This window comes from Oreochromis aureus, linkage group 1 (genome assembly GCF_013358895.1).
Source record: "Oreochromis aureus strain Israel breed Guangdong linkage group 1, ZZ_aureus, whole genome shotgun sequence".
Classification (NCBI taxonomy): domain Eukaryota; kingdom Metazoa; phylum Chordata; class Actinopteri; order Cichliformes; family Cichlidae; genus Oreochromis; species Oreochromis aureus.
In genome coordinates this window covers 7,380,279-7,452,367 of record NC_052942.1, presented here as the reverse complement: position 1 = coordinate 7,452,367, position 72,089 = coordinate 7,380,279, and the positions used below count along the sequence as shown (strand labels likewise).

General features: G+C 39.5%; 2 protein-coding genes across 3 annotated transcripts; one reads left to right on the top strand and one right to left on the bottom strand.

Annotated features, from left to right (window-relative positions):
* Window positions 1-12,343: 12,343 nt before the first annotated feature.
* LOC116317951 (lymphocyte-specific protein 1-like) lies at window positions 12,344-69,246 on the top strand. The gene is made up of 15 exons (XM_039601722.1): window positions 12,344-12,481; window positions 28,805-28,945; window positions 31,143-31,401; window positions 44,795-44,949; window positions 46,376-46,676; window positions 48,327-48,452; window positions 49,017-49,040; window positions 49,409-49,450; window positions 50,316-50,347; window positions 50,580-50,664; window positions 51,509-51,649; window positions 51,894-51,992; window positions 57,720-57,803; window positions 57,887-57,992; window positions 69,007-69,246. The coding sequence occupies exons 1-15, from the start codon at window positions 12,423-12,425 to the stop codon at window positions 69,030-69,032; spliced, it is 1,680 nt and encodes a 559-aa protein (XP_039457656.1). The 5' UTR covers window positions 12,344-12,422; the 3' UTR covers window positions 69,033-69,246.
* LOC116325891 (mucin-17-like) lies at window positions 62,401-71,426 on the bottom strand. Of its 2 annotated transcripts, XM_039601675.1 has the most exons (4): window positions 71,320-71,426; window positions 70,918-70,970; window positions 66,456-68,658; window positions 63,276-63,597 (listed from the first exon to the last, which is right to left on the bottom strand). In XM_039601675.1, the coding sequence occupies exons 3-4, from the start codon at window positions 68,650-68,652 to the stop codon at window positions 63,422-63,424; spliced, it is 2,373 nt and encodes a 790-aa protein (XP_039457609.1). In that variant the 5' UTR covers window positions 68,653-68,658; window positions 70,918-70,970; window positions 71,320-71,426; the 3' UTR covers window positions 63,276-63,421. The 2 variants fall into 2 exon arrangements, with proteins under 2 accessions (XP_039457575.1, XP_039457609.1); XM_039601641.1 differs by having other exon boundaries at window positions 62,401-68,658.
* Between the last annotated feature and the right edge of the window lie 663 nt (window positions 71,427-72,089).

Genomic DNA, 72,089 nt, shown 5'->3' with positions numbered 1-72,089 from the left:
AAATGTTTTTTTCCAGTAGTTTAGGTGGAGATTTGGCCACTATCTATAGGCAGTCAGATATAGAAGACAAGGACTCCACAGAATGTCATGCATGGATTGGTCTGAGAATCCAGGATCAGAGGCCTTGGCACTGGTATTGGCCCAATGGACAAGAACTCTACTTCTGGGATCTCTGGGACTACAAAGAGCCAGACTACAGTGAAGGCTGTGCTTCCATATACTACAACAGCAAAAAGTAAAGTGTGACTGTAGACTATTTAAAGATATTGAACAGTTCATGTTAAACTGAATCAAATTAATATTACACTAAACTGCTTAACATTTTTGCTAAGCTTGCCTCAGGGTTTTATGTTTAATATTACACGTTACTCAGAAGTCAAGTACTCTTTTGTACACCGTAGATGAATTGAAATTTCATTTTTAGAACTGCAACATGAAGGACCTCAAAGTTGTTTTTTCTTTTGTTTGCTTGTTTTTGTTGAACAGTCACAGTTAGAATGACACAGTGATTGATGAGTTTTCTTTTAATTCTAGCTTGTAATAGTTGAGTTGACTTTTTGACACTTAGTGGATTGTGAAATATTTGATACAAATTAAAACAAATTAATATTTAATTAATTTTAAAAATTGACCGAAGGTTCAACAGTATCCAAACCGATGCCAATACTGCAGAAATGTTCAACTTCTTTTAGTAAGACTTTTCCTACTTCCCTTGTGCTGTATCTGTTGCCGCATTGTGGTGTGAGCTTATGTTTGCAGTGTTTGCCTTCTTTTTCTTAATGTGAAATCGGTAAGTTTTATTTGTTTGTGTTTTGACTGCTTGCATGTGTTTTCTCATGCTGCAAACCACTGAACCTCCTCTCCCGAAATATTAGCAAAAAAACCTCAAAAGACAGCGCACGTGTCAGAATATTTTTCTCAGTAGGATTTATTTAAGCCCTGAGGTGCATTGGTCTGTCAGGACTATACATTGCCTCCTATACCTGTCCTATACCTGCTAGGAAAGGCTTTGGGATGTGCATAGATACTAAAAATAGATACTATGAATTTCTAGTACTGACAGTACTATAGTACTGTACAGTAACTAGTGCTACAGTTGAATAGTAACTATAAAAACTATGTAAAACTATAAATTTCACCTGGTATCTCCATTTATAATGAAAAGACTTAAAGGCAGCCTGTTTAGAAAAGTCACCCAATGCAATTTTCCTCTATTGGACTGCATATGTTTTTATTGTAGTTCTCTGATTGAGAACTGATTGATCAATGGGACAAAGCGACTCTCCTTGTAGTTAAAAAAGCTCTCTTAATACCTTTTGCTGAACTTCACTCGCTCCTTCTTCCCTGTAGGTGTGGACAGGTCTGCGCTTCCCTGGCTGGTGAATGCCTGTGGGTGAATGGGGCAGATATGATGTACTCCGACCTGCCCCTCTGCCCCTCTATGGTACAGTGCTGTGGAGTTTTATCCAAGCATGGCACAGGCAGTATGGAGACCAGAGACTGTGGAGAGAAGAAACATTCTGTGTTATAACAAAAGAGCCTAATATCTCTGCAAGCATGTGGTAATCACTGCCTGAGCGCCTTGCAGCAACCATCTTTGTTTGTGTTCAAATGCTGCCAGGGTTTTGTTTTTTTAGATGCTAGATATAAACTATGTTATGGTTTAAATAAATAATTATTTCTAACAGTGAATTATGTGTAACAGAAGCTAATTCAATTCCATATTTATCAAAAGGCTCTCCTCTATTTAGAATTTTCATCATTTTCATTAGTTTATTTGCTTTGTGAGAGTTAAACACAACTTAGTCCTGCCTGTTCAAACAGTAACAGTAACTTATGTAATTGTATCACTCTAGATTAAAATGATGAAACACTGGATGTGTTGGTCAATATTAAAACTGATGAAAACTGATATCCACAGCAAAAATATGGCTGATATACTACTAGCACTAGTGGACTGAGGAGCTGCTGTTTTGTTTGTTGTTTGTCAGCCAATCTCTCACTTTGTTTAATAAAGCCAAAAAATAGATTAATTAATTAATTAATTAATTAATTAATTAATTAACAAAATTGAGCTAGATGAATATCGGAGTCACATAGGATACTCAAACCCACAAATGAGAAGAATGGTATGCAAATTTGGTATGCAAATGTTTTGAGGTGTGTAGGATATGTGAGTAGTTCATGGGAGAAGCTTAGAAACACATTTAGGCATGTGCCACAGCAACACTGTTCACTGTTGGGGCTTATAGTGGAGGGGAAGACTGACAGATTAATTCATACTCAGCATCTCCAGAGATGTGGGCACATTAAGGAATAGAGTAAGTGTCAAGAGATGTATTCTAAAGCACTTCTTCAGTTAAGAATCAGAGAGGAGAAACACAGTTTTACTTGTATACAAGGGCAGCACAGAGCACCCGCAGTGAGAGTGAGGGCTCTGTGACACACGCTCTGAGACTGCCCTGGTCTTTATTTATACATCAGTGGGTGTTTGTTCCTTACATTGGAATGTGGATGTTTAGGTGTGTGTGTGTGTGTTTATGTGTGTGTGTGTGACCCCATAAACGACTTCCCTAAACCTGCTGGTCTGGAAGTCCAACAGTTCATCTAAACAAAATGCACTTAGCCTAAAACAGATATAGATACGTTTATCCTACCATAAAACAATAAAAGAAGGTATGACCTCTCCCATGCTCCCAGGATGTGGGTTTAAATGCCAGAAGACCCTGGAATGCACACAAAGCCCCAGCAGCCCACTAAAGATCACACATCCTATCACTACACAATCGATTATACACCTCTAAGCATATATGGAAACTCATATCATGAAAAGCTTATACTGACTACTAAGTACAATTTTCCATTGACAGTAAGGAACCCCCATCATTTGTAAGAAGCTAGACTTGCTGCTTATCCGCATCCAAAGGAATCAGTGGAAGTGTTTGGGCTATCTGGATGGAGCCTGCAGAGCAGTGGGCACAGGTGCCCATAGCATATTCTCTTGTGTCTACCAGTATCTGCTAATGGGTTCAAATTGCTTTTAATTTTAATAAAAAAAAGAGTGATATTAAAAGCAAATATTTAAGTAAACTTTAAATAATAATCAGTTTTCAAAAATGCAGCACAGGGATTGCCCCCATAAATACAACTCTCACTGTTTTCTGCCACTACTTGTTTCCTCAAAGAGAAAGAAAAAACCCACAATACTACAGTAACCACATCAGTGGGAAATACAACGGGTTGAAATAAACCAGAAATATTTTATTGTTAGGGTTCATGTCTAAAAGAAACCAGATCACAGAGCTATGATGGTAACACATCCCGCTTTTGGGTAATATTCAGCATTCTTAAAATCTACTGAGGGGGAAGTGTTGGACATATGAGTTGAGTCTTTTCTCCTTTCTTCATCATGTCTCGGCCAAGCAGAAGGTTCAAATTCAGTATTTTAGGTTGATGAGAGATGAGGGGAAATAGCAGTGTTTGTGTGTGTGTGTATGGATGGGTGGGTGGTTGGGGAGGGGTCTTTTAAATTGAATGCAAACCTTTCTAAATCAATACCTTTTAAACCAACCTGCCAGTGTTTTTTCCACCCTGTAAGTTATCTGAAGGTTGCCCTGCAGATGAGTTCTTATGTTCCACTCTCTCCCTGTGGCTAATTTTCTGAATGCCTAATTCTATCATTACTCTAGAACAAAGACTTATTCTTGAGATGCTTTTTTTCTTTCATCTCTGACAAGCTGGAGTAACATCAGACTTTCTTGGATTAACTGTTGAATGCTTCTTGTTGACGTCACTCACCTTGAATCCATTCCCTCATCTGTCTGGATCGGACCAGCAGCGGCTGCTTTCCTGCTCATGACACCGTCTTTATGGGGCAGCTGGCAACGTTTACTGCAGTGTGAAAGACTGATGAGGAGTTGGGGGCCAGTAGTTGAGGACTGAGCTGCAAACTTAAGGCAAAACTCAGACGGAAATTCTCAGATTGTTTGGTAATGTTTGCAGAACTGTTAAAAAGCTAAAACAAACACCAGCAAAAAAAGCTGTATTTCATTTTATTTATTCCACCATGAACCAGATGCAAATGCTTGAAAGTGGTCAAAAAAACAGCACTGTTCTAACTGGAACAAATCCTCTATAAGACACAACCACATACACACACCGTTTTTTTACATGCAGGCATTGCTTTCAATATGCCACTTTCTTTCGTTTTTCAGTGTCTTCTAATGGGTAGCTCAGAGTATGCAATTTTTATATTTCCCCTATGATGACTTTAAAAGTGCACTGTGGAGGAATTCTGGCCCCCTATTCTTTTCAGGACTGTTTTAACTGAAACACATTGCAGGGTTTTTGAGCAAGGTCATGCCAAATGATCTTATTGTCCTTTTGAATAACCCAAGCATGCTTGAGTTTCAGGACATGAACTGACATTTGATCTTTCTCTTTCAGGATGTTCTGTCAGGGAGCAGAATTCATGGTTACATCAATTACAAAGGAGCCCTAGCATGCTACCATCACTATGTCTGACTGTTGGTATGATGATCTTTTTATGAAACGCTGTGTTAGCTTCACATCAGATCTAACAGGACTCAAATCTTTCAAAAAATTTCACCTTTTGTGTCATTAGTGCATTTTGCATCTTATCTTTGTCTACTCTCAGAATTTGTTTATGCTACTAGCCTAACCAGTAGCACTTATCACTTGCCCTAAGAACAACTTTGAGAATATGTAACCAAATTTATTGTGGATCCATAACGGTACCGTAGCGCCATCTACTGACCTAACAAGGGATTACTTCATTACAGGGTTATTAGGGTTCATCTTCTTTTCTAAGAAAGAATAATGTGCCAACAGAGTATCACACAATATTTTCAGACTAACCTTGGTTATCACCTCCTCCTGGCTTGGTAGTGGTTCCACAATAAAAGCTACCCCGAGGTTTGTCACCTGGGTTTTTTAAATGTGAAGTCTCAGCAGAAGCTAATGTCTGAAATACATTAACAGTAAATACATCTATGTGATGCTGATATATATTTAAGCTAAAATTCAAAGCATTATCTTAGAATCCTGTAAATCCTGTAGTCTGTGTGAAGGCAATTTTTATTCAGTGTAAGATCACTATGTAACAGGGTAGTCATGAAATACTGTGAATGACTGCTGAAGGAATATGACAATAAAGACAGGGTTTAGTTCCATGAAAATACAAGGGATGCTAACTTTGTTACTTTAGTCTAACTCTGAAAAATACAATGGAATTTAAAGCTTTAACTGAGACTAATCAACTATTTAAAGAAATGATGGTTGCCATGAAGTAAGCTTGAAGTTCACAGTTACTGTAGCAGCACTGCATGTGTTGGGTTTTACTGCTCTAAAACTAAAACTCTTCCTTTGGGGAAATACTGGGAACAGTGTCGAAGCTGGCAGTTGGGGTGGTGTCTCTGTCCACCACCATCAACCTCATAGTGAGTCGTACAAGAGTCAGACTGAGTTAAGTGCTATGGGAGTGTTGCTGTGGTAACGGTTCTGTGGAGTGTTTGTGAGTGCTTCAAGCTCCCACGGGATTCAGGGGGTGGGCAAGTAAGAAACTGTGTGTGTGTGTACACATGTGTGTTTGTGTGGTTATGTATGTGTGTGTATTTCAGTGCTGGCTGGAAATGCCTGAGTGACCTAATACACATCTGTGTTGTTGGAATGATAGACAGAGAGCGTTTAAAAGTGAAAACTTTGAGTGTTGCTCCTCCGTGCCGAGGCAAAGAACAGCAACTTTATTTGAGGCATTAAAAAAATCAAATTTAGGACAAAACATCAAGCAAACAAACTGCATGTGTGTTATCGGGCCCCAATGCTCTGACATTGGGGATGTGACTTAGGTTATCGTGCCCCCTCCAGCACCTGCTCATGTTCCAAGCTGCCATATCTTATTAATAACCTCCAGAACAGTAACCAGATACAACCGACTCATTAGTTCTTCAGGCTTATTCTCAAGCTGTTCTACAGAGTTTCTCAATGCCAGAAAGAGCTTTATCTCTGAGTTGAAGAGATATCATCCCACTTATCTATGTAATTAATGTAATGTAATTAAAAAGCACCAAGTCCCATTATAGGAAAAAGTAGTTCAGTATTCTTACAGACACCTTAATCCTTCCAGGTCTTGCATTACTTTTAAATTTGTTGCTTTGAAGTTTTGAAATGGTAGTCCACAACCATTTGTTTTTTTACACACAGCAGGTCTATCAGTCTCACAGACCAAAACCACCCAACCAAAAGGGTCTAGGTCAGGGACACAATTTTTCACTTTGTTTTGTATCAGGAACCCTTGCACTGGAAGTTGGTAAAAATAGATTGTGTCATGAAAATTGTTGTCAAAGCTTTTTCAAATCACATGTCTGCATCTGTCCAGGGTGTACCATGCCTCTCGCTCTCTGTAGCTGGAATAGGTTCCATCTGCCCCGAGACCCTGAAACGTATAAGAAGAAGAGGATGGATGGATTATTATGAATCAGTTTCATGATCTACAGACTTCCACTACAGCAAACGTGGTGGCAGAATTATGTCCACTAAAAGACATACATTTGTTAAAAATTGTTTTCGTGAAAAGCCACATTAGTTTTTTAAAATTTGAATGGTGATTCAGATTGCCTTATTCATGTGCTTCAAATTTAAGCAAGTGACAGACCAATCTCTAAACTTTCTCTAATTAAAAAAAATTCTTGAAAGAGTAGTTGTAAAAGAGCAAAGTGGCTGTCTGCAGAGGAATGGTTTCTTTGCAGAATTTCAGTCAGGATTAAAAATTAATTACAGAAACAACACTTATGATGGTTACTAATGACCTACTAATGTTCACTGCCAGTGAACTCATCTCTGTGATTATCCTCATAGACCAGCGTTTGATACTATTGACCACAATGTTTCACTACAGAGATTAGAACACATTGTACATATCATTTGTATTGGGCTGTAGTGCTTTGAATCATTTCTATCTAATACGGTCTAATTTGTTCATGTAAATGGGGATTCTTATTCATACACTAAGGTTGATTATGACCTCACATGTCATGAAGACGCTGGAGAGACTCGTCCTAAAACATCTGCGGCTGCTGGTGGAGCCTTGGCTGGACCCCCTGCAGTTTGCTTATCAACCTCGTATCGGTGTGGAGGATGCCCTCATCTACCTGCTGGACCAGGCTTATTCTCATCTGGACATTGTTGGGAGCACTGTGAGGGTCATGTTCTTTGACTTCTCTAGTGCTTTTAACACGATCAGACCATCACTGCTGGGGAATAAGCTCACGGAAATGCAGGTGGACGCCCCACTGGTAGGTTGGATTACGGACTATTTAACAAGTCGACCACAGCATGTCCGACTGAAGAGCTGCCGCTCAGATAACATCCTGAGCAGCACAGGGGCGCCGCAGGGGACGGTCCTATCACCCTTCCTCTTCACCCTCTACACATCTGACTTCAGGTATAAGTCTCAGTCATGCCATCTGCAGAAATTCTCAGATGACTCTGCCATCGTGGGCTGTATCAGGGATGGACAGGAGGAGTACAGGAGTGTGGTGGACAGCTTTGTCGAGTGGTGTGAGCTAAACCACCTACAACTTAATATCACAAAGACAAAGGAACTGATTATGGACTTTAGGAAGCAGGCTCCTCCTCCTACCCCTGTCACCATCAGAGGGGCTGACGTGGAGATCGTTGAGGACTACCGGTACCTGGGGGTACACTTGGACTGTAAACTGGACTGGACCAAGAACACCAATGCTATCTACAAAAAAGGGCAGAGTCGGCTTTTCCTACTGAGGCGACTCAAGTCCTTCAATGTTGGTAGGAAAATGCTGACCATGTTCTATCACTCGGTGTTGGAGAGCGTCGTGTTCTTTGCAGCTGTGTGCTGGGGAAGTGGGGTGAAGACAGCTGATGCCAACAGGCTGAACAAACTGATTAGAAAGGCCGGTTCTGTCCTGGGTGTCAGACTTGAGAACCTGGAGGAGGTGTCTGAGAGGAGAACGCTAAAAAAGCTTCTTTCTATCATGGACAACCCCTCCCACCCCATGCACGCCCCCATGATGGACCATCGGAGCAAACGCAGCAAAAGACTCATTGCCCCGAAATGCAGAACTGACCGCCACAGGAAATCCTTTGTACCGGTGGCAATAAGACTGTTTAACTCTTCCTCACTCTGTAGGTGATTCTCCTGAGACTATTACCTACCTACTTATTGAATATTTGTTTTCATCCCCCCATCATATGCTGCTACTCCCTTCATTCTATTGCACAATACTTGTCACTTTCTAGAACCGCCTGCACTGATAGTTTAGTTATTTATTCACCAGGATATAGTTATATACATTACTTTGTTAGAGTTATCCGATTATTTGTCTTGCACTATCCTACTGTATATTACTGTACACTATTCTTATTGTATATATTGTATATCTCATATCTATTTCACCTGTTCCTCGGTACACTATTCTTATTGTATATATTGTATATCTTATATCTATTTCATCTGTTCCTCGGTCTCTCCTGCTGCTTTGAGCATGTACATGACAAAAGAATTTCCCTCGGGATAAATAAAGTTGTTCTTATTCTTATTCTTATTATTATGGAGTTCCACAGTGATCTGTGCTAGGTCTAATTCTATTTATATTATGCATGCTTCCCCTGGGCAGTATCACTTAGTGGCATATGGTATAGTATACATTTTCATTGCTGTCCAAATGATACGCAGCTGTATCTAATCCATGAAGCCAGATGACACATACCAGTTAGTTAAACCAGGACATGTTCTTTATATACCCATATTAAACAAACAAACAAAAATATCAGTAAAATTGTCCTGTCTCAGAGTGATACTGAAAAACTAGTTCATACATTTATTACTTCTATGCTTGAGTGTTGTAATTTATTATTTTCAGGTTGTTCTAAAGGTCAGCTTCAGCTGGAGCAAAAGTACAGGGAGTGCAGAATTATTAGGCAAATGAGTATTTTGTCCACATCATCCTCTTCATGCATGTTGTCTTACTCCAAGCTGTATAGGCTCGAAAGCCCACTACCAATTAAGCATATTAGGTGATGTGCATCTCTGTAATGAGAAGGGGTGTGGTCTAATGACATCAACACCCTATTTCAGGTGTGCATAATTATTAGGCAACTTCCTTTCCTTTGGCAAAATGGGTCAAAAGAAGGACTTGACAGGCTCAGAAAAGTCAAAAATAGTGAGATATCTTGCAGAGGGATGCAGCAGTCTTAAAATTGCAAACCTTCTGAAGCGTGATCATCGAACAATCAAGCGTTTCATTCAAAATAGTCAACAGGGTCGCAAGAAGCGTGTGGAAAAAGCAAGGCGCAAAATAACTGCCCTTGAACTGAGAAAAGTCAAGCGTGCAGCTGCCAAGATGCCACTTGCCACCAGTTTGGCCATATTTTAGAGCTGCAACATCACTGGAGTGCCCAAAAGCACAAGGTGTGCAATACTCAGAGACATGGCCAAGGTAAGAAAGGCTGAAAGACGACCACCACTGAACAAGACACACAAGCTGAAACGTCAAGACTGGGCCAAGAAATAGCTCAAGACTGATTTTTCTAAGGTTTTATGGACTGATGAATTGAGAGTGAGTCTTTATGGGCCAGATGGATGGGCCCGTGGCTGGATTGGTAAAGGGCAGAGAGCTCCAGTCCGACTCAGACGCCAGCAAGGTGGAGGTGGAGTACTGGTTTGGGCTGGTATCATCAAAGATGAGCTTGTGGGGCCTTTTCGGGTTGAGGATGGAGTCAAGCTCAACTCCCAGTCCTACTGCCAGTTTCTGGAAGACACCTTCTTCAAGCAGTGGTACAGGAAGAAGTCTGCATCCTTCAAGAAAAACATGATTTTCATGCAGGACAATGCGCTCCATCACACGCATCCAAGTACTCCACAGCGTGGCTGGCAAGAAAGGGTATAAAGAAAGAAAACTAATGACATGGCCTCCTTGTTCACCTGATCTGAACCCCATTGAGAACCTGTGGTCCATCATCAAATGTGAGATTTACAAGGAGGGAAAACAGTACACCTCTCTGAACAGTGTCTGGGAGGCTGTGGTTGCTGCTGCACGCAATATTGATGGTGAACAGATCAAAACACTGACAGAATCCATGGATGGCAGGCTTTTGAGTGTCCTTGCAAAGAAAGGTGGCTATATTGGTCGCTGATTTGTTTTTGTTTTGTTTTTGAATGTCAGAAATGTATATTTGTGAATGTGGAGATGTTATATTGGTTTCACTGGTAAAAATAAATAATTGACATGGGTATATATTTGTTTTTTGTTAAGTTGCCTAATAATTATGCACAGTAAGAGTCACCTGCAAACACAGATATCCCCCTAAAATAGCTAAAACTAAAAACAAACTAAAAACTACTTCCAAAAACATTCAGCTTTGATATTAATGTCTTTTGGGTTCATTGAGAACATGGTTGTTGTTCAATAATAAAATTATTCCTCAAAAATACAACTTGCCTAATAATTCTGCACTCCCTGTATTGACAGGGTCTAGAAATGGAGAGCATAGTTCGCCCATACTTCAGTGGCCCCCTGTTAAATCTGAATTGGATTTAAAATCCTTCCCATCACATACAAGCTCATGAATAATCAGGCCCCACCTTATCTTAAAGACCTCATAGTCCCATGTCATTCAAATAGAGCACTTCACTGTCAGACTGTTGGTTTACTTGGCTCCTAGGGTATTTAAAAGTACAATTGGAGGCAGAGTTAGGATTCCAGAGACAGACATCTTCTCTACTTTTAAGATTTGGCCTAAAACTTTCCTTCTTGACAAACCATATAGTTTCTGGATCAGGTGATTCTGATTCCTCCCTTAGTTATGTTACAATAGGTTTAAGGCTGCTGGGGACTTCCCATGATACATTAATTGTTTCTTCTTCACTCAGCTTTTTATCACAATGTGTTTACACACCACTTTGCATTTAGTTTTATTAATCTCTGGCTCTCTTCCACAGCATATCTTTTGTCCTGTCTCCCTCACCTACCCCCGAACTGGCCAGGGCAAATGGCTGCCTCTCCCTGAGCCTGGTTCTGCCAGAGGTTTCTTCCTGATAAAGGGGACATTTTCTCTGTATTATTGTATGAACTACCTATACTATAAAGTGCCTTGAGGTGACTGTTGTTGTGATTTGGAACTAAACTGAAGTGAATAGAAAATCGCTGTCCAGATATATCCTAAGCAGTGACGTTGACGTGTTTCTTTGATTTACAACAGCTGGTTTTGTAATGGCCCTCCTAATCATTAAACATGAACATTTTCAGTATGCACTTGTGCTTCTTTTTGTTACAAGTCAGGGAAGGTTTTTGTTTTGCTTTTGTACTTATTTATTTTTTCTTTTTTGAGACTTTGACCTTTAAAGTAAGATTACCTTGACAGCCCTACCCTCCTTTCTATGTTTTCTGCCAATGAGAGATTAGACATGACAGTCAGCGGTGACAGTGGTGCAAAAACATCATTATAGTCCCCAATGAATTCTTAACCCACATATATTTTTATTATATATATTTTTATTATATATTATATATTTATTCATTCTTATCAAATCCAAAATATACATAAACGTCCATAAAACTGACAGATTCTGAGCTCTAACTGAGCTACTCTCACTGGTCTTAAGCAGTTCCAGGCAGGACTGTGAGCACTAAAGATCCCAGAGATATTTCCAGTTGTTTTTGCTGTGCTACATGGAAGAGAACAGAAAAGTGACAGCTCATCAATTACCAAAAGTCAACATGACCTTTAACTTTTAGAGCACATGCTGAAGGAATCTGTTAAAAAGTGTGATACCAGTGCTTTTTAGTCTGTTTCACTTGCAGTGGCTGACATAAATCACTTAGCAGCCCAGGCTCTGTCGATTTTGAATTAGAGATATTGACTGGTAACGAGTGTGTGAATATTCTCAGGTAATATAAAGAAAATTTACTTTTTCATTAGAAAACAACACAGGAAGCATAAATTTGTGCATTAGTAACAGTCTGAAGTGTTACTTAATGAATATAAGTAATAATTACATTAAAAAAAACAAAACACGGTTACATGCATATAATATTGTCACCAGTTCAGTTTTGTGATATCATCTCACTTTCCCCCTTGGGAAAGTCACATGGCACTTGTTAGGGCAAGAGGAGGTGGAGGGGGTTAAAGTGCCTCAATGAAAACCACATGGGGGAAGGAGAGACCTGAGACCAGAAACAGAGAGAGAGAGAGAGAGAGAGAGAGAGAGTGAGAGGGGGGGAAGGAGGGAGGGAGAGGGAGAGAGAGAGGCCCACTTGCGCTAGTAAGATAGAAGAAAAAACAGCTGTAGGGGAGGACTAAGAGTACACCAAACTCAGAACCAGGACTGAATCCAGGACCACGGACCAGGAGCGGCCCAATTCACCATGTCAGAGTCCATCAGAAGAAGAAGCTCCAGCAGGCAGCTTCTGCAGAACCTCATCAGGTCAGTGGGAAATGTTTTTGGGTCACAGATTCTTCACCTGCAAGATAAAATGAGTAGATACATAATGACACATCATCCAAAACAGTGGAAAAATGGAAATGCATACTTGAATGCTAGCGATAAACTTAAGATAAGTGCATATTTAGCAGATATTAAAAACCTAAGAGTACAGCTAAAATTTTGATCAGCCATACTTTGAAAGCAAGATACATTTTTGAATGTGCAATATTTGTAATACATCTTATATTATGATCATATGACCATATTGTTTGTAACCAAGCGTCATCTGTATTGGCTGTAATGATGCAATACAAATTTAAAAACAGTAAAAATGAAGAGATGAACTAATTACAGCAGAAAAGCAGCATGGCTTTTTTATGTGTTTCAATTTCAACCTAGTCCCCAAAGAAAGTTCATCTTGTAGCCAGATTACACATCGAAAACACAGGCAAGTGTACCACTGACTGTATGCATAATGTACGTAGATGAAAGTGCTGTAAATTAAGGGAGTAATAGGCTGAAGCAGGTGTCATTAAATATCTGCACCAAAAGGACATCTTTCACTAATCTTAATTAACCCTATTGTTGGGGAAATTTTTTCTTCTTCACACTCCATTTTGGCAGCTTGGTGAAGAGTCTGTTAAAATCTGAATAAATCAAACCACAACACTGAAAATGAGGATGACAACGAAATATGTTGGAAATGAAGGCAACATGTGGTTAAAATTATGTCCTTTAAGATGTTGATGTGGGCTTTTGAAAATCAAGACATTTCATCCTCATGACTTCAGCATTACAATAGGGTAGTTGGCAAATAACATGAAGCTGTGACTGTTTTTTTTTAAATGATGTGAGTGAAAAGCTAATGACAAAGCAGTCCAGTATCGCTGTTTGTGCATACATGTCACCTCACCCCCGTTTAGGTTTATTGCAACCAGTTTGCACCACATTTATCTGAATCGTATTACATGTCCTACTGAAATTGTGTATACTTCTAAACCAGAAATGTGGGAACGGAGAAATTAAAATGTATAGTTTAGTAGTTTTAGTGTTAAACAAAATAAGACAAAAAATAAGTATTTTTCTAAAGAAAACGTAAAGATGTGTCTTCTGCTGATTAGCTGTTAACCACTGTTTTGGAGCATGATATGACAAGTTACCAAAAGTTTGGTAACAGACAAGTAAACAGAAGTTTTCTAAACAGTTTCAAAAAGGCAAAGTAACTGTTTTGCTAAATGACATAAAGACAACCGTTTTCACTTTCTGCAGCTCCTCCTTTAAAACAATGGAGGTATTTGTTCAATTTAAGTTACTTTTATCATCACAATGATTTTTAATTCAACCAGCCATTTGTTGTTTTCTGTTCTCTCTTTGCCTAATTTGGACATTTACGGCAGTCTACTCTTTTCACCTCTAATAGACACAGGACCCTGATTCAGTGATACAAACATTGTCTCTGCATTTCTTGTTTCCTCCATGAGTGTCGGAACATTGCTATGTGACTACACTCAAAATGACACTAGGCTGAGTTCAATGGCTTCCTTTATAGCTGCAACTTCCTTAATGTCTATGACATCATCTGGCTGATGATGTCAGCCAGATGATGTCTGGCTGACATCCTGAACCCCTGAGTCCTGAACCCCCTCCTGCTCTACTACACACACACACACACACACACACACACACACACACACACACACACACACACACACACACACACACACACACACACACACACATACATACATACATACACACATACACGCACACACACACAAAGAAAACCCCGTTCTGCAGGCCTCCATTGCCTCATTGTGTAAATGGTGGAAAAAATGATGCTAATCAGACAGACATCCTCTGTAATTTTGTGGTTATAAGCATTGTGTTAAATACCCTAGCAGACCCCAAAGATACTGTGTATTTCAGACCACTCTGCAGAGACAATACATTGCCTGAGCGTGTGAAGAAAACGCAACAATACAAAACTGTGCTTTTTGGCAGATCACACAAACAGTTTGACACTGCCAGACTGATTTGTTATTGCTTCTAAAAGCAGTCGTGTAGAATGCAACAAGTCAGCAGACAAGCCAGCTGTTGGTCAGTTCTTTGTCCACTGTTTTGTGTGCATAGATTAAATGTTGCCGATGTTATACCACACGTTGCATGGGTTGCTTACTTTGATTGGCTTCTCAAAATTTTATTGCCCCTAAATGCGATGAAGATGTTCCATTGCTCAGTTTCTGTGTTGCTGCCGAACGTCTTGGAAAATTTTAAATGCATGACCCATTTATTGTCCCACTGGTGGTAGTTAACTGGAGCTACAAGGCTTTCAGTTGCAATGCGATGCCCCCAGTTTTGACTTCTGTCTACCCTTCCTGCATGACAATCGCCTGCTGTCTCTCGCCACATTTCATGTCTCCCTTTCTATTTGGGACAGCTGTGGCCTAAGTGATAGTGCAGATCATCCACCAGTCGAAACGTTGGTGAATCCATCCCCTGACTCCTCCAGTGCCAAAGTATCCTTGGGCAAGGTACTGAACTCATTGTTTAATACTCTGCCCAACAACAGTTGCCCCAACAGTTTACCCCAGTGGACCATATGGGACTATGTGTGTGTCTGAATGTTATAAAGCACAAGAAAATACTTTGAGTGCTCAAATGAGTACAAAGGCATGACATTTGCCAGTATTAACGTTTGACAGTAACCATAAAGTTCACCTCACCTTAACTAAAGTGATGTGACTCTATAAACCTCACAACACAAATATGCGGTTTATGCAGCCCCAATCCTCCCTAATCAACTTCCAGAGAGGTACATAATTGCTATTTACTCAAAGGACGTAATTACTTGAGGACATAGTATCAGTGTGATGTCATCTAATTTTAGATCACATCACAAACCATAAAATTAAAGACTATGTGAGATTGCTATATTTACAGTTTGGCCATCTTGCTAAAATTTCAATTATTTTACGTATTAACTTAAATTTTTTACAGGAATTAATAAGACTACAGTTGCCTTCATGCAGAAATAATAATTCAGCAAGTATGATCAACTAATTCTGAAATTTAACCTGACACAGTTTTTTACACCACTTCCTAAACATACAGTGGCTTGCAAAAGCATTTGGCCCCCTCGAACTTTCCCACATTTTGTCACATTACAGCCACAAACATGAATCAATTTGATTGGAATTCCACGTGAAAGACCAATACAAAGTGGTGTACACGTGAGAAGTGGAACGAAAATCATACATGATTCCAAACATTTTTTACAAATAAATAACTGAAAAGTGTGGTGTGCGTAATTATTCAGCCCCTGAGTCAATACGTTGTAGAACCACCTTTTGCTGCAATTACAGCTGCCAGTCTTTTAGGGTATGTCTCTACCAGCTTTGCACATCTAGAGACTGAAATCCTTGCCCATTCTTCTTTGCAAAACAGCTCCAGCTCAGTCAGATTAGATGGACAGCATTTGGGAACAGCAGTTTTCAGATCTTGCCACAGATTCTCGATTGGATTTAGATCTGGACTTTGACTGGGCCATTCTAGCACATGGATATGTTTTGTTTTAAACCATTCCATTTTTGCCCTGGCTTTATGTTTAGGGTCGTTGTCCTGCTGGAAGGTGGACCTCCGCCCCAGTCTCAAGTCTTTTGCAGACTCCAAGAGATTTTCTTCCAAGATTGCCCTGTATTTGGCTCCATCCATCTTCCCATCAACTCTGACCAGCTTCCCTGTCCCTGCTGAAGAGAAGCACCCCCAGAGCATGATGCTGCCACCACCATATTTGACAGTGGGGATGGTGTGTTCAGAGTGATGTGCAGTGTTAGTTTTCCGTCACACATAGCGTTTTGCATTTTGGCCAAAAGTTCCATTTGGTCTCATCTGACCAGAGCACCTTCTTCCATATGTTTGCTGTGTCCCCACATGGCTTGTGGCAAACTGCAAACGGAATTCTTATGGTTTTCTGTTAACAATGGCTTTCTTCTTGCCACTCTTCCATAAAGGCCAACTTTGTGCAGTGCACGACTAATAGTTGTCCTATGGACAGATTCCCCCACCTGAGCTGTAGATCTCTGCAGCTTGTCCAGAGTCACCATGGGCCTCTTGGCTGCATTTCTGATCAGCGCTCTCCTTGTTCGGGCTGTGAGTTTAGGTGGACGGCCTTGTCTTGGTAGGTTTACAGTTGTGCCATACTCCTTCCATTTCTGAATGATCGCTTGAACAGTGCTCCGTGGGATGTTCAAGGCTTGGGAAATCTTTTTGTAGCCTAAGCCTGCTTTAAATTTCTCAATAACTTTATCCCTGACCTGTCTGGTGTGTTCTTTGGACTTCATGGTGTTGTTGCTCCCAATATTCTCTTAGACAACCTCTGAGGCTGTCACAGAGCAGCTGTAGTTGTACTGACATTAGATTACACACAGGTGCACTCTATTTAGTCATTAGCACTCATCAGGCAATGTCTATGGGCAACTGACTGCACTCAGACCAAAGGGGGCTGAATAATTACGCACACCACACTTTTCAGTTATTTATTTGTAAAAAAATGTTTGGAATCATGTATGATTTTTGTTCCACTTCTCACGTGTACACCACTTTGTATTGGTCTTTCACGTGGAATTCCAATAAAATGGATTCATGTTTGTGGCTGTAATGTGACAAAATGTGGGAAAGTTCAAGGGGGCCGAATACTTTTGCAAGCCACTGTAGCTTTTAGATAAGCAAACAGTGTGTGTGTTAGCAAGCAGGTAGGCTGTCCTTGAGGCAACAAATTATGCCAAACAGATAACAGGCTCTCATTTTCCAAAAGGCTCCAAAACATTGACATTGCCCTCCCAAAACGTTGATTTTGTTCTTCTGGATGTAGCGTTTTCAGTGCGAGAAACATTACGTCACTTCTTTTAGTGACTTCTTCTGGAGAAGAGTTCTGGACTCCTACATTTTTAATCTGTTCAGGTCAGCAGTTCAGCTGCCATTTTTGTTTTTGGAGCAAGAAGTTAAAGTAACATATTAGAGGTTAGCATGCTCAGTTATCAAAAAAAGGCTTGCTAGCTTGTTACCATTGTGTATTCAAAAACTGCATAGGTGCTAATTAGTTATAAGCAACATCCAATCAAAATACTTTAGTTTCTGAGTGCACTGTACCTCACAATAGGTCATATTATTTGTCAGATAATTTCATTCAAAATGTTCCAAAAGGTACCAACAGAACAAACATCAGCAAGAGATCCAGATTAGTGATTCTAGTTAGTGGAAGTAAAGTACAGCGGCCAGCAGCTACAGCTCCCTGTTTGGGTAGAACTGTCAATCAGTTGACTATTATCCTGAGTTGTATGGAAAACAAAGTTGCCTGCCATGCATATTTATAGAAACCCAAACCATTGTCATACAAGGCTGTAAACATGCTTTTTAATGCTATTAAGTTCAGCATCTTTGTATAGGCATCTATACATGACTCGCTTTTTCAAATCGGCCTCAAATGGCCATTAAAGCAACTGGAACTTTTGGTGTTTCTACCTAAGCTAAATTTTAACCCCTAAAATGACTGTTTGGGTCTGCTATACTTTGTTTTTTTAATCTTTTTTAATTCAGTCATGTTCTTGCACAGTACATAAGAAAAAAACTTCAGAACTTCAAATGATATCAGTCCATGTGTAATGTGTAATTTTCGGAAATGGTTTCTTTCGCATTGGAACTGTAATGACTGGGATAAAATAGCCAACACATCTGGACATATAAAGATTTCATGCTTCTTCCCCTTGTTACATTTCATGCAGTAGTGATGAGGTCCAGACAATCAAACCTGATCCCCAATTGACCCATCACCACCCACTCTCTCTCTCCCCATAATATGGCCTGACTGCGAAGCCAAAACAGACCTGTCACACATCAAATCAGTTTACAGCAAACTTAAGACTGAATGGCAACATGACTCCTACTACATCTCTAGTGAGTATAATCTTATGTAGGTCACTTTTCCACATAACAACCACAGCATGTTTGAGAACTTATGGTCAGCGTCCTCACCAAAAGTCTTAAGCAATGATATTTCCTTCAGTTGCTTATTAAAAACTTTCACAAATATTTTATCCACATGCTAGATGAACTGATTTATATTTAAGCCATTTGCATTGCATTGCACTGGCAAATGTTCTGCATGTTTTATGTATTCCTTCAATTAGAACCAACAAGATCACACTTTTGCCTTTCTTTGTTCTGCTCTGCTTGTACAGTTTTATGAAACGTCAGAAAAAGATGTATTTCAAAATGAGACACTAAAAATAAATGAATGTATTTTGAAGACTCGATGCTAGCTTTTTGACTGCTGTCATGAGCCAATGGTGATTATATGTGGACAAGAGTCAGGAATGATAAGTTAGCAGCTAAGGCTAGCTTTAATAGCGAACTAAATCCATAAACTAGATAATACCCTTTCAAATAAATCTGACAATTAAACCAAACCCATCATTTGCACCAGGCAGTAAATGTGACATTTAATGTTATATAGTCATATTTTAACATAGCATTGAATTGACTACCTGACTATTAAACTTACACCCATCATCTATTTTGATGCCTTTCATTCTATGTGCACTTTTGTACCAATGCATACGGTTCAAACAGATTGATCACAGACTAACATTTTCCAAAACAAGTTAGTGTGGAATAAATTCCAAATGTTTGACGAGGTTTGTATCGCTTCACAAAACCACATCCCCTCCAAATGGGATTTTGGAGGGGGGTGTTTTTCCAAACAATGCAACCCTCCTGTAGTGTTTCTCTCTCTGGTTGCTTTGTTGATAATTTGATGTGATATATAGGTGATATGTAATGTTCATCAAGCTTTAATAATCATGTAATGATGTGTATACTATACTACAACATTGACATTAGCGTTACTATTCCATTCCAGGGAAAGAAATCAACGCTGAATAGTTGAATGTTTACACACAGTGCTAAAACTTAACCATTTGTTGGCTTATTTTTAAAAGAAAATGCTTCCAGAGTGTTTATTTTAAGCCCAACATCTCCTGTTGCATGCCAGAAAAAAAGTATATGCAACAATGTTGTTATGTTTCGAAACAGAAGCAATTAAAGTGATGAATTCACTGTCATTGTGGCTGTTAAAATTGTATCCAAATTGTAATGAGCTGACATTTTCCTTCAAAACAATGACATCACACTCCAAAGACCCTTTCTGTACACAATAGAAAGTCCAGAGATTTAGGTGATGTCAAACTCCCAGCCAGTCAGATAAATAAATATTTCAGAGGTCTTGCTCACTCCAGTTTCCAGACAAGACTTTATCCAGACCTCGAGTAGTATGACAAGATGGAGCATTAAGGTCTCTCTCTGTCCTCTGTCCTGCTTCTCCTCCATATCTTGACCTCCTCCTCCACCTCCTCACTCTCCTTCTCTGTTTTTCTCTTGAGATTGAAATTAAGTGGAAAAGCACAGCAGCTGGCTCAAACTCCGCCAGATGTTCTTGGACAATAAAAGGAGTTATTGTTATCAGGTCACACACACTAGAAGCTAAAACCAATCGGGCAAATGAACTACTGAGCTTTCGATGGGACTCGTTCTTTCCAGTGAATTTTAAATTATGTGTGAAAAACTCATCATGCATAGACTTTTCCATAGATTCATTTCAATATTGTACCAGATAAATAGCAAATGTGCATAACGTAGATCTGGGTGCCAGCGTGGCTGCTCGATGCTAATAAGGTCAGTTTAGTTTTTCATTTCTTACAACTTTCGAGCCTCACTATATCATTTGGGTTTGGCATCTTAGACTAAATTAAAGGAAATTTTAGTTCAGTGACATCTCTGTACCACCCTGTGTACAAAGCAAGCTCCCAAAGGATTTTTTTCCCCAAGTTCTAAGAGCATCCACAGAGCCCCGACCTCATTTCAATCCAACAGCTTTGGGATGAGTTGGAGCAATGCAGACATTATTGCTCAACATAAGCCCTCTCGTGGAAAGACTGAACCAAAACACTGGAAGCTTTCAGAGCAGCATATTTCCTGGCAGAGTAACCTTCTAAACAAACACATGTGGTTCTAATATTTACAGTAGGTGTCCACAAGCTCAGAACAATGTAGCAAATCTGGAAGGTCAGTGAGCCTTGGGCAGCTATATGGGCACACACTGAGGGGAAGTCAATTTTACCATCTCTTCAACAGCGTAAAAGTCAGTTTAGTAATTACCAACAGTAATTACATGAAAACTATGAGAAGAATTTTACAACTACTTATGGCTTTTTTTTTCAAAGACACTTTTTTGGAAAGTATGAATAAACTAGAAAGCGAAAATTTCAGAAGAAATTTTAAGTGTGCCTATGCCGCTGCTAATCAGTGTAGTTTGCCATTCATACGGCTACAGAGAGCAAAACTCAGCAGAGCAGCCATTCTCCACCATGAACTATGGTAAAAACAAACACCGCTCACGCCTCACAGATGATAGCTTACAGTTTTGTGTAAAGATGAGGTGACTTCGTACAGCCCCGATTTGCAGACGCTGGTTCATGAGCAGAAGTCCCATTATACCACGGCAGACCCGACAATGTTTGCATGAACACGCTTTGAAGCATTACGCTATGGACCACTTTTCACACATGGTTGGTGTACCCACACAGCCGGCTGTAGCTTTTCAACTCACAGCCCGACACACACCCAAAAAACAGCCGAGAGAGCACAGACTTTACGCCGGTGGGTCCACCTCCCCTGCAGTGGCACTGCAGACCACGCCCCACCACACACATCAAACACGTAAAATAAATATTTATGCACTTTTGCATTCACTTTTTGTTTTTTGTTATTTTTACACAGTGTTCTGAATGATGAACAATGGTCTACAGCCAATCTTGTGTATTGTTATACAAACTTTGGTTGTAAGATTCAGATAACTATTTAATAAAAGCTAAATATTTTATATGAGAGTAAGAAAGAAAAGTATATCTTTGTGTCCCCCTTTCCCTGTTAATGCCCTACCTGGCCCCCCGGCAAAAGCTTTGCTAGATCTGCCCCTGCACAGTTACCAGCTGTCAGCTACACAAAAAAAGGAGCTTGGTGTTTATTTGCCTCTCAGAAACAGTGTTGCCAACTTAGCGACTTTGTCGCTATATTTAGCGAGTTTTCAGACCCCCTTAGCGACTTTTTTTTCTAAAAAGCGACTAGCGACAAATCTGGCGACTTTTTCTGGTGTTATTGGAGACATATTTATGACGACTTTTTGATGTGAAAGCGCACATCGCTTTTACCCTCAACAAGCACCGGGTGCTGCGGTGGGCACCTCGCCCGATCCAAAGCGCTCACGGGTGGAGGATAGTCCTCCCCCAGCTGCTATTAGGGCAGAAGATGTTCACACCTATGAGTCCAAACTGCAAATGAATCACGCATGAGCAAAGCCGCTGCTTCTGCACTGACTGTAATGCAGTCAGTTCTTCTTTTACTCTTATGCTGTTTTGTGGATCACAAGGTTTAAAACTACTTATAAACACACACACACAAAGTAACTCCACCAGAGTGCCTATTTCGGGTCACTTTTGCTGGTCCAAGCCTGGGTAAAGGAGCAGGGTAATTGTGACATCAAAAAAACAATCATTGCTAAAAGAAATTTAATTTGTAGTTCTAAATAAACTCTAAATGCATTTAGCACGTTTTTTACTCACTTTGTCTCTTCCACGATGTTATTTCTCTCTCCAACAACATACGTTACAATTACATTAGCATGACCAAATTATGCAAATTAGGCGATGACGTCATTTAGCGACTTCTAGCGACTTTTAGGACAGCCAATAGCGATTTTCCTTACTGAGGAGTTGGCAACACTGCTCAGAAACAGTTCATAACTTCCCTTCAACTCATTCATGTCACCTAAAGGGTAAACCTGTTTCTCCATCACCAGTTCAGCTCTGATGATTCAGTAAGGACATCTCCTGGTTTGGACCAGCCGTTTTTACAGCTGTGGCTCCAGCAAACATCAGCTGATACTAGAAATTAAAATCAAATGAATTCTAACAACAGCTGATCAAGCTTAAACGTGCTGCTGTTGTTTAGCGCGATAAAAAAGAGCGAAAAGCCTATCATTGATCAGTTTCATGATTGAAGTTTCAACAGGCAAGAGAATGACAAGGGAGGCTTCGTAACGACAGAATAAATCGTAATATTTTCTCTGAATGTGGGACGATTCCGTTTGTACGGTTCTAAGGTCAAATGGCCGAGAGTCCCAGATTTTTGAGTTCCCTCCCCAGACGCCTTAACGCCCACTCACATCCTGGGCCATCTGACCTCAGGAATTCACATGACAAGGTGGGGCCAGGTTTCACAATGAGCTCACCCGAAATCCTGGCTGATTAGGTCCCACACCCGTTTTCACACCTTGGCTCATGTGATTAGAGGATCACCAGGGGGTCCTTTGTCCTCTTTGGGGGGGATACTCCCACTGGGTTTAAATCTGGGACTCTCGGGCATTTGACCTTAGAACTGAAGAAGCTTCTCGGATGAGAGGTGAAATGTCTTCAAGCAACTTAAAGAAGTCCAGACGCTTTTCTTTGCAAACTCCTTTGACTTCATTGCTCTTTGTACCTCCGTCGCGGAGATATGACGAGAGAAGAAACGGCTTCATTTTCGGAGTTTGAAAACTGAGAGGAGGACAGATTTCCACCCCTCAAACAAACGTAATTTATGGCTGAACGGTAAGATGACTGTGAAAACTGCTCCGACCGTGAGTGTCAGCAGTGTCTGAAGATATATTGGCACCAGCCTCATGTCCTAACTTTGCTTTGTTAAAGAGATATGGCGATTTGAAAATGCCTCCCGTTACAGAATTTCAGCTCTGAATTTCAAAACCTCCCCATAGACATTGAATGGGGAGTTGTCAGACCTTGTGTCACTCTGAGGCAAATTGCGAAAAAACGGTAAATCTCACAATAAAGATAGTGACATTGTCTGAAAGCCAGCAAAAATACCTACGTTTTGATGTATAATTTGTGGGGGTTGAGTGGAAATTGAGCGAGTAGCAAGAAGTTGTTTAGACATGAAGAGAAAATTCAGAACGGACCAGCACTCACTCTGAGTTAATTGCACAGAATTGTGGAAGTTTCCCATTCATTTCAATGGGACAAATTAAAGGAAAAAAGTGTAATATTTTAAAAAGTATAATAGTAATAAACACCAAAAGTCATAGCACACATTAGCAGAAATAGCAGAAGAGATTAGAGTTTGAACGGTGAAAATCGGCTGAAAACTGAGGGAGTAGTTAATCGGCAAAGAACGGAGCAACTAGAGGAATAATAAAGAGAAAGAATAAAGAGAAACAGGAAAACAATAGTGTGGATGCCTTTGAAGGCATCCACACAATAAAGAGAAACAGGAACTCAATAGTGTGGATGCCTTTGAGGGCATCCACACAATAAAGAGAAACAGGAACTCAATAGTGTGGAAGCCCTTTGAGGGCATCCACACAACTAGAAAAAGTTTGCATTTCCTGCGAAAATGCTGTGTGGATGCCGGAACGCTGAAGCTGTCTGCTGAAAATGACTGAAAAAGATGAAAAGCTGCAAAAAATTGTATGGCATTAAAGAAACTCAAAAATTATGCTGAAAACAAGTGAAAAAACATAAACTTTTGCTGAAAAGAGGTGAAAAGGCAAAGATTCTGCTTCAAAGGGGTACAGAAGTTCAAATTTGTACTGAAAAGAGGTGAAAGGGTTTCCTCTGAAATGAGCAGAAGATACTGAGATTTGTACTGATAAGAGGTGAAAGGCTGAAAATTCTGCTTAAAATACGTGAATCAGCAGAATTTTTACTGAAAAGAGGTAAAGAAGTAGAACGTTGCACTGAAAACAGGTGAATCAGCAGAATGTCTGCTAAAAAAGAGATTTCTGTTGAAAACACCTGAACAAAGGTGGAAAAAACTCACAATTCTGCTGAAATGGGGTGAAGAAGGGGTGTTGGGCTGTTGAGAAGAGTTAAATAAGTTGAACTAATATGTTTGGGTACAAATACTATGATTTGGCAATAATACTGCGTTTTAGCACAACTCCTGAGATTTGATTGAAATACTATGATTTAGAAGAAATATTATGACTTTGTACAAATACAATGTTTTGGCACAAATACTATGATTTGGTTCAAATGCTATGATTTGAAACAAATACTATGATTTGGCAGAAATACTATTATTTAGTAGAAATACTATGATTTACCAGAAGTACAATGTTTCTGCAAAAATACTATGATTTTGCAGAAATACTATGCCTTAGTAGTAATGCTATAACATCACAGATATATGATGATTTTGCAGACAGTCTGGTTTTACACAAATACTAGAATGTGGCAGTATACTACGTTTTAGCACAAATACTATGATTTGCAATAAATACTATGATTTGGCACATATACTATATTCAGCACATATACTATAACAAAACAGAAAGTCTACGACTTAGTAGTAATACTGTAACATAACAGATATACTGTGATTTTGCAGACATAGTATGTTTTTGCACAAATACTACGATTTCGCTCAAATACTATGAAATTGCAGTAATACTATGATTTTGAAGGAATACTATGATTTGGTAGAAATACTATGCCTTAGTAGTATTACTATAACATAGCAGATATAATGTGATTTTGCAGACATAGTACGTTTTTGCACAAATACTACGATTTCGCTCAAATACTATGAAATTGCAGTAATACTATGATTTTGAAGGAATACTATGATTTGGTAGAAATGCTATGCCTTAGTAGTAATACTATAACATAACAGATGTATGATGATTTTGCAGACATTCTGGTTTTACACAAATACTATAATGTGGCAGTATACTATGTTTTAGTACAAATAATATTATTTGCTATAAATACTATGATTTGGCACATTACTGTATTCAGCAGAGATACTATAACAAAATAAAGAGTCTACAACTTAGTAGTAATACTATAACATAATAGAGATACTATGATTATAATTCAGAGATAAAATATAAATTATTAAAGATATATGACTTGTAATACACTGTAACTGAGTAGAGGCGAAGCAAAACTGCATTGACTTGCCCTCAAACAACGTTTTGTAACTCTAAATCTATATGGAGCATCAAAATCATTCTTTCACCGTAAGAAACAGCAGGCTTTGGTGAACAGTCATGGAAATTTTCAGGTCTCTGTGGAAATCCAACAAAAAGATATGACGAGAGAAAAAAGTGGTTCATTTCCAGAGTTTGAAATCTGAAGAAATCTGAGCGAGGGACAAATTTCCTACCCTCAAACAAGTGTAATTCATGGCCAAACGGTAATAGGTGAGCAAAAAATTCTTGAATTGTGAGCATCAGGGATGTCTGAAGATATATTGGCACAAGCCTCATGTCTCAACTTTGTTTCGTTAAGGAGATATGACGATTTGAAAATGCCTCTCATTAGAGAAATCCAGAGCTGATTTTGAACAAACTCTCCATTGACTTTCTATGGAGAGTTTTGAGACTTTGTGTTGCTCTGGGGAGATTTGCAAAAAATCTGTAAATCCCACAACAATGATAGTGACATTTTCTGAAAGCCAGCAAAAATACCTACGTTTTGATGTATAATTTGTGGGGCTTGAGTGGAAATTGAGCGAGTAGCAAGAAGTTGTTTAGACATGAAGAGAAAATTCAGAATAGACGAGTGTACACTCTGAGTTAATTGCATAGCAACCATAACAACGCATGTATTTTCTGAAAAATCACAATTTTGCAACTGAAAACTTAAAGAGGTATAAAATTAAAATGGTAGAAGATCTGAAAAAGCTGAATCACACAGGAATAGCCTAATAATCTGAGAACATTTTAAAGTTTGAATGGAGTTTCTAGGTGAAAGTATGACAAAGTAGTTAAGTTTCAAAAACAAGCAAGTTTTAGCAGAATTGTGGAAGTTTTCCATTCATTTCAATGGGACAAATTAAAGGAAAAAAGTGTAATATTTTAAAAAGTATAATAGTAATAAACACCAAAAGTCATAGCACACATTAGCAGAAATAGCAGAACAGTTTAGAGTTTGAACTGAGAAAATCAGCTGAAAACTGAGGAAGTAGTTAAACGGCAAAAAACGTACGGAAGTCCTAAGAATAATAATAAAGAACTAGAAAAAATTGCATTTCCTGCGAAAATGCTGTGTGGATGCCTTAACGCTGAAGCTGTCTGCTGAAAAGCTGAAAAAGATGAAAAGTTGCAAAAAGTTGTACGGTGGTGAAAAAGAAAATGTCACTCTGAGCAGGATTCGAACCTGGCCCTCCTGGACTCAAGGCATCTACTCATCTCACTGAGCCAAACTCATTCTCACAAAGAAGAGGTGGACAGATTCACAATTATGCTGAAATTAGCAGAAGCTGCTGAGAATTGTGCTGATAAGAGGTGAAAAGGCTGAAAATTTTGCAGTAGAGGTGAAACAGCAGATTTGTGCAGATAAGAGGTGAAAACGCTAAACTTTCTACTGAAAAGAGGCAGAACAACCTGGTTCTGCTCAATTTCAGTCCACCAATCAGAGGTGTTGCCTCTGTCTGCTTCATCAGGGTGTGTACTTTTGTGTAAAAAAAAAAAAAGAAAATGTTGCCATGAGCAGGATTCGAACCTGGCCCTCCTAGTCTCAAAGAAGCTAGTCATCTCACTGAGCCAAAGTCACTCTCAAAAAGAAGAGGTGGAGAGACAGACAATTCTGCTAAAATGAGCAGAAGCTGCTGAGAATTTTGCTGATAAGAGGAGAAAAAGCTGAAAATTTTGCAAAAAACAGGTGAATCAGCAGAATTTTGGCTGAAAAGAGGGAAAGAAAGATGCACTGAAAAGAGGTGAATCAGCAGAATTTCTGCTGAAAAGAGCTTTCTGCTGAAAACACCTGAAAAAGATGGGATTTGTGCTGAAAAGGGGTGAAAAAACTCACAATTCTGCTGAAAAGGGGTGAAGAACGAGCAGTATTTCTGCAGAAAAGACAGAAAGAAGCAGAACATTGTGCTGAAAAGAGGTGAATGAGCAGAATTTCTGCTGAAAAGAGGATTTTTGTTCTGAAAACAGCAGAAAAAACTGAAAATTTTGCTGAAAGGGGGTGAAGATGCTCAAATTTGTGTTGAAAACAGTTAAAAAAAAGTTTAACTGTGAACTGAATAAATTGTTGCCATAAGTGGGATTTGAACCCGGGCCTCCCAGTCTTAGAATGGCTGCTCATCTCACTGAGCTAAAACACAGCTCAGCCCGGCGAGCAGAAATAAGTGACCACATTGATAATGTGTTCCATTCATTTCAATGGGCAAAAATATTGCAAAAAATATTCAATATCTCAAAAAGTATAGAAGTTATGAGCACCAAAAGTCATAGCAGTCGTTAGCAGAAAGAGCAGAATTTTTTAGAGTTTGAACGGTGAAAATCGGCTGAATACTGAGGGAGTAGTTAATCGGCAAAGAACGGAGCAACTAGAAGAATAATAAAGATAAAGAATAAAGAGAAACAGGAACTCAATAGTGTGGAAGCCCTTTAAGGGCATCCACACAATAATAAGAAGAAGAAGAATAATAAATCCGACGAATAGTAATATGTGTGCCTCTTGGCATAGGCACACATAATAAAGAGAAACAGGAACACAATAGTGTGGATGCCAAAAGCATCCACACAATAAAAAGAAACAGGAACTCAATAGTGTGGAAGCCCTTTGAGGGCATCCACACAATAAAGAGAAACAGGAAAACAATAGTGTGGATGCCTTAAAGCATCCACACAATAAAGAGAAACAGGAAAACAATAGTGTGGATGCCTTAAAGCATCCACACAATAAAGAATAAAGAGAAACAGGAACTCAATAGTGTGGAAGCCCTTTGAGGGCATCCACACAATAAAGAGAAACAGGAACTCAATAGTGTGGATGCCTTTGAGGGCATCCACACAATAAAGAATAAAGAGAAACAGGAAAACAATAGTGTTTAACAATAATAAATCTGACGAATAGTAATAAGTGTGCCTCTTGGCATAGGCACACTTAATAAAGAATAAAGAGAAACAGGAACTCAATAGTGTGGATGCTTAATCAGCATCCTCTTGGCATAGGCACACTTAATAATAAATCCGACGAATAGTAATAAGTGTGCCTCTTGGCATAGGCACACTTAATTAATGAAAAATTAATTTCCATTTAGAGTTAACATATACATCCATCCATGTCCTTCCGCTTATCAAGTCCCAGCTGGATAAGCTACATATAGCTCTTTAAAAGGTCTTTTCTAAAATGTATAACATTACATTTGCAGTATACACAGTGTGTGCTGTAAGTCTCTTGATGTTTGTGCGGACTGCAGGGTAACAGCGCAGCGGAGCCAGGAGGATGCTGAAGAGATTGAGCGGGAGAGAAGGAGGAGAGCCAGGGAAAAGCAGAGAGGAGAGGGGAGCCCCTCCTGGCTCGAGCCCACCCAACAGAACCACCACACACAAAACACAGAGTAAGTAATGTTGTACCACACGTTGTTCGTCAAGCCTTCCAACTTTTTATACGACTTTACAGCTTTTGCTACATAAATATCAACAAGTCTGTCTAGAAACAGAAAATACAAAAGTATGTAATATTTTTTTTTAAAAACCTGTTGTGATTAGGTCAGAAGAATATTTAATTTGCTTGGATTGCTTGCAAGACTTCTCAGCTGATACCATCTGTTCCAACAAGGCTTGGTTTCTCTCACTAACCCAACCATCGCATTTACAGCAAACACTGAAGATGAGCTGCTCTTCATGTTTACAGCTCAGCCTGTCTGTGCTGATTGTTGGGGAAAAGTGTGTGCTGGTGTCATCAGTACATTCAGCCCAGTTGCATAGCCCAGTGATGTTGCAGGTAAATGAGCTGAAAAAGCTGCTGCACTATCAGCTTCTGGTTGTATGGGCAGATGTCAGAAAGGGAATCTTTGGAGGAAATATGCCCATCGCCTGAGTTTATGACACTCACACTTGATGAAATATGCTCAGCAAAAACTGCACAGTTCACTCATTCTCTTCTCAGAAAAGTTCTGTAAGTTCTGAAAAGAACTGTAAGTTCTTTTCCTGACCCATTGCCTTACCTACCACCCAGTCACACTGAAATATAATTAGTTTGTGAGACACCTGTTTTTATAGATTGCTAAAAGGACAAGATTTGAATTAGATGAATCTAAATAGAATTCCAGTTGTTAAAATCTGAAATGCTGAATATAATATGAACCTTTATAGAGAAATCTAGAGTACTCTGGAATTTCCAGTGGTGTAATGGTTAACACATTTGCTTGGCAAGTATAAGAGTGACAGTTTGATTCCAGTGAGAGACACAAATCCCCTCTGAGTTTGCATCAGGAAGAAGATCCAGTGTAAGACATTCTGCCAAAGGACGCCCAGTGCCTCCTGCGCTAGCAAGGGACAATCTGAAAATGGCTTTTTTAGAGAAACATTTGTGTAAAAACAAATTCTACTAGGAGTTATTTAGAGATATCAGTAGCTTTTAATCTGTTGCTACTTATAAGGTCAGTCTGCTGACTCGAGCTTTTCTGAAACAGGAGGCAGCAGTGCCTCTGTTTAGTGTTTCCACAGTTATTGCCTCTGTTTCCATGGAGCTTGAAACTGAAGGTCCCATATGCCACCTGCCAGCCATCTTTCAACAGTTTGCCGTGTTACTGTAGGTGCAGCAGCTGCACCTATGGATATGTTTTCTTTGTTTGCTCAGAAGCAAACTCACTTGAAGCCTAAAAAAAGAATCTAAGCTTGACTATTAAGTTCTGAAAATATGAATAGCAGAATTAACTGAAAATAAGAAAACTGACTGGCTTTCCTTTTATATTTTCCTACCTTATGTGGTCAGCTTGGAAAAAAAATCAGTTCAGCATGGTTGGTACATACAGGTCATCAGATGTTGTGCATCAAGTCGTGGAGGGGGTGTAATCATAAGAGGGAATCATTTAAACTTTAGACGATACTTAGACAGTACTTGCTGCTGATTCTCTCCTCGGGTTCAGTGTAAGGGCGTTCCCAATGTGAGAGAAAACCGTATTAATTATTCATAACTATTCTTCTCTTGACTGGGATGGGCTCACTCAGGATAGTAGATTAAAAGCTTTCTACACCTCAGACAGGTGAGCTCTCACACACAGAGTCAGAAAATTTCAAATGAGCCTCATCAGACTGTTGCCTGAACTCCATGTCAGCTGTCAAGATTTGATTTTATTTAAGTTAGTAAGATTCTGACCATTTTTGCCAGATTTATTAAGTTATTTTCCATCTTCTGCCTTACTTCACATTCACCTTTTGCACCACTGATAGTGATTATTGTAGTGATATTATAAACCTGGATGTCTGCCATATGGACTATGATTGGCATTAAGATTAGCAATAATGAAAACATGGTTAAATTATAATATTTAAAGCTATTTTGTGACAATTATTTACACATTGTTTTTGGTTATACTATGTTGTGAGACTTTCAGGCTTTCCCATAAAGGCATGTGATACTTCTCCTTCCTCTGTTTAAAGGATCAATTACTTATGACTACTGTGAAAATGTCCAAATCTCCCTAACACAGTCAAAGACTACATGACTAAAACACTGCACCGAATAACAAAACCAATAGCTTCAGTTTCTGAGATCAGGTAAGTGATAAATTTTCTGTGCTGTATTCTTAGGTCAGATGAGGAGCTAAAGCCCAGTTGCTCTTTGGGCCTGGATGAAGATGAAGGTTTCAGTGACTGGAGCCACAGGCTAGAAACCCGTAATGAGCAAGAGATGCAGAATGGCTGCAGGGCAAAGGAGCAGAGACCTTCAGCATCACCACCAAAGCCTCAGAGTGACCAACATCAGGTGGATGAAGAGGGACAGGAGGAGGCAGGAGGACTAGAACCAAGGAGTAGGACCCAGGACACTTCAACAGAAGCTCCAGTGAAGGTCAAATAGATTTGTACCTTCAATGGCATACTAACGTAGTGTTAAACCTACATCTTCATTGCAGATTTACCTCAGTACTTGTGTTTTATAGTGATCTGAGGTTCATTCAGACAGAACAGTTCTGGTTTACATTTGCAGTAAGATGTTTACATACACTCATCATGGGCATGAATGCCATGTCATTTTGCTATTTTTTCCAGAGTGGAATGATTATAAAGCATACGCCTTTAACCCTCTCAGGCTCAAGTTAAGTTTTTGTTGCTAATGCACAACCAAGTCCTGCAGTGGTACTTCTGAGTAAAAAAAAACTCATAAAATATGTATGTGGGGTAATCAGGTTGTTAGTTTTTAACTGTTGCAAATTGGCAACACCTGCCTTGAGAGGGTTAATGACTTTAAAAACAAGAATTGAGTGCATAGTTTTGAAGCATTCATATAGGCTCAAATTGTCATGTCTGCAGTGGCAGACAGTGCGAGCATAGAAAGAGAGTGGACCCAAATGCAGACTACCAAGACACAATTTAATATTAACCCTTTATTTCTGGCTGCACAAAATGCAAACAAAAGCAAAGGGAGGCTAAGATTAAACTAACTAAACACTAAGTACATGGAACGAAATTACCTGGAACAAGAAAAACATGGGACTAGGAAACAAAGGGGGATAAGCAGACAGTCCAACAACAGGCAAGGGAAGACAGAGGACTAAATACACAAAGGATAACAAGGGGATGGGAAACAGGAGGGAAACACAGCTGGAACTCACCTGACACAATGAGACAGGGAGGAAGCAAAACCGAACACTCTGAACACAGCTCAAGGGACTATCAAAATAAAACCTGAAACATGAGCCACACACTAAGACGTGGCTTTGGCTCAGGGACTGGGGAAGAAACAGACATGGGAACATAACTGACACAGAAACACGAAACAGACACAGGCGATAAACGAACATGAAGACAAGGGAGACTAGACATGAAACGTGGAATACAGGGGAGGCACAGTGACAAAACCTAAAGACTAGAAACGAATAGTTATGTCTATAACTTCTGTTCCCTGAAGGAGAGGGAACAGAAGTTATCCCAACACATAAGTATGGGATATCATGCCCTCACGTCTCCTGGCTGAAGAAACCTTTGTTCACGCCTTTAAGGCAGATGTGTGATGTCACGCGCATGGCCCCACCTGCACATATAACCGCTGTCATTACAGTCATCCCTCAGTTCGATAGCCACTCTTCACCAAGCCAAACTGCTCAGTGGGGCCACCTTGTTCCTCTCCTTCAAGGAACAGAAGTTATAGACATAACTATTCGTTCCCTCTCAGTCGATTCACTCGGTACAACACATAAGTATGGGACATATATACATGCCCCGCAGACCAGCCACCGAACCGGAATCAGACCACCACCACCTTAGTGTGCGGTAGACCCAGCAGAAAGGACAGTATGAGCCACCGAAGGGCTGTACTGTCCAACCGATAAAACCGTACATAAGTGTGTGGTGATGGCCAACTAGCTGCCGCACAAATATCAGCTACAGGCACCCCTTTAAAAAGAGCCTATGAGATCGCCATCCCCCTGGTGGAATGAGCTCTCACCCCCTGGGGCACAGCAAGACCTTTGGTGCTGTACGCCAGTGAGATAGCTTCTATAGTCCAGTGGGACAACCTCTGTTTAGACAGAGCTCTACCTCTAGTTGGATTAGCGAAGGAGACAAACAGCTGGTCACATAAACGCATTCTGAGTGCGCTCAATGTAGGTGCGTAGCACACGCACTGGACAAAGAGAATGCATCCTCCTCTGCTCCTCAGATGCAAAAGAAGGGGAGCAAAAGCTCAGCAACTCAAACTCCATTGAGCTATAAGATGCAGGCATGATCTTGGGAAAATAGACAGCATTTGGGTGGCTCTTAGAGACAGAAAATGAACACTGCACCATAACAGCAGAGAGCGAGACAGCTTCAACGGAGGAAGGAAGCGTGTCCCTCCCTGCCTGTTTATATAAGACACCACTGTTGAATTGTCCGTCCTGTCTAAGACATGCTGGCCCTCCAGGACTGGACAGAAATGTTTGAGAGCTAAGAACACTGCTAACAGCTCTAAACGGTTGATGTGCAACTCGCGCTGGGCTGCAGACCAGATCCCTCTCACTGATACACCCTCGCACAGCGCTCCTCACCCCCTTAGGGAAGCATCTGTGGACACCACCTTGCGAAACAACACCCTCCCAATCTCAGAGCCCTAATACAGCAGCCCAGGCTCCCTCCAGGGACTGAGAGCTAGCATGCAAGACGCAGTTACCATCAGCCTCCTCCGAAGGTGACACGATACGCACAGGCGGTGAGAGAGAGTCCAGCATTGAAACACTCTCATTTTTATCAGTCCAAGTGGCATTACGGCGATCACAGATGCCATCATGCCCGACAGACGTAATATCGTCTGGAAACGCAGTCTGCGTCCCAGCTGAAACTGAACTTGCAGCAAGCTATGAGAGCCCAGTCATCTAGCTAGGCTAAGATGCGGATGCCTCTTTCTCTGAAGGGCGCTAGCACTGCCTCGGCACATTTCGCAGCGGAGCGAGAGACAGCCCGAACAGCACCACCAGGTATCCGTCGGCTACGCTCTCGAATGCAAACCTCAGAAACTGCCTGTGTTTAGGATGTATAGCCACATGAAGCATCTGTTAGATCGATTGTGGCAAACCAATCTCCCGGGCCAACTGCATTCAAGAGCTGTCTGAGTGTTAGCATCTTGAACTTGTACGTTCATAGATACGCGTTCAAGACCCGCAGGTTGAGGATGGGACGAAGCCCTCCCCCTTTCTTCGGAACAACAAAATAACGGCTGTACCAACCTTTGTCTGTCTCAGAAGTGGGGACCACTCGTATTGCTCTTTTCTGCAATAGCGCCTTTATTTCCTCCCTGAGGATCATGGCTGCCTCGGTGCCGACAGTAGTGTTTACGACTCCCCGGAAACGAGGCAGCTTGACTCGGAACTGCAACCGGTAACCCATGGCAACAGTTCGCAGCACCCACGGAGAGGGGGCGCAAGCATGCCACTGAGGGAAGTGAGCAGCTGACCTGCAGCACCGTCGGTGGTGCGTTGTCGCCCCCCAGTGTGTCTGCAGGGGAATGCATCACCTGCCTGACCTGGCTCATTGTGCCGGCAGGGTGAGGATTTGCAATTGTTTGAGAATAAACAACACTCTTTAATGATTGTAACATGAGAACATGTACATTCACACATTTTGTTGGAGGCAACTTTCCCGAGGCACAACAATGAAAAACTGTGGGAACACTTGACGTGATCACCTGAACATTTAACACACCTGAACAGGGAGTTAGAACCTGAGGCATTTTGTGTGCAAGGGGTTTGTGCTTGGGAGACAGTGTTAGGAAAGTGCAGCGCCTTCTGGGGCTGACGACCTGAACAGAACTTAAGCGGCACCTCTTGGGCGGCAACAGAGGGGTAAAAGCAGCGTCTCCCTGCCGCTGGACACCCTTCTCCACTTGGAACCACAGCAAGGAGGGCTGAGGCTTCTTCCTTCTGGGCAGGGGCGATTTTAGCCCATTTTGGGGGGTGCTGAAGCACCCCCAAAATGAATCAAAGCACCCCCAAAGATTTCTTACTTTTTTTTGACAATATTTGCTGTTTGTGTGACACACTACTGAAAATATAAAAAGCATATAGTACTTGGTTGAGACGGAACATTTTAACAACAAAAGTATAGATAACCCCACCCCCTCCCAAAATGGTTTGTTCCAGCTCCCCCCCCCACTCTGGCTCTAGGGTCGTTGCTGCCAGAGCGATGGTAGCTGAGACGCAGCGGAGTGGAGGTGGAGTGCCTGGATTAAAACAGGACATATTAGCAGCATTTAACCTTCAGTTACTCTTTATGTAGTTAGATAGAGTCATGTTTCTTTTTAGCTGAAAACATTACACCCAGGTAACCTGCAGTGTTGAAAACGTGTTTTCCAATGATGTTTGCTACCCTACAATCCGTCCTACTCTGTAGTAAATTCAGCAACATTTGACCGTCCTGTTACTCCCACTGAAATGTATACAGCCTATTTAAAATCTAAAACTTAAAATTGTCCGTAGCCTGCTGTTGTTACCACTGTCCTGTTTGAAATGGATACTAACTAGCTAACTGACTGAATGCCCATTAACCTTATAACTCCTGTTGTGTGTGTGTGTGTTTGTGTAGAGAGAGACAGTCAGGTTCATAATGGATATAAGGAAGTTTTTTCAAAAACAGGAGCCACATTCAGGTAAAAGTGTAAAATCAAATGATCCGTCAATAAAGGATAATGTTGGATCAGTGTTTCAATATTTTATATCTTTTATTAGATGTTCATGTGGTTTGGTTATTTGCCTTTTGGTTGAAAGTACACTGAGACAGGACTTTTCGTTAGTGATCTTAATAATTTTTTTTTTCATATTAATGTAATTTTTCATCTAATTGAATACAATCTATTAGTGTATGATTGTCAGTCCAAAGAGGGAGAGAGGAAAGAGGGGAACGTGAGGAGAAAGTACAAGGTCAGGAAGAACCAGGTAAGAAAACAGACAGGGAACAGTGACAGGCAAAACAGAAACTATTAAACTGACGAAGAGAAAAAACCTGATTTTATTCATACAATCAGGAAGTTGTGCTCTCCTATATTAAAGCTGCTATACAGAATCTGCAAAACAAACTGGGTTGAAACATTTTGACCCTCTTTAACAACATTCCAACATAACATTATCATTGATTGAGGAGATTAAAATTAATGATATATTTTATGTGGTTCAGCCACAACTCCACTAAAACCTCAGCCAGTAATAGGTAGGCTAACTTTTGGACCGTCCAGTTGTCTGTATGACTGCCGCATACAGACTTATGCGGCAGAGAAACACTTATCAGTGTTTCTCAAACTTTTTACAGTGTGCACCACCTGAGAAAAATGTCAAGCTCTCCCAAGTACCACTATGAAAGCATGAAACTCATAAATCTTACAACACAAAATTAGTATTATTAAATTAGTTAAATTAGTATCTGCAGTAAAGATTTTTTCATACATTGTATACATTCTACCACAGGCAAAGTTGCCTCCATTTTTATAGTTTTTATTAATATTTTGTAATAATTTATTCTGTTTTGGGAGTGTTTTTATGTATCTGTATTATATTATACATACACATTAAAAGTGAATCTCTGTCCAAAACATGCACTCAGTTTACTTCTTACTCACTATGAGCATCATTTAAATAACCTTTATCAGATTTGATGGTTTTGTTACGGACTTCTCAAAAAAGTGTTTTGCTTTTCTTTCACAAATGTGGGGATTAAATTGTGTTAAAATGTACAAAACAGTGATGTCATGTTTGTGACGAGGACCCAGGCAGAGAGAGACTTGATGAATTTAAGAATCTTATGATTTAATAAAGAAATTTGCAGACTTGCACAGAGATGGCAAAATTATGATGACTAATAACGGAGATGAAGACAACAGACGATGAGGACAGGGAGGAACAGGGGTTTAAATGCACCAAGGAGACAGAGGGAACTCGGGACAACTGGAGACATTTAAGGATGCAGGGACTGACAGAGACAGGGAAGAAGTCTCATCGTGACGTGTAAAGCTTATCTTGCCTGGCTGGGCAGCTCTCTGGGTGCTCAGCACCCCCAAAGCTCTGATCCTAGAATCGCCCCTGCTTCTGGGTGTCGGGTCCCACCGGGGCCCGAGGGTGGGCCTTTGCTCCAGGCCGACTGGAGTGGAGCTCGAACCGGATGATGTGCTCCCGCTGGCGGCACACCCACTACGGCAGTGGGCGCTGGTCTGGGGATGATAACGCGCAGAGCTTCTGTCTGCTTCTGGGTCATTTTGACCCAGCATTTTGAGTTATTATGTTTTGGATTGATTTTGTGTTATAGGCTATATTCGAACTCCCTTGTTGTGCTTTGTTGATCATCAGGGGCGATTCTAGGATCAGAGCTTTGGGGGTGCTGAGCACCCAGAGAGCTGCCCAGCCAGGCAAGATAAGCTTTACATGTCACGATGAGACTTCTTCCCTGTCTCTGTCAGTCCCTGCATCCTTAAATGTCTCCAGTTGTCCCAAGTTCCCTCTGACTGTCTTCTTGGTGCATTTAAACCCCTGTTCCTCCCTGTCCTCATCGTCTGTTGTCTTCATCTCCGTTATCAGTCATCATAATTTTGCCATCTCTGTGCAAGTCTGCAAATTTCTTTATTAAATCATAAGATTCTTAAATTCATCAAGTCTCTCTCTGCCTGGGTCCTCGTCACAAACATGACATCACTGTTTTGTACATTTTAACACAATTTAATCCCCACATTTGTGAAAGAAAAGCAAAACACTTTTTTGAGAAGTCTGTAACCAAAAGGCAAATAACCAAACCACATGAACATCTAATAAAAGATATAAAATATTGAAACACTGATCCAACATTATCCTTTATTGACGGATCATTTGATCTTACACTTTTACCTGAATGTGGCTCCTGTTTTTGAAAAAACTTCCTTATATCCATTATGAACCTGACTGTCTCTCTCTACACAAACACACACACACACACACACACACACACACACACACACACAACAGGAGTTATAAGGTTAATGGGCATTCAGTCAGTTAGCTAGTTAGTATCCATTTCAAACAGGACAGTGGTAACAACAGCAGGCTACGGACAATTTTAAGTTTTAGATTTTAAATAGGCTGTATACATTTCAGTGGGAGTAACAGGACGGTCAAATGTTGCTGAATTTACTACAGAGTAGGGACGGATTGTAGGGTAGCAAACATCATTGGAAAACACGTTTTCAACACTGCAGGTTACCTGGGTGTAATGTTTTCAGCTAAAAGAAACATGACTCCTATCTAACTACATAAAGAGTAACTGAAGGTTAAATGCTGCTAATATGTCCTGTTTTAATCCAGGCACTCCACCTCCGCTCCGCTGCGTCTCAGCTACCATCGCTCTGGCAGCAACGACCCTAGAGCCAGAGTGGGGGAGCTGGAACAAACCATTTTGGGAGGGGAGGGTTATCTATACTTTTGTTGTTAAAATGTTCCGTCTCAACCAAGTACTGTATGCTTTTTATATTTTCAGTAGTGTGTCACACAAACAGCAAATATTGTAAAAAAAAAAAGTAAGAAATCTTTGGGGGTGCTTTGATTCATTTTGGGGGTGCTTCAGCACCCCCCAAAATGGGCTAAAATCGCCCCTGTTGATCATTATTATAAAATCTTTCAGTTTATTCTGATTAAGGGTTTAGTTCTTAGGTTTTGTTCTTGTGCCCCCGTGTAGTGATGGCCCGCGTGAAGCTGACGCTCCGGAGCGTGTGTCGAAAAAAACAACACACTGGTTCAGAAGCACTGTGTCGAGGCTTGCTTCGTTTGGCAAAGTTTTGTATGTTATTATATGTATTTTGCATCTATTTTATTTACCAACATCAAGAAGTGACAGGCAAAGAAATACCACACCATGGTGCATGTTTACATAAGAACGGTTTATTGGTTAAATCTATCCATTAGACTAATGCCCGCTTGAAGCTGGCGCTCCGGTGCGTACCCAAAAAACAACACACTGCAGAAGCACTGTGTGGTTTGGCCAGAGTCACGTGATCAGTGACGTCCGAAGCTTCATTTAGAACACAAGTGATTCAGTGGTTTATAAGGAAGTGAATCATTCGCGGGATTTTGAGTTGATTTTGCTCAATTTATTTTATCTGCAGAAGTGAAAAACGTGAAATGTCCAAAATCATCTTTTCATAATGTAAATATCATTACAGCATATGACTTTAGAAATACTTCCATGTGAATTAAAGCTAATAAAGACAAAAAAAATGTATTTCACATTATACGTAAATTACATTGCTGCACATTTTAGAAAATCATTTTGTTTATTGTTTTTAGGTGATAGTCTGCAGGACCCATAAGACCGCATACCTACCTGCATATCTACCAACTTGCAGTGTAGTTTCTGCACTCCACAGCCTCTTCTGTTCCATGCGAGAGGATTTTCTCTTGGGCAGGAGAAATTATTTCTAAGAAAAGAAACAGACTCGGCCAGCGCACAGTAAAACTAATCCTCTTTTTAAATGAAAATAACAAAAGGGCTACCTTACATAGATCATGTTTTTACTTTACAAGTTCATGGTTAGGGGTGGGTTTTGATTATCGCTTTTCTGATTACAATCCATTCTAAACTGAATAAAGTGATACTGATTCATTAAAATCCTGAGTCGATTTGTAAATTAAACGTTATTTTGCCTGAAACGCCAGCATCTCAGGTTAAACCTCACAAAATTTCGTCAAACACCAAAAAGCTAAAACATACAAACGTAAACACAGAGAGCGGACCCAATGCGTCAGAATCAAAATTTGATGTGTCGGCGGGTTCGCGCTGTGTTTATCTTTTTTTTCGCTGGCTTCTGAAGCTGCAGGTTTCATAACTCTCCGTTTACATCTCTAATTAAGTCTCACAAGTGTCAGCTTTCTTTTAATAGATACAAAAATATGGATATATACTGATAAATGATCAGAATTGTAATATTTCTGACTGAGGCAAAACTTTCCAGATTCCAATCAAATTGAATCGGATCCTGTATCGAATCAAAATGATTCTACACATCAGTGACGATACCCAGCCGTACTCAGCCCCCTAAGCATTTTCCCTTTCCAGTTTACAATCAATGCTACCCCTAGGTCAAAAATATTTATAGGACAATTGGCCTAATCTAATATTTTGTATGAACATACCTGTCCAGCTGTCCAGTGATTAAATGCGCAAGTAGATGGAGGCAGGACTTCACAGCAGGAGCATACTCCAGTGTGCTGTACATTATCATATGTATATTATATATATTGCTCACTTATTGTATTTACCAACATCAAGGAGTCATAAGCAAAGAAAGGCCACACCATGGTGCATGTTTACATAAGGAAAGTTTATTGATCAAGATGTATTAAGCAAATAAGCATTACAAATTTTTCAGCCCCCCAATCGAGGAAAAAAAAATTACATGTTCAAAGCAATGCAACGGTGGCCCAATATCAGAGAGAACTCCACTCTGTGGAGTGAGCAGTGATAATTAAGCAGTCTGTTTTATTTTGCAGATTCAAGCTCCTCTTCATAATTTTCGCCACCAGATGTCACCGGAGAGGACTGTGTTGAAAAGCTTCGAGTAATGAACCGTTTTTCAATACAAGCTTCAGTGCTTCAGAAAGCTTCATTTGGCCATCACTACCCCCGTGTTTAGTTCAGTGTCAAGTCTGCGTCTTTGTGAATTGTTTCCTGTTTTATTTTGAAGGTTTATGTCTTATGTCAGTGTTTCTGCTTTCACTTCCACTGTCTCGTCTAAATGGCTTCAAGTGAATATCCGAATAACCCAGCCGCAGACAGTGGTTCATCCAGATATACAGCCATATATCTATACATGTCCATATCTGGGACGTCAAAGAGGGTCAGCCACAGGTGCCTCTGCGCCACTACTGTCGAAGCTAAGTTCAAGTCGGCGACAGAGTTCAAGTTAGCAACTGAGCTAACTAGCAGCAGCTAGCTAGCCCAACTCAACAGAGGTGCTCTCAGCGAGGTGAAGAGTGGCTATGATGACAGCGGTTATATGTGCAGGCGGGGCCGTGCGTGTGTCATCACACGTCATCTGCCTTAAAGGCGTGAATAAAGGTTTCTTCAGCCAGGACACACGAGGGCGTGATATCCCATACTTATGTGTTGTACCGAGTGAATCGACTGAAAGGGAACTGCAAAATATAACCAGAGAATAATTAAGGAAACTAGAAACACAAATGACTAGACCATTAAAAACACTAAATCAAAGAATATTCATAAACCAGAAACACATAAACACTGGGTCCCCAGACCCAGGACCATGACAGGCTGTAGCTCAGGCGGTAGAGCAGGTCATCTACTGATCGAAAGGTTGGTGATTCGATTTCTGGCTTCCTCAAGTCTGCATGCCAACTATCCTTGGGCAAGATATTAACCCCAAATTGCTCTCTGATGCATCCATCAGAGTATGAATGTGTGTGAATGTTATTTAGAACAATGTGCTGGTGTGAATGGGTGAATGCACAAGTTGTGTAAAGCGCTTTGAGTGCTCAGAAGAGTAGAAAAGCGCTATATAAGAACCAGTCCATTTACCATTTAAATAGGTTTTACAGAGTGATGAGGAAGATTCTGCATTGTCTTTTAAATTGACAAGGCCAAGAAAAAAGCCCCACTTTCCAATTTGGCTGAACTTTGCAGCTGCCCGCATTGACAAGGCAAACGCCTTCTGGAGAAAGGTCTGATCAATGTAACATGGATTGAACTATTTGTTAACAATAACAAGAGGTATGTTTGGAGGAGTAAAGGGAGGCTTTAAAATATACAAACTCTGTACCGACTGTCAAGCATGGAGCATCATGGTCTGGAGCTGTTTTGTGTCAGTGGACATTGCTCAAAGTGGATGAATAACGAAGAAGGATTACTTCCAAATTCGTCAGCCTCAACTCAAACCAACAGCTAGATGGTTGAAAGTTGGACACAGCTGGATATGCCAACAGGAAAAAGATCAAAACTACACATCAGAACCAGTTCTCCAAAAGTTGATTCTGTTCATCTGGACGTAGTGTTTTGTGGGAGAAACGTTTCGTCACTCATCCAAGTGACTTCTTCAGTCTCAGCTGACTGCAGGTTTCCCCAATCTTATAAACAGTACATTTGCATAATGACTGAAACCAGCCCACTGAAGGAACAATGGGCTGTGAGGTCAGTTCCTTAATCTTAATTATGCAAATTCTCATGACCATTGATCAACAACCACTGACCAAAACCTACTTATCAAAGCCCACTGATGGCTTTGACCACCAATGGCCATAAGTACCATTCATAGAGAGTTGGGGAATGGCTGCAATCACAGCATTGTAAGATGGCGAAAGATGTACCCTTAGGCCCCCTCCTCTATTCAGAGATGGTCTTTCCCTTTTCACGTAAATTCCTCCCTGTCCAAGATGTGTACATCTTCATCCTTGAAAGAGTGTCCACTGGTCTGTAGGTGTAAATAGACTGCAGAGTCCTGGCCTGACAAGGTAGCTCTTCTGTGTTGTGCCATCCGCTTCGCCAAAGGTTGTTTGGTTTCCCCGATGTATAAATCCTGGCAATCCTCCTGGCACTTAACAGCGTACACTATGTCACTCTGTTTGTGTCGGGGGACCCGATCCTTGGGTGGACCAATTTTTGGTGCAGCGTTTAAAAGCCACAGAGACCCGGTGTTTAGAAAAAATGCGTCTCAACTACTCCGATACTCCTGACACATACGGGATCACTACAGGTTTTCGCTTAGGCAGCGGTTGTCAAGGATGAAGATGTTCAATCATCCAGGTAAGATTTACTTACCTGGATGATTGAGCATGCATCAAGACATCAGAACCAGTTTTTGAATGGATAAAGCAGGCTTATCCACTCCAGGATTAAGCTGCTGAAATTGCCCACTCAAAGCTCTGAGCTCAACCGTATTGAAAGTTTGTTTTAAAAGCCAGATCAGTGCCGAGAAATCAACAATTTTAAATGAGCTCTACCAGTTTTGCCAGGCACTGGTAGAGTTCAAATATCGAGACAAATATATAAGGAACTTAAAGCTTATAAGCTTTAAGTTCCTTATATAAGCTTTAAGTTCCTCGGAGTCCACATCTCGGCCGACCTTACCTGGTCCACAAACATCTCCCACCAGGTAGGGAAAGCACAACAAAGGCTGTACTTCCTCAGGAAACTACGTCAGGCCCAATTACCCCAAAGACTGCTAGTAAACTTCTACCGCTCCACCATTGAGAGCCTTCTGACTTACTGCTGCACACTCTGGTTCAACTGCTGCACCGCGGAGGACAAGAGGAAACTGCAGCGGGTGGTGAGGGCAGCAGAGCGGGCAATCGGCACTTCACTAACCCCCCTCAGAGACATCTATACTGGCAGACTTCAGCAGAAAGCCAGCATCATCATCAAAGACCCCTCACACCCTGGACACTCACTTTTTTCCCCCCTTCCCTCTGGTAAATGCTACAGGTCCATCAGGTCAAAGACAAACAGACTCAGCAGAAGTTTTTACCCACAGGCTGTCAAACATGCCCTACCTCCACCCTGATTGGAGGATAACTGCACTGCCAACACTCATGGACATTACACCTTATTTATAAATCGTATTTCTGTTTATACTTCAATGCAACCAACACCCTTACCTCTTTAAGCTGTATTTATTATAACCTTATTTAGTATAGTTCCAACAGCACCCCCCAATGTGCATCCCCCCCACACACTCAATGTGCAATATCACTGATCACACTGCACCTCTCAATGCACCTGCTAGTTAGATGGCATGTATGTGTATGTATATAGATGTAAGCGTGTATGTGGAAATGTGTGTGTATGTATGTATGGATGCATATATGTATATATACATATATGTATGTATGTGCATGTATGTTTGCAGGTGTATGTATAACTTGTACATATCTTTCTTGTGTAAATGTAAATTTGTCTGTTATTGTGTAAATACTTACGCTATTGTGTACTCCACACACATGGAGAGATGCCAAACTGCCTTTCACTGTTCTTGTAACAGTGACAATAAAAAGCTATTCTATTCTATTCTATTCTATTCTATTCTATTCTATTCTAGCAAGAAGTATGACAACCACTTGGATCTAATGACTTCGGGGCAAGATGCAAGTTATTAAGGGAGATTTAACCAAAAATTAGTGGGGGTATATAATTATTTGATCTCGTCTGTATACCTTTGACCCTTTGTAGAACTTGTGCACCATTTCTTGTTTAGTGAAGTCATTAAATGCTTAAATGCTTTGCAAAGTGGAAAAAGTTCAAGGAAATCATTAAAAGCTCAAATTACCATGACATTCATATCTACACTGTAGCTCTGCTATGGTTCCTAAATCTGCACTTTGGTTGCCCAATCATTTACACTAATAATGCTCTACTTAATGATTGTTAGGGAAATGTCTCTGCAAGCACAGGAGGGATTTAAGTATGTTTGTTATTACCTGTAGTGATTTTTAATCGTAACTTGTAACCTAGGGGTTTATGGGAGAAAAAAGTAAATAATTCTAATAAATAATTATTGCAATCCTAAGAATAAATGCATGTTCTTAATATTGATCAAAAGTCAAAATATTTAAAATTATAATGCCATCATAAAATATGTGCAGCTAATGATTCCTTTGAGTTCTAAACTAACTAAACTCAACTAATGTTGTACCAATACAGTCAAGCTCATCATCCAGCTTCAGCACTATTAAAGCTGATCAGCACACTCTTGGTATACTGCATTAATTTATTAAAGATGTTCTGTTCCCTTCTCTGCTTTTGGTTTCTTATAGACCTCGAGTGACAAAAAGGAAGTCAGGACATCTTACAGCTCATCTGTCTTCTTGGCACACGACACAAGGTTGCAGCACACCACCTGCCGGCCAGCAGACATGACATCGTATTTGGCAGCAGGGACAATGAAGCCACGATATGCTCCCTACTCACTGTTAGTTTTTTTTCCTTGTTCTTTTTTTTTTTTAATGTCTTGCTGCGTCCCATCTAGGTAGTAGACACACAGCATTACTCATCTTCCCTAATTCTCAAACACAAAAAGAATAGAATAGAATAGAATAATTCTTTAATTGTCCCACAAGGGGGAAATTTGGTAAAAAGTTGTTAGAAAAACACCGTACCTTTATGATGGGTACGGCGCTGTCCACACAGAAGTAAAAAAAAGAGCAACAAATATAGTATATGCTATATATGCTATATGCTATAAATATATGCTATAAAATATAATATAGCATGTTGCTATATTATATTTGGGCTGAGGAAATAATTAAATAATAATAATGAAAAAAGAATTAGAAGTGAGCTTGCTTAACAAAAGAAATGAACCAAAACTTCAATGTACAAACTTTATTTGCTGAAAATATAGGGGGAAAAAAAAGTCACAGTCATGAAAATCTTGTTGCAATAATACAAAATTATATTTTGGTGGTGATATTTTCCAAATGCCTGCTTTAAAAAAAAGTGTTTCTACAAGATTTATTAATCAACATTTACTTTGGCTACACATTTGTAGCCACCATGGGATTTTGTTTGTTACCAACCATAGCAAAAAAACATCCTCTGTTAAATGTGAACAAACTATAATTGTCACTATCCACAGCAAGGTCACATTGGAAAGAGTTCACTCTGGTGTATTTAAACAACGTGATTTAAATATTGCGTAACTGTGCTTGTTTGACATATAGTCAGACCTGTTATAAAAAGATGTCTTTTATGTTTTATCAACAACAGCTTTTCTTTTTTTTTAATCATCAGCCTGCCAGGTCCCCTCACTCCCTTGTTATTTCTTTATTTCTGAATGTGTTACATCATGTCTTTATAAGACTTTGTGGGTTTGTGGGTTCCATTACTTCCAGGAGAATTTTATCAGCCCACAGGCCAGTGATTTTACGATAGAGAACTAGTTGTTTTGGTTAGTTTATACTGCAGTATGAGAAGCTTTAGTCCCAAAACTAGGATTTATTTGCGTAGTTTCTGTAGGAGCCAGGCAGAGGTTTTAGGAAAAGTAATATGTTTTTTTACTTTTCTCCAACATTTTCTTCCCTTTTTATCCTGCTTTTGTGAAATGTAACATAATTACTATATTTTTAAGAAAACATTAGGGAAAGATGATATCATGTGAGGTGAAATCACAGAGTATGACTTTCAGTCTCTACTACACCCTGTTCATTTTGCTCAAGTACAGTATTGATTGTACATTTTTTGTATTATTCACTATTGCATGGCATTTTGAAATGCAGTCATTTCTGTAAGTTGTGTAAGGTTTTTTTTCTTTGTTGTTTTCCCCAAGGTTTTTACTTGTGGTAATGTTTCTGGATCACAACACTTTGGCCAGTTCAATGTAATTATCTCTTCCACAGTGGAGAAGCCTGCAGGGTGAAAGGGGAGGTGGGGGTGCAGAAGGAACAGGAGGAGAAGGATGAGAATAACAAGCATGAGCAGGAGAGAGAAGAAGAAGAGGTGCAGCCAACTCTGCAGAAAGAGTGGAGGTCGACAGAAACCAGACAGACTGCAAGAGATGACGAACAGGAGGAAGAGGAGCTAAACTTCACACATGAAGTGAAGGAAGACCTCCACCACACAAGGGAGTGGAGACACAAAAATGAAAAGAATGAGGCGAAGGAGGACAATGAAGAAGAAGAAAGAACACTGCAAAACAAGGTTTGCTTTGTACAGATTGTAAGGACATCTATGGATTTATACACACACACATACACATACACACACACACACACACAGGGTAAAAATATGGCAGAAAATGTGATTTCCAATTTAATTTTTATTTTTTTATTCTGTTACATATATATATATAACAGAATTAATTTACAAAAATATATTATATATTTAATATAAAATATATTATATATATATTAAATATAATATTCTCCTTTTATTTACTCTCTTATGGAATATTCTTTATATTTAAATTTACTTAGGTAATTGTCCTTTTTGCACAATAAGATCAACGTAGAGCAATCTTGAGAACAAGATCATACTTTCATGTAAAATTTGCAAGATGCTACCTCAGAAAATGTCAGGAGGTTTGTGAGTCTATCATTTAAGGCAGATTGAAGATCCATTTTCAATAAAACACTGTTGACATGGATGTCATGCAGCAAGCACATGGGTTCTAAATCAACTTTGTAGAATTACACTCTTCTGGAAACAATTTTAAATTGTATATTTGGCTATGTCATTTATAATCCATTGTAATCGTGCACATAAAAACAATGAATCTCATGAAATCTTAAAGAATTTTCATGAGATAATAACATCAAGGACAAACTAACTTCAGTTTTGTCTCCATTATTCAATCTCTCTCACAATTTGTCAAATGTGTCCAACAGTTTCACATAGTGGGATTTTAAGAAGTTGGGATTTAGGCATTTCATTTTGTTATTCAGACATCTACAAAGCAGTAGTTAACTGACATAGCTCCAGAAAAATGTCCTGTTTCCCCCAGTGTTTCATAAAAAGTGCTTCATGAAGTACACGCAAGCTTTTTAAACAACTCCAATTTCATAGAATTTGGCTCCAGATCTGAAGCAATAAAGTGAAAGAATGCTGCTTTGGCATAGAGGGTGTCAAAATGAATCAGAGCCTGACAAAAGCACCAATGATGTAAGGCACTGTGGAAATTCCAGTTTTTATCACCAGCAGTGGGCCAGGTATTCATTAGGCTTTTGCCAGCAAATAATGCAGTGTGAGCGAACAGTGAAAACAAGTTTTAAAAGTTTCACACTTTTAAAAAAGGGCGATATTGGGGAAAACTGTTAAAATTGAATTATGCATCAGCACCTAGCCCCGCCAACATTTGAAAGGGGTGCACTCTAAAAGCACCAAACAGCAGCTACGCTTTCAGAGAGGTACATTGTTGTACCATTAATCCTACAACAGCTTATGTCTGGAGTGTTATTGTTTAAGATGCTGTCATTGTATCCTTGATGGGGGGTAGTTATTTGTTACAATTGTGGTTTGTGCTTTATGGAAACCAACCCTGATCCTCTTAGGAAAATTTTCTGCCATAATGTACAAAGGCTGCGATACCAAAACCAGCAACATCTGGTTTTATTTTGCTTTTCCCCACCCAAGGGTGAAGTGGATACTAATTTGCCTTAAAGAAATAAGAAAGCTTATTAATTTAAATGATCTTAAACTCTAAATGAAACAATGCAAATATGTGCTTTATACTGCTTTGAGGCATATATTTACCTTGCCTTCAGTGTACACAAATTAAGGTCAGAAGTGCACTTTTACTGCACACCTGTCTATCAAATACAAATGTTCTGTTTTTCTTTTCTTTTTTTCTAGCGACTGACAGACAGCAGAGACCAGTGGAGCGAGGAGGAAAACAGAAGCTCTGCCATTTCTCTCTGCAGCAGCAGTGACGGCGAAGAGTCACTAAACTGCTACGGTCCCATGAGCCCAACATTCAAGGTAACTTGTAAAACCGAGGGTGATCTGTAGGACGCCTTTTGGTATTTACTGGGTCTCCATAATCATATGGTGTCCAGTGTAAGCCTCCTTACAGAAAAGGTAATATCTACTATGCTCCGGTGCAAAATTTGATGTACTCTGCTCTTCCTGCATTTACATATTGTTCAATCAGAATACAGAAAACAACTAAAGCTAAAGTTCAATGCAAAGTTTTCATGTGATATGTTATGTACAAGTGAATTTTGATTACTTTACAGGTTTTATAGGTGTTTCCTTCAAAAATTAAATTTCTTGTAAAATTCCCTTGATTCTGTTTGAGGATCTTGCGACTCATCTTTGAAGGACTAGTTCCTTCTTCATTTTTTAACAATGAAGCAGGTGTATAATTCTAACCACGTGGATCGGTCTGGGTCAGCTTCAGTTGCCCCCAGAATTTTTACCTATGATGATGTTATATTGCTCAGATAGTGTAATGAACTTCTGATGATAAAGTCTTATTGTGTTACATTGTATTAATCATGTCTAAACCCATTGTCTCTTTAATGCCCCCTGATGTCCCAACAGAAACTCCTCATACAGTTTTACCCAGTAAGTAACCTGCATGTGTCAGCTGACCTATTGTGCAGCAATGGAAGACAGTCATTTGTCAAACTTAAGGTTTGGTTACACTGATTAAAGAGCAGACATGAACTGCACAGTTTTATTGGTAGGATTTTTAAATGGTGAGAAAACCTGTTATTGTTTGTTAAAAAACCTCTTTGAAATTTGAAGTTAATACCACCCTAACATTGCCCTCAGTGGTTTGGTGACCGGATAGATGTTAAAAAGTTCCAAACAGGGAAAGGGTAAAATGACTTGTGAACAACAGAGATTTTTTTTATTTTGCAGTGACTTTTGATGCAGTATAACTGACTTCTATAGGAATTTGTGTCTTAGCTTACTCTGTCTCTTTACAGGATGAAGTCAGCAGCCGCATCTCAGCAGATGGTAAATGCAAGGTGAGTCAGGGTGAAAAACAGCAGGCCACTCTCAAGTAAACTCAAGCAAACACACCCTGATACACCCCGAATCTGGCAGCACTGCTATTAGAAAGACTGCAAAAACTTGAAACTACTGATAATTTGATCTGCTACAAGAGGAAAAACCTGCAGCTGCAAACTGAAATCTATCTCAGTAATAAAAGTATTAGGTATCTTAACCCCCTGAAGTCATGACATATGACTAACCCGATATTTTGAAGAATGTCAAAAGAGACTTTTTTCTAAACAAATATAAATAGTAGTTATGTGTGTCAGTTAGAATAATCTTTGTTCCCTGATAGTCAAGACTTGGAAAAACAATTCAATAAAAACAAAAATGACCTATAAGGAAGAGCTAGGGTTAAAGTTAGGGTTGGGAGTTGTTAATGATGATGACCTTTGACCTCAGAAAATAAAGGATTTCTGTCAGAGGGTAAAAACAAGACATAAAAAACCTTTGTTTTCTGATAACAAATTGCCTGCGGTGTTTTGCAAAAGGTCTAGCAGGTCAAGTATTGAACAGCTCTTATTAGAAACATTATAGGGTCAAGGTTTATCCTGTTAAACTGAAGCTGGTTGAAGAGAGGGAACATTTACTATCTTTGTTGCATGGACTTGAGATGAGGACTTGAGAAGGAAGACAGAGAATTTATCAGAGTAATGTTTGGATGAGTCATGAAGACAGTAATTATGTAATTGTTAGTAGAATATTATTTGACAGTTGATTTCCTTTGTGAAAGAACACTGAAGTTTTTGTGTCTCCTTTTTGTTTGTTTTTTTACTACTGTTTAAATTGTTGATCTGCGAAATGCAAATTAATAAACAGAAAATTTTCATTCCTCAGATCACAGAGCGAACAGAGTCTCTGAGGAGAAGGTAAGGCCTACTAATAAAAAACAAACACAATGATCAAACTCTAACACATGCAGAAACCTTTCTTTCAGTGTGATGTGAGTTAATATGATGTCCATCACCATTTACACTTATTCTGAACAGAAACACCAAACTTTCCTCTGGAAGGACATAAAGAGTTTGTACCACATGCTAAAATCAGACAGAATTACACTTTTGCCATGACTGATTCAGTTGTTTATGCATTCTTCTAAAGCACCAGCAACATAAAGAAGACACTGCCACCTCTTCCTGTTTCCAAGATCGACAAGAGACTGGAACAATATACACATGCCCTGGAGGTAAAACTGCAGTGTTTTTCTTCTCAAGCAGTAAGAGGATATTTGTGGGATAATTGTCTTGTAATCATTAACAGATTCCGCAGACTGATCACTTGAAACCTCAGAGGACACTTTAGACTGCTCTAATTTCGTTTTTTAGTAGCAGCGGTTGGTTGATCCTCCCTGAGGATCCCTCCCTGATCCTCCTTCCTTCTGCTGGAGGTTTCTTCCTGTTAAAATGCAGTTCTTCCTTCTCACTGTCACCAAGCTTGTTCATGGGAGATTTTCTTGAATATTGTGAGGTCTTTGTTAAAATAAATACATTTTAACCTGGGTGTGAAAAAGATGGTGTGGTCTTGGCTCGTTTGAAAATACGGTTACCATTTATCACAGGGGAAAAGTGTTTCTGGGTATTTATCCCAATAAAAAGAATACCAAAATTAACGAAAAGGTGATGGTGTTTAATAAAACATAAAGAAAGTGGAGAAAAAACAGTTAAATCTATTCAATTTGCCTGTGACTGGCAACAATTATTGCTTTAAAAAACATTTTTAAATAAACTGGTTTATATTGTCTTGTGAATCACACATCATTATTGCTATATATATATATATAGCAATAATAGGTAAAGTATTAAAGTGAAGGATGTAAAATCAAGAAGAAATTGATCTGTTGGGCAAATGGGTTTTCATTTTTGTGTATGTGTGGAGTATCATCGTTTCACAATAAAGGCAAAAACAATTCCACTAATATTTGGTTGGTTTACAAACTAGCACTCCCTCACACAGTGACTCTCTCACTAGATTCTCAGACCTGACCTAAACTTTTCTACTTTTCTCTCTTTCTCTCATCTTATTTTTCTCAGCTCTCCTCAAAGGAAGGCAGATCAGGCTGCCAGACAGTGACTGATCTCACTGCTCCTGCTGAACCAGTTGCATCCAAGAAGAACCTGTTTGAGGCCGGAGATGCCTGGAACCAAAATGCCACCTCGATCACAGCATCTAAGGTTTATGGAAACATAATGCGGGGGTGTTGGGGGGGTCTTTATGTTTCCAATCATTTCAAAAATAATATATTTTAAACAGAAAACAGGAGGGAAGGTTTCCTAGGGGAGTGCTTTTGATATTACTGTAATACATTATGTATTTTTTTTACATAAATTGGGTTGAGGGGCAGCCATTTAAAACTTTTAAAACTGTAAATGAACTTAACCATGTACGTATGTGTTGTATATGTCACTTTTCTCTCAGGACGCAGATGCTCTAAAAGTGGGTGTTGCTGATCTCATCAACCAGTGGGTGAAAGGAAGTGAAGACGGAAGCAGGTGTAGCTCCCCCTCCAAACCAGCAGTAAGTCAGATTATTATTATTATTTTTTCTACATGAATTACATTAAATTGATTACATCAGTTTTTAAACAAGTGTTTTGCCCAGTCTTTATGTCTTTTTCCCACCAAAAATGGAAAGGCAACAACTACTTTAAAAATATACAAAACCAAAATTATTTCCCATCGACCCAAAGGTGTAATTTATGATTTTAATGCACCCTGCCCAATTCCATATAACAGGGTTCGTACGCTTTTTTCAGGGTCAAATTCAAGCACTTTTTAAGCACTTTCAAGATCCGTTTTTAAGCTTTTCCAGCAAAAAAAACCGAAAAATAAAGGAATAAGTCTAGATATTGATGCTTCTTTCCTGTGTGCCAAAAAAATAGGAGACAGATGTTTGTTTGTTTTTTAAGTTATTTCCCAATAAAACTAACTACTAATATTGCTAACTACATTGCTGTGTGTATTATTGCTGAAGTCCTAAATGATCACCTTTCAAGTGTTTGTGCTAATAACATCAAGTTAGACAGGCATGGAGAACAGCACTGACTGTTTAAGTAGTTTAATGTGTCGGTGGCGATAAACACATTTTGAATGAAAGCCGGGGAACTTTGGTAGCACAGAAATAAGTGGCTATTCTTTGTGACCATATGGATCACTCATATTACCATTATTTCACCCAAAGGCACCAAATTAATACTCAAAAAAGCTGCAGCAATACACACAAAAAAACAGTACTTGGTGACAACTTTGCTCTTAGCCGTTAACCCTCTGGTGTCCAGGGTATAACTGTCCGTTTTCAACTACTTTTGATTTGGCCTCTATATTTCACCTTTAAAAACTGTTTATCTTGCCAATCTGTTATTATCTCATTTTGACATAATGTGTCAGCACAATTGATCTAAATTCAGACAAAATTTAAAATACAAGTAGAAAGTGATATTTTGACTGTAAAACCACAAGGATGTTTAAGGAATCATTTTCATAACTTGAAATGCAAATAGAAATTGGACATTTTAAAAAATATGAACAAGTTTTGCAAACAACAAAGTTATATGGTACTATTTACCTAAAAATGCAGCCAAGACTCAGACGTTTTTTATATAACCATTCAAAACTATTTACAGAACAATCAGGTGCTCTGCATCAAATAAGAAGGCACACAAATTATTTATGCAACTCCAAAACATAGTTTGTGTCACTATAACACAGATGAGAACAGCACAGGGATAAACCTGCAGGTCTGACAGCAGGTGTGTCACTCAGCGTTTACACTGCAACCTGCCTTTGGTGGCTTTTTTGCAGCAACTGTGACGTTCACTAGTAGAACTGACACACAAAACAAAATGACTACACTACACACTGACTACACAAGACAACACACTAACTTGAGACTCCAAACACGATAAACGTCACAAATCTCTCACGTATCAAAACTTTCTCTCTTTATCGCTCTCTCTCTTCCCTCTCTTCCCAACAACCAAATACCACATGTTGCTGTATCATTTTTTGATTGGTCGACATGGTACATTTTCCCACCAATAGGGAAGGAGTGTTTTTCTTTTTTCATTCACAAGCAAAGCGTGTTTGCTAGCGCTCTCCATAAAAAACACAGTTTTTACCGTTTCTTCCCGGAGAAAACGCCACTGTTGTATTCAGACCCCTCCCCCCAAAACAAAACAAAACAAAACAAAAAAAAATCGGTTTTACGTGACCTATCAACACAATTTTAAAAAACTGGTATATAGATTGAAGTCAGCACGTTCGACCCAAGTTGAAATGGAGGATCTGGGTCCGTCGACCCCAGAGGGTTAATCAGAAAGCCTAAAGTTAGCTAGTTATGTATCGGGCTAATGTTTAAAGCTTTCACTTGAGTAAATTACTCATATTACTGCTAAGTAATGTTAGCTAAGTTCACAGCATATTCCGTAACAGCGCTGCCATACTGCAATAGGACTCACCTATCATGCGACCAGAGAGTGCAAACTCCGCCATTGTTGTTTTCCATCATTAAAAAAATTAAAAGCATTAAAACAGCAACCTACAGGTATGTTAGCGCACTCATCCCCAACTGTCCGAGGGAGGGGGGTCACATATTGAAACAGACGCAGGGCAGCCCAGGCGGGAAAAATTGCTTTTGCTTTTTGTGACTCATTTATTTCTCTATCTGATAAGAAAAAATTCAATCAGATAGCTATTTATTGTGAATGAAATACAGTTACATTTTCAAGCACTTTTAAGCACCACATCTGAAATTCAAGCACTTTCCCAACCTTGAAAAGAGGACATTAGAATTCAAGCACTTTCCAGGATTTCAAGCACCCGTACGAACCCTGATATAAGTCCATACGGTCAGTGTAGGTGGCTCAAAAGTCCACATTTACCAGGGTGTCAGGATAATGTCTTCTGCTTCCATGTTTATTAATCCTCCCAGGAAGATTTCTATGGATCTAAGAGCATGTTTTTTGTTCAGATTTTGTCAAAGTTAAACAACACACAGCAAAAAGAAATGCCTCTTATTCAACAAGCTAGTGGTTAGTCCTTTTTACACAAAACTACTTCTTCTGCTTTTATGGATGTTTCTCTGAACATGAATATTTATATTCTTATAACACACTTTGTAAGTATCACGCTGTTTACGGTGTCAGCTGCTATCAGCTTTTGTTTAAGGGGTACGCCATTGCTCATATTTTTTCATATTTTTTGTCATTGTATATACTGCTATAGCAGTGGATGATCAACTTAAACATACCCAAAGTATCATGATGTCAGTGTAGTTTGTATAAATAAAACCAAAAGCTCAGGCTTCAGACCTCTCTAAATCAGTAAATAAGTAAGATTCATTTAATGGGAATCTTTAAAGTGAATACAAAAAAAAGTACAAAATAGTGAAGCTTAAAAGAAGAAAAGTTTGATTTCAGAAGCAATGATGAATTTTGCCATCTGCAAGGGAATGATGTCATGAGTATTTGGTGAAAGAGCAAATCAAATTTTGCCCCACTCTTCATGTGTGTGTCATCTGCTTTCACTGCCAAAGGCTTTGTACAGGGGCGATTCTAGGATCAGAGCTTTGGGGGTGCTGAGCACCCAGAGAGCTGCCCAGCCAGGCAAGATAAGCTTTACACGTCACGATGAGACTTCTTCCCTGTCTCTGTCAGTCCCTGCATCCTTAAATGTCTCCAGTTGTCCCGAGTTCCCTCTGACTGTCTCCTTGGTGCATTTAAACCCCTGTTCCTCCCTGTCCTCATCGTCTGTTGTCTTCATCTCTGTTATCAGTCATCATAATTTTGCCATCTCTGTGCAAGTCTGCAAATTTCTTTATTAAATCATAAGATTCTTAAATTCATCAAGTCTCTCTCTCTGCCTGGGTCCTCGTCACAAACATGACATCACTGTTTTGTACATTTTAACACAATTTAATCCCCACATTTGTGAAAGAAAAGCAAAACACTTTTTTGGGAAGTCTGTAACAAAACCATCAAATCTGATAAAGGTTATTTAAATGATGCTCATAGTGAGTAAGAAGTAAACTGAGTGCATGTTTTGGACAGAGATTCACTTTTAATGTGTATGTATAATATAATACAGATACATAAAAAACACTCCCAAAACAGAATAAATTATTACAAAATATTAATAAAAAACTATAAAAATGGAGGCAACTTTGCCTGTGGTAGAATGCATACAATGTATGAAAAAATCTTTACTGCAGATACTAATTTAACTAATTTAATAATACTAATTTTGTGTTGTAAGATTTATGAGTTTCATGCTTTCATAGTGGTACTTGGGAGAGCTTGACATTTTTCTCAGGTGGTGCACACTGTAAAAGTTTGAGAAACACTGATAAGTGTTTCTCTCTGCGCTATAAGTCTGTATGCGGCAGTCATACAGACAACTGGACGGTCCAAAAGTTAGCCTACCTATTACTGGCTGAGGTTTTAGTGGAGTTGTGGCTGAACCACATAAAAATATATCATTAATTTTAATCTCCTCAATCAATGATAATGTTATGTTGGAATGTTGTTAAAGAGGGTCAAAAATGTTTCAACCCAGTTTGTTTTGCAGATTCTGTATAGCAGCTTTAATATAGGGAGAGCACAACTTCCTGATTGTATGATTAAAATCAGGTTTTTTTCTCTTCGTCAGTTTAATAGTTTCTGTTTTGCCTGTCACTGTTCCCTGTCTGTTTTCTTACCTGGTTCTTCCTGACCTTGTACTTTCTCCTCACGTTCCCCTCTTTCCTCTCTCCCTCTTTGGACTGACAATCATACACTAATAGATTGTATTCAATTAGATGAAAAAATTACATTAATATGAAAAAGAAATTATTAAGATCACTAACGAAAAGTCCTGTCTCAGTGTACTTTCAACCAAAAGGCAAATAACCAAACCACATGAACATCTAATAAAAGATATAAAATATTGAAACACTGATCCAACATTATCCTTTATAGACGGATCATTTGATTTTACACTTTTACCTGAATGTGGCTCCTGTTTTTGAAAAAACTTCCTTATATCCATTATGAACCGGACTGTCTCTCTCTACACAAACACACACACACACACACACACACACACACACACACACAACAGGAGTTATAAGGTTAATGGGCATTCAGTCAGTTAGCTAGTTAGTATCCATTTCAAACAGGACAGTGGTAACAACAGCAGGCTACGGACAATTTTAAGTTTTAGATTTTAAATAGGCTGTATACATTTCAGTGGGAGCAACAGGACGGTCAAATGTCGCTGAATTTACTACAGAGTAGGACGGATTGTAGGGTAGCAAACATCATTGGAAAACACGTTTTCAACACTGCAGGTTACCTGGGTGTAATGTTTTTCAGCTAAAAAGAAACATGACTCCTATCTAACTACATAAAGAGTAACTGAAGGTTAAATGCTGCTAATATGTCCTGTTTTAATCCAGGCACTCCACCTCCGCTCCGCTGCGTCTCAGCTACCATCGCTCTGGCAGCAACGACCCTAGAGCCAGAGTGGGGGGGAGCTGGAACAAACCATTTTGGGAGGGGGGAGGGGTTATCTATACTTTTGTTGTTAAAATGTTCCGTCTCAACCAAGTACTGTATGCTTTTTATATTTTTAGTAGTGTGTCACACAAACAGCAAATATTGTCAAAAAAAAGTAAGAAATCTTTGGGGGTGCTTTGATTCATTTTGGGGGTGCTTCAGCACCCCCCAAAATGGGCTAAAATCGCCCCTGGCTTTGCATATGCACATTGTTGTTTCCCGCACTCAGAGTACTTGACATCAAGAGCGTTCAGCTATTCCCTCATGGCAGTCTTTCATGCCAACATAATTTTAAAAGACCATTTTTAAAATGTTTCGTCGCCCTGTGACCTTAAAATGTATTTTTTTTTTTGTTGTTGTTGTTCTTAGTTATTTATTGTCAGATTCACAAAATTCTCTAAAATTAGCTATGATTCTGTTCCTATCATTTACTATTATTATTGTCAGTTTCATACAGTTTCAGCTTTTTCCTCTATTCTCTAAATCTCTTACTATTTCTTATTCTTTAAAGTCTTTCAGTCCACATCATTCTCTGTTCTTTTCTCCTTCAAGTTTTCGCTTCCCAGTTTCTTTTCTATCTGTGTAAATCAGCCTCAGGTTTACAGGCTAGTCAGTGAAAGTCTGCCCCCTCATGGCAACATCAGCAGCTTTCACATGTTGCTCGTTCAGACAGAGATAACAAAGTGTGGTTTGTTTACTGTTCCTGTTTTCAGGAAATCAAGCCTGGTGGTGTTTTAAACAAGAAAAATTTATGGGAGAGCCTTGGAGACACGTTATCGTCTGGGAAAGAAGGAAAGGTACACGCTCACACGGAGAATGGCGGAACACAAACTTTTAAACATTTGTCTTGACCAGTATTGCTTTATTGACTGAATTGCAGGAGAGCTCCACTGGCAAAAGATATAAATTTGTGGTGACAGGTCACGGCAAGTATGAGAAGGTTTCTGTTGACAGCAGATGCAGTGAGGACATAAACTGCCAGTCAGGTGAGAGAATCTTTTAACGAGTAATTCTAACATTAGATAAGATGCACTATTGTAATGGAAAATGTTGGAAACTTGCTTGGAAAGGTTAAAAAAAGGATAAATAAAAATAAAACAAGAAAGAAAAGGAGAAAGAAAATGAGCTCAATAAAATCAATAAAATACAAAATAGAAAATGATGAAGAGCTCAATAAAACACAATAATCGAGAGATAGCTATCAAGGAAAAAGTGATCAAATATTCTTTTTCTTTTTCTAGAGGGAGCAATATATTAAGGACTGTTTCATCACATAAGCTCTTTTATCCAGTTTTATATAAATGTGGAGGAAAGCTCCCCTAAAGTTAAGTTAATATAATATCAGCGTGTGTGTCGCTACAGGAGCGGTGATGTTATTTGCAACCAGTTTGTGCAGTTGTGACTGTGGGGATAGAGTCATAACATTGTGGGTGGGGCTCAAATGAGACAATTAATCTATGTGTGGAATATTGATGGAAAAGAATCTAGCTTAATTTTTGAGCAATGGAAGGAAGTACTTTTACAGTTAGTCTAACCATGGCTTTTCCACATACCAAAGCCTTACTTTTACTTTAAAATGTAAAATACTGGCTAAAGGTTTTACTGTATGAATCTTAAATGTAAGTTACAATTACATTTGGTTCAGTCTTGAACAATATTTACACTCAAGTTTGGAAATTAAATTACTTAAACCAAATTGTCTGAGTAACAAATAAAAGATTTGTTGCTTTTGCTTAAATGCACACTGGAACTTTTATTTAGCCCACTGTCAGAAATAATCACTTGACCATCAAATGTGAACTAATGTGTTATATTAGTCTGTCACATTTTCTCTATTTTTACCTGTTTGCATTTTTTTTTTTCATCAAAACTGTCATCATCAGGAAACTGTCATCGGGGGAAAAAAAGATCTTTCTCATACATTTATATATAACCAAACAGGGAAGTCAAATATTGAGACTCAAGCTAACACATTATTCATTTTGGTTTTTAAATTTGGAGGGGCTGAAAATAACCCAAGTATAACAGTGGAACACTTCTAATGAGCTATCCACTCTGATGTGCCGCCACTTGGAACTTTTACAGTATTTCCTCTGAGAAGGAAAAAAAAGGAAAATTCCAGCAGTTTCACAACACGTTATGTATTTTTAAAAATCACACATATATTAAGCATCACCCCAATAAATGGGGCTGTTTTTAGATTATGTGGTTTAAGTCCCCTTCAATGAAGAAATTCCACATCACAATGGTGATCTCAGAAAAAAACAAAACCCCAAATTAAACAGATTTTGAATCCCAGTAATGTAACAGAAAGATTTAAACAAAACAGCATCCCATCAGCACAATCCTATAGACAGACACGTGAAATGTCACAAATCTACTCTTCACTTATTTTCCTTCAGTTTGTCTTCATCAGCCATATTTACTGTCATCATCATTTACCAGTGGTTATATATATATATATATATATATATATATATATATATATATATATATATATATATATATATATATATATACATATACAGGAATGCAGAATTATTAGGCAAATGAATATTTTGTCCACATCATCCTCTTCATGCATGTTGTCTTACTCCAAGCTGTATAGGCTCGAAAGCCCACTACCAATTAAGCATATTAGGTGATGTGCATCTCTGTAATGAGAAGGGTGTGGTCTAATGACATCAACACCCTATATCAGGTGTGCATAATTATTAGGCAACTTCCTTTCCTTTGGCAAAATGGGTCAAAAGAAGGACTTGACAGGCTCAGAAAAGTCAAAAATAGTGAGATATCTTGCAGAGGGATGCAGCAGTCTTAAAATTGCAAACCTTCTGAAGCGTGATCATCGAACAATCAAGCGTTTCATTCAAAATAGTCAACAGGGTCGCAAGAAGCGTGTGGAAAAACCAAGGCGCAAAATAACTGCCCATGAACTGAGAAAAGTCAAGCGTGCAGCTGCCAAGATGCCACTTGCCACCAGTTTGGCCATATTTTAGAGCTGCAACATCACTGGAGTGCCCAAAAGCACAAGGTGTGCAATACTCAGAGACATGGCCAAGGTAAGAAAGGCTGAAAGACAACCACCACTGAACAAGACACACAAGCTGAAACGTCAAGACTGGGCCAAGAAATATCTCAAGACTGATTTTTCTAAGGTTTTATGGACTGATGAAATGAGAGTGAGTCTTGATGGGCCAGATGGATGGGTCCGTGGCTGGATTGGTAAAGGGCAGAGAGCTCCAGTCCGACTCAGACGCCAGCAAGGTGGAGGTGGAGTACTGGTTTGGGCTGGTATCATCAAAGATGAGCTTGTGGGGCCTTTTCGGGTTGAGGATGGAGTCAAGCTCAACTCCCAGTCCTACTGCCAGTTTCTGGAAGACAGTCTTCAAGCAGTGGTACAGGAAGAAGTCTGCATCCTTCAAGAAAAACATGATTTTCATGCAGGACAATGCTCCATCACACGCGTCCAAGTACTCCACAGCGTGGCTGGCAAGAAAGGGTATAAAAGAAGAAAAACTAATGACATGGCCTCCTTGTTCACCTGATCTGAACCCCATTGAGAACCTGTGGTCCATCATCAAATGTGAGATTTACAAGGAGGAAAACAGTACACCTCTCTGAACAGTGTCTGGGAGGCTGTGGTTGCTGCTGCACGCAATGTTGATGGTGAACAGATCAAAACACTGACAGAATCCATGGATGGCAGGCTTTTGAGTGTCCTTGCAAAGAAAGGTGGCTATATTGGTCGCTGATTTGTTTTTGTTTTGTTTTTGAATGTCAGAAATGTATATTTGTGAATGTGGAGATGTTATATTGGTTTCACTGGTAAAATAAATAATTGAAATGGGTATATATTTGTTTTTGTTAAGTTGCCTAATAATTATGCACAGTAATAGTCACCTGCACATACAGATATCCCCTAAAATAGCTAAAACTAAAAAAACAAACTAAAAACTACTTCCAAAAACATTCAGCTTTGATATTAATGAGTTTTTGGGTTCATTGAGAACATGGTTGTTGTTCAATAATAAAATTATTCCTCAAAAATACAACTTGCCTAATAATTCTGCACTCCCTGTATATATATATGTATATATATATATATATCCTTCTTGCAATACAGTCAGAAGCCCTTAACAATTCGTAACAATGCAGGAAACTAATCCTCACCTTTTAACTATTACACTGGATGAAGATAGTTTATCATATCGTCATTGTTTGGTGGAAACTATCATTCTCCAGCATGCTCATACAGGAAAACATCTGCTTTCATAGGTATAAATTTGTATTGTTGTATTATTGTAGGTTTTTTACCTTACAATAGAAAGCACTTTGAGGCAACTGTTGTTGTGATTTCACACTGTACAAATAAAACTGACTTGAATTGAATTGATTTTGCTGACAGAGGAGCTAATCTTTAACATTATGAATGAAGAGTGATGGAAAAGGGATTTGATTCTGGGATGCCCCCAACCTGAGCAATATATGATTAAGCTATTAAAAAGAAACAAGTTTTGAGCCATGCTAGCAGCTCTCTCAGTCTGCACTGAGGCACAACAGTGTTTAAGCTTTGATAACATTGTGACAATGCTAGCACAAGTTTACCAGGCATAACACTTAACAACCTTAATCATTTTAGTCTAGTGTGTTAGCATGCTAGTATGCTATTGTTAATTAATAAGTCATTATAATAAGCCATTATTTAAGGTACTTTGGTATCTGAGAACTGGACAAACTAAAGTTTGGACCTATTGAAGGCCCAGACTTGACCATGACTATTTGTAGCAGATAAAAACAACAGTAATTTGGTTGTGTACTAACAGGGGCATTGATATCAGTACAAAATGTATTGCTTGATTATATAGAAGCTGAAGATATTATGTCTAGAACACCCAACAGACCACCGTACCATTGGAAGAATGGTCTATCCAGTTCCTAAAGTTGCTAGCATGGCTAAAACCATAAACATTGCTCTTGTAGTTAAAACAATATGTTTTCATTAATGCCTACCTCTGCAGTATGCCAACCTATACATTGACTGTTGTTTCCTGCCTTGCTTGAAAACCAACACTTTTTTCTCATCAATATCTGACTTACAGAAACCTACATTTATTCTGACTACATGTTGAATCTTCATTTGTCTCAGGAAGTGTGCCTTCTTTCAAAATCCATCTGCCCTGTTGTTGCAGGAATGTCAAAGCCCTTTTTATTAAACAGACAAACTGCCTGCCAGCGATGAATACTAGAAGCTTTAAATTGTTTAGAAAAATAGAAAAAGGTCAAGCATTACAAATAAAACAATCAAATCTACAGTCTACAGTAAAAGCATTTAAAACTCCCAACTAGCCCACGATCAAATGAAAAATGAAAAATTTAAGCAAGAAGATTTAGACTTTATAATGTGTTTCTTTAATATTTTTCCTCCTTTTTGCTTTATCTTTTTTTTGTCAAGTGTACTTTTTTGGTCAAGTAAACCTGCACTACTTCACCACTAAGAGTACTTGAAAACATCTATTGTGTAGCAGTGATTTCTTTCTTTTTTTTTCTTTTTTTTTTTTAATTTTCTTTAATTTTTCATTACTTTCTTTTCCTTTATACTTTAAACTACACCACGGCAATGACAAAGTCCCAGCCTTGGGTCAAACACTTGTTGCAGCGTTGTTGTCATTTTGCAGCCTTCACCACCTTTCCAAGAATAGTCAGCCAATGTTTTTCTTCTTTTTTTTCAAATTACTTTCAGTGTTCTGTCTATTGAGTTATGAATTAGTGATTTGATATATCATTTTCAAATCATTATCATTTCCATCATTACATATCTGCAGCTTTTGTTGAACCAAATCCTTTGGCTGTTCTGTTGAAGTCCTTGTGTTCTTCCTCCTGAGATTTCCGTTTTATCAGCCCCCTTTCAAACACTGCTGCTATTTTTGTGAGCGGCTTCTCCACTGCTTCTTTCAGTTTCCTGGCATCAAATCGAGGGCTGTACAGTAAAATTGGGAGACGATTGACAAATGAAGGAACCTCTGCCTGATTATCTTTAGCAGACTTTTTCTTGTCTGAATCAGTCTTGTTGGCATTGATCTGGTGCATAATTCGCTCTTTGGTAGAGAACATCTGAAAGAGGAGTGCATCCCACATCTTCAGTGCTTTAGGACCTTCTTTGTTTGTAGCTACCTCCTGATCATGTTGGTGTGCTGTCAACTTGTTATCAATTTGTTCTATTTTCTTATTGCTGCCACTGGAATTAACCTGAGGTTTAGCCTCTGGCTCTGGAAACTGGGGTTCCTCTGGCTCAACGACCATGTGCTTCTTCAGTCGTGTCCAACCACTAAGCTTACTCTTAAGGCCTTTTGGCTTCTGGGCTGCTTTCTGCTCACTGGATGAAGGAGATATTTCTGCTGCAACAAGCTTCTTGTCAGCAATTGAAGATGCAGTTGATGTCACTGACTTTGTGGAGGCTTCGACTATCGGGGTTCCTGTTGGTGCAGCTGGTTTGGACTTGAGTACACCCTTGCCTTTGAGTCCAGTTTTTTGCTGAGATAGCGGTGACGTTCCTCTGTTTGGGGATGGAGCTTTTACTGAGATTGAGGCCTGAGGCAGAGAGGCAGGAGTGGCAGAATCAATCACATCGGCTTTAATCATGGGTGGTTTCATGACAGTATCTGTTGCTGGATTTGTGGGGGAAATGCTCTCTACGAGTTGCTCTGTCATAGACTGAACACGAATGGTTGGTGAGCTAACCTGAGAACCATACTGGGGAGACTTTGAGGATTCTATTTGTACACCTGAGGACGGTCTTGGGTGTACCTGCTTAATGGGAGGTTTTGCTTCTGCTCTAGGTCCACTAAGCAGCGAAGAATAGCTGTGATGTGTGAGAACACTAGCGTCAGTGCTTAGTTGGGGGAGTTGTACATCTTGAGCTGAAATTTTATTGTGTTGCATTGGGGAGTTTATTTTTACCTCAGTGACTGAAGTATCATTAGTTCTAAGGGGTTTTATTTCTGATTTTGAGGTATTCTCTAAGATAGCAAATGGCTCAGTGGTTCTAGTAGGTCTGTTATTTTGAAAAGCTGTAATTGGAGGGTTTATCTGATCTTTCATTATGGTAGTAGTGGGGTTTATTTCTGTCACATGGTTTAAAGTCACAGAGCTTTGAGGGGACAGGGGTGTGGTAGGAGTACATGATTGTTTCGGTATATTACACACTCTTCTATCTGGTATAGGGGAAGGTTTAGTTACTGTATTGGGGCTATGTGGGACTTTTAAATCACTGGTGGCTTCATTGAACCATTGAAAATTTGTAGCAGGCTGTTTATTTGAAGAGCCATAAGAGATTGTTGGAGAATTTACAACACACATGTTAGTTTCTATTGATTTGTTTGTTTCAGTGTCAGAACTAAATTGTTTCAGTAGAGTCTGAGAGTCCACTGAATTCACAGTCTGAGCATTATTTCCAATCATTTGACTAGATCTTGCCAGTTGTGTAGTTTGCTGTTCCATAGATGCGCAATATGGTGCAGTATGAACAGTACAAAGGGAAGTTGTTGTATCCATAGATATTTCAGAGTTTTTCAGTTTTCTAGGTGGAGTTGATGAAGATTTATTGCTTGTAACTGGCTCGCTGGAAGAGACTTGTTTATTCACATGGTTTCTAGTAGCAATTTGATGTTCAGGTGTGTCAGGTGATTTGCCAAACTGTTTACCATCAACAGAGCCACAAAGAGAAGTTGTATTCATGGCTGGCTTTATTGAAGATAGACTCTCAGATCTGTCATTTTTCATCTGAGGGCTCTTTGGTGTCATACGCCTCATCGTACGGCTAGGAGGCAACGTTTGCTTACCAGCCTGTAAAGCATTAAATATTGGATTACCACTCAATGCTGCATCTGCCATTATTGGCAGGGCAGTTTCCATGTTAAGCCTGTTGGGGACTTTGGTTTCAGCAGGAGGAATAAACTGAGTATTGCTGTTCTGGAAATTGTTTGACTGTGTCTTTTCCTGTTGAATTGCCTCCAGATTTCTTAGTAATCTTGGTGGAACTGCATCTGTGAAAGAGTTTGCATTTGGTTTGCTGGCTAGTTTGTTTTCATTTAAGGGTATGCTAACTGTAGTGGTCCCTTTTGAAAGACTAGGAGCAGCTTGTTTTGTTTCAAACTCCCAATTTGCTTGAATGTTTTCTGTTTGGGAAATTGTTGTGGAAAGACATTCTATTGCCATATTATCAGTTAATAAACCTACTCTCTCAGTGATGGTCTGTGGATGTACTTTGTCAACTGCTGAGTTTTTGTCTCTGTTAGCATCAGTATTAAAATAATTTGCCAGTTTGGGTTCTGTATTTGCTTGGTTTGATATTACTCCATCTTTAGTATTAAGAACGATTTCAGTTGCTTGTTGAGCAATTACTCTGCTAGAGTTTGTGTAAAAACGTATCCCTTGAACAACATTACTTTGATTACTGGATCCTATAGTCTGTGTGTTTATATTTTTGCTGATATTTGTTAGTTTTTGAGGCTCTTTTGCTGGCACATTGAATGAGTCCATTTTTAAAGGGAGGTTTTTGTTTGAAATCTTGGGTGACTGAATTGTGGTGGCATGTAGGGCAGGAGGGTTTGGTTCTGTATTTACAGACATATTTGATGCACTTAACATGGGCAAACAGCTCTTTTCAGCTGGTTGATTATGTGTATAAACCTGCATTTCTGCTTTGGGTGGTTGTATAAATTTGGAACTTTGCTCAGCTAAAGGTTGTGTGTAGATACTATACTCAGCAGAACATACAGATACTGTGACAGGTCCATAGGATACCGCAGATCTTGGGGCTGTGATAACTGTCTCCTTAGGGTACATATTTACAAAAGTGGGCTCATTGATTGATATATCAGGGACGCATTCAGCCATTAAAGGCATAATGTTCCCAATGTTTGTCTTAGTGGGCACTTTAGTTTGCTTTTTGACATCTTCTCTTTGTTTGTGTAGTGTGGCTTCGGCAGGTATTTTAATCAACATTTTGTTGGACTGCTGTATTCCTGAGTTGAACTCGTCATTAATAATGTCGCTCTCTGAGAATTTGGACTCTGTCTGTGTGGGAGGAGATTGAACTAATGGGTTTTCACAGTCGGCCAGGTTTTTCACGGGCTTGGCATTGATTTGGGCATTGAAATCATGGACTGATGGCAAACTGACTCCACCAGCAGTTTCATAAGTTTGGACTGGAGATAGCTCTGTTTTTCCTGACTGGTCTCTTTTATTAGTCTGTGAAACTGAAGGTGTTTTATTGGGCTTGTAACCATTTTCTATAAAATGTATCACTTTTGCTTCAGGGTGTGTTTCTGCATTTAGATCTGTTTTAGTTAAGGCTGAGGAAGAACTCGACAAACCATTGTTATCAGTGAGGCATTTTAGTGCTGCCTCTACAGAAAACTGTGCAACACTTTGTGTGAGTACCTCACCTGCTTTAGGCATTGGTATTGGAGCCTCAGAGTATGAGGCTTTTGGTGTGGATACATCACTTGGGGATTGTCGTATTGTTTTCTGTGCCAAGCCAAGGAGAATCTCAGGTTTTACTGTGTCCACGTTAGATGTTTTAAGTGATTGCATTCCAATACAGTGAGCGTCAGACCAATTTTCCTCAAAGACATCTTTCCTACATGATACAACCTGTTCAGCTGAATTGTTTGATGATGACACAGGTTGTAAACTGTGAACTGAAGAGGTCAGAATCTCATGTCCATTGAGCTGTTTTTCTGGCTTTGAGATATCTGAGCCATCTATGCATACATCTGAGTGTGGTTTATCGACAGAGCTTTCATTATTCCTGGGGGATACAGGGCTGTGATGTGATGTGATAGTCCTAATTCCACCATAGGCAGCATATTCAGCTGGAGTCAGCCCATAATATGTAGATCGTGATTTGGGCTTTGAATTTGCTAACGACATTTGACTCTCCAGCAGTGATGTCAAAGACTTGCGTGCCTCGATGACAGGAGGGCGATAGGTGGTGCACACTGGGCTGGAACATGGTGGTATTTGGACTGACGTCACTGGTGTAGGGTTAGGAGTCTTTGGTACATAAAGAAATGATGGAATCTTGGGCAAAGACAAAGCTTCATTTCCAGAAAAGTGTTCTGCATTTTGTTTTGGAGTGACAAGTTCTGTTGGTGTTGGTTTGACCATGGGGATGTTAGGTACAGTCATTTTCTCTCTGTGGCACAGCTCTGAACTGCCAACACTAAAATTTATAGAAGACCTCTGGGTATGAATGTCTACCTCTTTGTAATTGCTGGCTTGCTTGAAAGCAGACATGTTATTTTTATGAGTCTGCCTTCGCTCTTCTGTGGCAGCTGGGGGTTTACTTATAGCACTAGTGTGAATCACTGAATTGTGTCTTGGAGCCTCCTTGGGGAGAGCAGGTACTTGCATATCTTGGGAACAGCTGGAAGCAGGACTTGCGGCAAATAAAAGCGGGTTAGGTTTTGATATTTCAAAAATGGGTGTGGATACTCGATTTGGCATGCAAGAGGGAGTCTTAGGTCTTCCGTGCTGTGTCCTAGATATTGATGTGTTCTTCTCTGTTTTCACCAGTGACACAGCTGTTTTCTCCTTGAATGTGGCAGATAATTGTGCACCATGGTAAGCTGAATTTATTGCTGTGAGGTCTTGGATGGAGGAAGGTTTAGAAATTTCATAAAATGTTGCCTTTGATGTATAAACCCTAGTTTGTGTGACTTCAGGCTTTGGCTCTTTCACTGCTTCAACAAGTGATATTTTTGAGGCAGTTACTTCAGGAGACATGTGGCTTGGAACAAAGTGGCCATTACTGGTAGGTCTGGCGGTCCAAGACAATATCTGGCTCTGAGGGTTGTCCTTTGAACCGGTATCGTTCTCCCTCTGGCTCGAAATAAAAGGTTGTGTGTGACTGTTGTAAATTGATCTCAGCACTGGAACAGAAGGTTGTTCTGCAGCTTGAGGAGGTGCCAGGTCTGGGCCATAATGGGAGGCAGCTGGGAAGAGGGTCAAGCTGTGAGTTGATATTTTAGGGCTGGACTGCGGCATAGTGACTGGAGGGACTGTTGTGGCTGACCCATGGGAATTTTGTGTCATGTTTACATTGACAGTAGAAGAAAGAGGTGACGTTTTAAGCTTATCGGGTGGCAAGAGGGCTGGTGAACTGAAAGGTGGCATTGTAAGAGGAGTAGCATCATCAAATAAGAAAGAGGAGCACTCATACAGCGGAGCCACCTGCTCATCTACTGTCCTGATCTGAGCTGCAAGGGGCTGAGGAGGGAAGCCACCAGTTTGGCCATACGGGATACTCTGAGAATGAGGGAATGCAGATGGAGAGGGACTGTAAAGGGAACCAAAGGGAAAACCAGAAACAGGTGAATCAGCAATGTAGACTGAATCTGGTGTCTTTGGTGGGCTAGACTGATCGCTGTGTTCGAGGTCTGTGCTTGCTTCGTTGACAGGCGACAAACAGGAGCGAAAGGGGATAGGCGTCTGTGTGAGGCTGCCTTTTTTCTTGGCTCTCTTCTTCTTGAGTTTCTGAAGTCTTGCGTTGTCTTTTCCCGGCTTTGGCAATAAGGGCGGAGGATACGGCTGGGAAAGGTCAGACTCCAGCCCGTTGCTGTAGTTGACTTCCATCAGCATTTCACACTGCAAAACAGGTGACACACGTCAGTCAGAGATGATGGATTAGTCTAAATAACACAAAAGAAGAGTTCTGACTAAGACTAATTGGCTTAGTCAATATTTGTAATTAGACAAAGCCAACATTTCCTCAAAAAAGAAATTAACTCTATAAAAAGATTAAACAAATACTTTTGTGATGATGCTAAACACACTGATGATGAAACAAAGTTGACACAAAATGTACACATGAAGTGCCAAAATATTATGAGCAACCTATCTTCATTAATTAGAGATAATAGGTGTTCGATAAAGGTAATTCATTCTACAAGTGTAAATGCTAATAATATGTTTGTTTGTTTTTTTCCTTCACAGCTGGCCACTTCTATGAAGATTTGTAAAACGCATGTTGGATTATGAAAGTACAATGCCGCTATCACTTGACAATTCTCTGTATTTCTGCCTTTAGGTTGGGGAAAGTGCTTAAATTTTCTGTTTCCTGTGGCACTTTGTTGAAATATTGCAAAATGTAGTGAAGCAAAAAGTAGGTCTTATCTCTGTTTATACTATATTTTTCTGTGATTGATATCTGATGGAACTTAATACATCTTTGACTACAGGTAAATAAATTCAATTAAACTGAGTGCTGATGATTGATTATGGTACTTTATCTGTTTAAAATGTTCTTCTTTCGCATTCATTGATTTGCTGCTTAGGTGCACTTAAAATCTTTTGCTATGTTCCCAGAATTCATCTGCATGCCAGCTGTACTGATTTAACCTGCGCGGATGGGCTCCAGGCCAAGTTTTCAGCTAGGTTTAGGAAACTATGAGCTCATATGACAACAGGCTCATAAGCAGGTTTCATAACTTTTAATTGGGTCCTGAAGATGCTGCACAGTTACAAGAAGCATCACTATTTGAAATAGAAAGGCATGTAAAGTCCTTCCTTATGGCAAGGCTGCTTTGAAAGGATGACAAACTGCTAATGAAAATAGTCTCTCAAGAAGACTGCAGGATTTAAAAATGGCCTCTGTACCAAATAAAAGTAAACAGAAGGAAGCTCACTGACACATCCAGGAGGGTGACCAGGTTCATGTCGAGGTGAGGGGTGGTAGCTTTAAGTCCATGACCAAAGTTTTAAAAAGTGAGAGGGAGTAAACTCGGCTGAAAATGATCAACCATTGATGGCACAAATGGTAACGTGTCCTCACCTACTGTGGTTGTACAGTGTTTTACAATGTGTTACTCATTCACACAGTCATCCACAGAACAATGGCAACTGGAGCCATCAGGGGCAACTTTAGGTTCAGCATAGGAAACTTTGGCACATATAGAACAACTGAGGATAGATCTACAAATACAGCATTTGATGGATTATCTACTATAATGTCTAAGCCACACCTTACCAAACAGAATTTAGAGGTCAAAGACAAAAAACATGATTATCAGACAATAACTATAAAAGAAGCAAAAGCTTTTTAGAAGTAAATGAAAGAGAATTACTCTACAAAGTTGAACTCCAGCTTGAAACCGGCTTAGTTTCAGTTGGATATAATGTTGCTTTTTTGTGGACTCAAGCAGTCTGTGCTGCTGAGTATGAACTGAATCGTTCCCTTTCTGCCTGAACTCTGGAGTATCTTTGGGTGGCTGTAGAAAATGTCTGCAGTCTAATTTTAGTCCTAGGGAAATAAGAGCAAACATCCTGACACCGAGCACCTGCTGCCTGCTGTCCTGCACTCACTGAATTAGCCTCAGTCTGCTGGAAATTAATACCAGGGCCAAATCCTCTCAGAGTTGCTCCCAATGTGAGCTTAGCCTCATGTTTCGAAGTGATGATTTCTCTTAAATTTTTATTGTCCTGCTTGCACCAGTTTGGTCCAAAGGAAGCAGCCGAGGTTTAGCCCTTACATGAGCTTGATTTCTTTTAAATACATAAATTGCAGCAAATCTTCTGTGAAATCTTCTCCCCCACCTTCAAATTTTAACACCCTGGGATATTTGGAAGGTTTTGTGCAAATGTTTATCATGAACCCCTGTTGTCAAAGTGACTCCTGCTGTCACAGTGACAAGAAGGCCAGCTGACACTCAAGAAGACTCCCTTTTAAGGCTCTGGGGTTGGAAGTGGGAGGTCTCCAATGCAGCAACTCAAAAGAGGAAAGTGTAAGATTAGCTGCTTGCATTAAAACTGTGTCATGACCTCAATCTTTAAAGAGCTCGATTAGGCAAAATGGAGGCTGAGCATGACAATAGTTATCAGAGTGCTGCTCAAATTCAAAACACTTACCTGAAGTGTTAAGTGTTAGGTAGATAGGTGTTGTTTGTGTTTTCTTGGTTAAACTGCAAAGCAAACAACATTTTTGTGTAAGAAAAGAGATTGAAGAATTCATTTAGACAAGAATAAATGTGTTGTTGCACAGTTTTGATTGAAAACTGGTTCATGCTTTGATTTTTGCTGTCATAGCACAAAACTGTGCTGAAAAGTTCATTTTAAACTTTGCATTGCAAGCTCTCCTTCTCACGGATATTATGTCTGATATGCATCATGCGTTTAAGATTTCACATCGTGCACTTGTTGCTATCAAATCCTAGGTTCCCTTTGCAGGTTAGCACCTGGCCGACAGGCCAGGAATATGTTGAAGAACCACCAGCTTGTCAATCAAACAGACACTGAGTTTGACTGGTTTACCTTCAGTGAGTGGCTGTCAGGACCAACTGCTTTCTGTTTGTTAATCCCAGCTCAGGGTGCCACAGGGCCGTCCCGTCCTGAAGTGAAGTTGAGCCTTGGGGAGCAAGCCACAGTGGCTGTGGCTACTCCAAAAATAAAAATGTTTCCTGCAGTGTGTGTTGCAACAGCAGACGGGGGGGTTTCCATGCCACCTGAGATGTTGGAGGTGCCGCCCCTACAGGCAGCTGAAGGCCACCTCTACCTGAAGAAAGGTGGTAACTTTTATTTACAGCAACTCAGTCATCCAGGATGGACGTCAGCTGGACTGGGGTCACTGGTTTGTAACCCACATTTAATTGTTGTTTACATCACAGCCATGCAATACAGAAAAAACATGCATGGTTACCTGGCTAATTAGTAGTCCACTATAATGATATGGTTAGTGACTCTGTCATACTAATTTATTAATCACAACTTTATGATTATCTTTTTTACCTTTGAAAGTATAGATATAGATATAGATTTAACCACCAGGGGCAGTATTGTGCCGTACAGTGTAGCAACTATGAGATAGTATTGTCACTCAGTCATAACTAGACTAAAATATACTTCCTACTTATGTGAAACTGTGCTGGGATACTGCGTTCTGATACCTGAAATTAATAACTAACTATCACTCAGTTTTAAAAGACAGGGTGGGGATAATTGCCCATTCACTGCATTGCAAATATTACAAGAAGCAGACAAAAAGAGATTGTTAATGTTAATGTTAGATGAATGTTAGGTTTAAA

Bases quoted from the DNA above. Each gene is read 5' to 3' on its own strand.
- LOC116317951 (XM_039601722.1), top strand. From the start codon at position 12,423: ATGTCAGAGTCCATCAGAAGAAGAAGCTCCAGCAGGCAGCTTCTGCAG. The intron at 50,665-51,508 runs GTAAAACTGCAG...TATTTTTCTCAG, and splicing joins AATATACACATGCCCTGGAG to CTCTCCTCAAAGGAAGGCAG. The intron at 57,993-69,006 runs GTGAGAGAATCT...TTTCCTTCACAG, and splicing joins GGACATAAACTGCCAGTCAG to CTGGCCACTTCTATGAAGAT.
- LOC116325891 (XM_039601641.1), bottom strand. From the start codon at position 68,652: ATGCTGATGGAAGTCAACTACAGCAACGGGCTGGAGTCTGACCTTTCC.